We start from the raw sequence: 72089 nt of genomic DNA on the forward strand, positions 1-72089 counted from the left end.
ATTAAATCATTATGATATGCCTAGCAATGAGAAAGGAGCTAGGGGATGTGGTAACTTGCGAGTGAAGCAAGGGAAAAAGTTATGATCAATGATGATCAACGATGATTAAATGAGATATGGAGGATGACGGTAGAAGTACCGTGTATGCCACGAGCCGAAGGGCTATATCTAGTGATAAATGGCTGGTTCTTGATTGAACCATGAGCCGGATGACTGAGTTATTTCCGGGTCACGGCAAAGTCATTATTGATTATGGCTGAGTATAAATGCATATATGATTAATAAATGAATGTGTTAAATGGATAATAATGGAAAATGTTGAAATGTGATGTGTAACCCCGGGTAGTAGGCAGTGGCGTTGTCCACTTGCTCCGGGTATGAGACGGAAAAGGATGTTTATAATAATGAATGTAGCTCTGATACCTGTGTAGTAGTAAGGGTTGGGGTTCGTCCCACTTGCTCCAGGTTAATGTTTGAGATTTGATAACAAAGAGGATTGATAATATGAATTGAGATTGAATGAATATATGTTTGAGATACCTGGGCAGTAGCAAGGGTTGTGGTTCGTCCCGCTTTCTCCGGGTTAATGCTTAAGATACCTGGGCAGTAGCAAGGGTTGTGGTTCGTCTCACTTGCTCCATGTCAGAGATTGTGACGCCTGGTTAGTAGCGGCAGTAGTGGTGAATCCACTCGCTCCAGGTTGAGCTTTTAAACACCCGACTAGGTAGTAGCCGCAGTACTGGTTGTTCCACTGGCTCTGGGTTGAGCGGGTAGTAGCAAGGGGGTTGTAGCTCAAATCTACTTGCTCCGCAAGGGGTGTTTCTGTCCAATGGTTAGCTACCAGGACATGTCGGGTTGGCTATATAACCAACAGATGATATCATCAGCCATAGGACAGGCATACATCATTTGCATATGTTTGAATTGTTTGGGTTTGCCTATTTGTTTTGGATTTCTATATCATATATGCTATGTTACCTGATTACGTGCTACTTGTTCTACTTGTACCTTATTTGTGTATTACTTGTCTGTATTGCTTGTGTTTGTACAACTGAGAGATCCCTCATGTTGGTGTCGGTGGATGTTGGGGGCTGTTCTTGATGAGATGAATTGATGATGCGATTGCATGATGATGATGATTTTTGAATGAGATAATTTGAGCCCCGTGGGTAGACGCAGTGATGTGATTTCACTAGCTCCAGGCAAGGGTATGATGTATTGATATAGAGTTGCTGAGGCAGAATAACTGGTGATGGTTTTGCTTATGATTCTGAGTCTGATTCGTGGAAGAATCAGTGAGTTGGAAAATATGTGTGACATGAACTAGATTTAGTATCCCCTTATGACAGATGCCTATTTATGGATTAGTGAGAATCTAGGCTGGATACTTGGTGAAAAGGAGTTTAAGATGCTTAGTGAGTTTTTATTGCAGTGCATTGTATTTATTTGGCACTTTTACCGTACTGGAAACCCATGGGCCCGGGGTTCTCATTCCGTATATATCCCTTGTTTTTCAGATACAGGTTCAGGTGCTCAGAAGTGAGCTGCGATTCGTCTGAGAGACGGCGAAGATATTTATTTTCTCTACTTTGTGTTTTGCTTAGAATCTCTCCACCTTTGTTTTAAAAAGATTATATTATGTGTTGAACTCTTTTGGAACTTGCCTATAGAGGCTCTTATGTTTCCTTTGGGAGAGATTAGGATGTACTGTTGTCAGTTACTTTCATACTGTACCCTAGCCGGCCTAAACTTCGCGGGTTGCGACTAGTGGCTATTTACTTATATATATATATATATATATATATCCATCTGTTATCTATCTCTTAATCTCCTTTATGCCTTGTCCGTATATCGCTTTCGGCTTCACAGCTTAACTTTTCGTTGTCAAAACGTGAGTGATACGTCTTCGCGATTTTATTTCTACTCTTTTCAGGCTTCTCGATTAATACTCCTTTCGAAATTACCTATATTTATATATTAAAAATCCACCTGTGAGTCGTAACACTGTAATATCATGGAGTTATGACTCGAGCATAAGGATTTGAATATTAGGGTGTTACAGACATAGTATGTGTGAGCAGGTTTTCGAGTGTAAGACGTTGCAGCAATGGACAAAGAACAGATCAAGGAACCGCCGTCGTTGGTGACCAATGGAGCTTTATCCACACCTTCTGCGCCTACGGGATCGCACTCGGAGTTGCCGCCCAACCTCGCTAACGGGTTGGAACACAAGTAGGCATCCATTGATTATTCATATTTACACTAACTTAGCGCTCTCTTACTTTTGATCAAGATTCTTTCAGATATAGCTTTGTAAAACTGGTTTTGTTGCTGGAGGAGCGATTCGCAGGAAACTATACACACTATGACAACCTCCTCTTTGGTAGAACGTCTAAACCAAATTGAAGCTGACATTATTGAAGTTAAATTCATTATCCGAAACCAAAAACTCCTCAATGAGGAGTATGTGGAACTGGTGAAAGAGATTATAAATCAGCAAGCTGTATCACCCCACATTGGAAGTAACTCTCCAAAACCAGGTAAGACCAACATGACCGAAGGCACCATTGAAAAAAGTGGACCAACCTTACGTACATATAAGCGAAAGAAAAATGCAAATCCCACCACAACTGGAAACGACCCTGACTATCTCCCAATTCCCACACCACCATCTAGTACATAAGGCAGTACGTTCTGCTTCAAGCGCAGAAACAAACAAAGGCGTTATGGATCGATCCCTGCCCTAAAGGGAGAAACCACAAGGGGAAGGAGGAAATTGTTTCTCTCCGGAAGCATTTCTGGGGTGGGTCGGAGCAAGGGAGAAAAGATATATATCACTAGCAGTTCCATCCCAGCAGTCCAATATGCCGAGCAACAAAATTTCCTGCAAATTCGGCATGTCAATAGGAGCCAGTGGGGGAGAGAGAGTGGGAAAAATATTCTTCATGTAAGTTCTTACATACGTTTCAGCCTTATGCTAAGTGAATGGGCTATAAACCATAATGTTTTGGACTACAATTCTTATCAACTGTACATGATATTCTCCTTATAGGGTATGCCGTTAACTTTCTTCCCCACTAAGGACATAAAGATTGTAAGCCTTGATCTATTCGCTGCTGCGTACATATTCAACACGAAACTTGACCAAGAGTAAGTTTAACCACTGATTGTTGTAGTTCTCGGTAGGACAATACACTGCGTAGATTATTTGAAACGTTAGTTAACCACGTTGTTTCCCACACTACGTTCTATTGCTATATCAGCAACAATTTTCATTCCACCATTCATACTAATACATGTTATGTTGGGACATCTGTATAAATGATATGCGTTTCTCATAGCCAATGATGATCACCTACATTCTTGACCTCATGTTATAACTAATTCAAAATAAATAATGTTTGCTAATACTGATTCCTACAGCGAGCTTCTTGTCAAGAGCCCGCACTGTGCTGTTACCAGGGGTGCTCTAAGATCTCTGGAGCCTAGGAAGCCCGTGGTCGACGACGTGATTACGAAATGAATAAAAGATCTATGTACATGATCCCCCCCATCTCGAGTTGCATGATTTTCCTGAGGCGCATGACTAAGTATTTGGCATTGTGTGTTTTTACAGGTGCTGATCCTTTTTGCTTGCATGCTAGCTAGAAACTCCACTAGGATACATTGGTTCTTGCCTACAACCTTCTCAGTGAGTGAAAATACTAATTTAACTTGAAAACAATAACAAAAAACATTACCCTTAATTTGAACGGATAATTGAGTGCGTTAGTATTTCACCCGTTTAGCCTAATTTAATTTATTGTAAGACCTCACATGGTGGGGTTTTTTTACTCCGAAACCTATAAATTACTTCGAACTTATAGCAATTGATTTGTTTCATTATGAACCTCATGAAAATTTTTTACGTTCATCGTTTAACTTTGTCGTTACAGCAAATTGCAACCGAAAGGGGATCTGTTCCGCATGCCACACTGAAGGCGATCCGGGAGGATTTAATGGGCAAAGCCAACCGAGTTTGCAAGGTTAGATCTGATAATATTAGTAATGTCGTCGTGGACACCAAATTTATGCAGCATGTGAATATTCCATAATGAGTTTCCGCTGGTAGATTTACTGTCCCATTTGGTGCGATAGACATTGGTTTCTACTGGTGATTGATGTTATTCGGAGGGAGCTTGTGTACCCGGACTCCCTTCCGTCAGTAGATGACAGACCCATGCGGCTCAGGCAGCTTAAAAAAGTGGTAAGCTCTATCGAACATATCCCTTAAAAAATAATGAAGTCATCACATTTTATTCAAAAAGCATCTGAACATATGCTTCTTAATGTTGTGCACGCCATGATACACCACCAGGCTATCTTCCTAGGGGAAATGTTGGACAGTGATGATTGGTATGACGACCAGAAAAATCCTAGGATTTTGTGCAGTGACTATGAGATAAAGGAGCCTAAGGTGACCAGGCAGGACCTTGGAAGGTACCCCAAAACTCCATCTACTTCTGTTACCTTAGTTTGTATATGAACATGAGTGAAATGTGACTATTTGATCCATGATGATCAATTATATGATAAACGTTCTCAACGTCTACTGTGTTTGGAATTATGAAGTCATTCATAACCTGGAAGTCCTTTTGCTTTAACTTATGTCACTTAAATTAGAATGTTGTGTTACCAGCCATAAAAAATATAATATAAGCAAACCATCTTTTGTTCCAGCAATGACTGCGGCATGTATGTTGTGCAATGGATGATAATGTACCACCTATGGAACTCATATGAGGTAGAGGTATACCAACACACCATAGACCTGAATATTTTGGTTGTAGTATTATTAGAAAACGTGTTAACTGAAATTCCTTTTGGCTGCAGAAAATTACAGAGTACAGTCGTATGAGGCTTGCTGTTGACATGGTGCTAAAGTATCATAATGACAAGTGCATGGAGGTTATCCAAGCTGTGTTGGAATACTGAAGGAACTTAACCACCAATTCCCCAGCAACAAACTGACCCACATGTTCACCTAAATTCCTTTTGAGAATGCTTGCTTGAATGCTTAATGGTAGAGAGACAATTGACCTTTTGTCTAATATTATGTAATCCAGCTACTTATTTAATTGTGCAATGCTTCCTGGGATCTATGTTCGGCAATATTCTGTGGTTATTCTGATGCAACTCCTTTTGTAACCCATGACACGTTTGACCTACACAGGTAAAATACTCACTCAGGTAACATACTCACTCATGATTCATTTATCAATATGTCGGTGGAAATTTTATTAATTAGCATATCAAACACTACAGTAATTTATAAGCATAAATTAACATGTTCTCTCATGTTCAAACTCGACATAGGTGTGCTGTTAGGTGTTACAGATGAGGTGCGACTGGATAAGCAACTTACTCAGGAATGGGCATAAACCAACAATAGTCTCCAAAGAGTGTGCAGCAGATACACTCGACTTTTGTAAAATGGTGTTTTGTAAAACTAACTATACTTATGGATGGTTATATTACAAGTCAAATATGTCTTTCGGACCTGTCTAAAGTCATCAAGCATGTTGCAGTAAACGTTCATTTTCAATTTTTAAGATGCAATTTTATGTCTGTTCCATTGGTTCCGTGATTTTCACTGCACTTTATATTTCTCATTGTTAGACCATATCTATAGGTCTTGTATATATGACCCACCCCCAAAGGCAAGGGTGCATGGGAGAGTGGAATATAATTAGATCAATTTGAAACAATGACCAATGTTTAAAGTTAAGTAATGTACATGGATTACTTCACCAACATATGGGAAATGAACAATTACAAGCACCTTCATGTTACGTAACCATTGCCATTGATATAACTACCAATGTTTCAGATAAAAGAAAACCGAGAAAAAGAGGCGACCGAAAAATCTACCATTGACATAACTACTGATGTTTCAGGTAGAAGAAAAAATATATGACTACAGGCTACTAGAAATGGTAGAGTCAAATGTTACTATGAAAGTTACCTGAAAAATATTTAAAACATACTAGGTTGGTTTTAACTTAACAAACAAAACTCAAACTGAACATGCATTCCATGCGATAAGTAGAATTGAAGAACATTAGTGGCTAACATTTTAAAAAGACCGTAAACCCAAAGTGAAAGTTGCAATCCAGGACCCCAGCATGTTTCGTAAATGTTAGAAGCTACCGCCACATGCTTCTTTTGTATGATGCGAGGTATTTCTCACAACTAGAGAAGCTACAAAACTCAAACCTGTAACAGTAAAGAAGCTAGCAAGACAATACATGGAGCCTCCCAATTTCTTATATTATATGATGAGAATTATGTGAGAGTGAAGCTACAAATCTCGAACATGTTGTAACTGTCAAGAAGCAAGCAATGCAATACATGTAGCCATCCATTTTCCAAATGACCATACAAGCTAACTAATGCAAGTTCATAACATAAAATCCTCATCTGTTACAATCTCCATTTATAAATATCAATAAAACAAAACTTCCTAGCGAAGGTGAGGCAAATTTCTCAAGGTGAGGCAAATCCAAAGATGCTTCATTCAACAGATGACTTGAACTTCAACCCCCACAAGCCATTTCATCACCAAATGCCTAACTTCGATGAACCCTTTTACAAGAAGTTTGAGACTGGCTATTGATGCGTGAGCATCTTTTCTATCTTTTCCTAGTGAATTTGCATCTAATTTATTGAGTTTAATAAAGAATTAATTATCTTTTAGCCAATGTGGATGCTACTTTGAGTTTTTTGCAATTTTGTTTATTTTAGGTAATATTCGGCAGGATTTGGTGGAGTTTCTACAGTACAAGAATCAAAGGAGATGGCAGCGAGGAGCGACGCGTGCGCGTGATTTGGAGATTTCCATGGCGACGCGTGCACGTGACTGACGCGTACGTGTAATTTGAAGAATTGCACAGCGACGTGTGCGCGTGACTGACGCGTCCGCGTGATGTGCGAAAAAGACCATCGACGCGTATGCATGACTGACGCATACGCGTGACATGCGCCACGTGCAGAAAACGCAGAAAAACGCTGGAGCGCTTTCTGGGCTATTTTGACCCAATTTTCAGCCCAGAAACACACAAATTAGAAGCTGCAGAATGGACAAAACATGTGGTCCCCACCCATCAACTGAAGACCTGCTGATTATTCTTATTTAAATTCAAATCTTATTTTTAGGAAAAGATATTATTTTTAATTTTAGATAATTAGATTTTAAATTAATTAGGATTAGTTATAAAAGGAATTCCATTAGTTAACTTTGGAGGCCATCAGATTGGAACTCAATACATTTTACCTGAATCCTTATTTTCTCTCTGAACCATGTGCAACTAAACCTCCACTGTTAAGGTTAGGAGCTCTGTCTATTTGTATGGATTGATTTTATTGCTTTTTCTATTTTAATTCATGTATGGATTTATAATTTAAGAATTGTTTTCGCTCTTTATCTTATGAATTTGGGTGGAACGGAATTATGACCCTCTTTCTATTTGAGTTCTTGTAAAACTTGGAAAAGCTCTTTATTTGAACAACAGCTTGAAAACATATTCTCCTAAATTTTAATTATCTGGATTTAACGGGATACGTGACATATAATTCTTTTATTTTTGGGTAATTAGAGTTTTTGTGGCATATAAACTGGAATTTGATCATTCAGCTTCTAATTGGAATTAATCGACCAAGGAATTGGCAGTTAATGAATTTTAGAGGAGACTAGAAAGGTCTAAGGAATTAGGGTCTAGTCACATATAGTTTGCCATAAATTAAATCCTACATGATTAAAATAGTTAGTAAGAGAAGTTAATCCAAAAGAATAGATAACTCTGAAACCTTAACTATTTTCTCCATATTTTCTTCCCAATTTTTTTACTTGCCTTCCTTCAATATTCTTTATATTGTTTAATATCTTTTATATTGCCCACACATTACTTTCTGTTTGCCTGACTAAGTCTATCACTCAACCATTGTTGTTTGATCCATCAATTCTCGTGGGATCGACCCTCACTCACCTGAGGTATTACTTGGTACGACCCGATGTACTTGCCGGTTAGTCTGTGGTTGTTAAATCACCGCACCAAGTTTTTAGCGCCGTTGCCGGGAATTGATAGTGATTAACAACTATTAGTTATTTGATTGCTTAGATTAGGCATTTTATTTTTAGTTTTATTAAAATCTAATTTTTTTATAAATTTCGAAAAAAAATTAATAAATAAATAGCACCAATATTTTTTTAATTTATGAAATTAAGTTTGGTGTTTCCTAGTTAGTTTTATTTTAATTCTTAGAATTCTATTCTTTCTTCTTTGCTTTCCTATTTACCACATGGTGCGTTTAATCCTTTTTGGTGTTTTGTGCTAAGAAAAAATAATGGAGAGAGATTACATGGGTTACTACTCACACCCGAGTAGTGATTCATATTATGGTGGATGGAGGAACTATCCAAACTTTGGTTGGTAAAATCAAAACCAAAGAAACTTCAATGCTCCATGTTCCAACTATCAAGAGCCACCACCTCCATATTCATATCAAGAACCATCATCTCCATATTCATACCAAGAACCACCACCTCTCTATCCATATCAAGAACCATCATCCTTCTACCCATATCAAGAGCCACCATCTCTCTATTCATACCAAGAACCATCATCTCCTTCTTATGCATATCAAGAGCCACCATCTCCTTATTCGTCTCAAATACCATCAGATCTTGAGCTTCTCATGAAAGAATTCATACATGATATAAAGACGAGTGTCAAAAATATAGAGAATTATGTGAGCTGATTATCAAGTCCCAGGAAGAAGAACAAGCAAATTCTTTTCCAAGAGATATAATGCAAGATCCTATGGAAGAAAGTGAGGAAATCAATCAAAGGAGTTTATACTCCAGTGAATTAGAGAACTTTTCACCCTCACACATGAAAGAAGAGGAAGATGCAAAAACAAAGAAGGAAGATGCACTAACAAAGAAGGAAGATACACAAACAAAGGAGGTTGTAAGGGATGAAAACAATTATGAGAATCTACATTCCAATGAAGTAAGAGTGGCATAGAGGGTGAGTTTATTGAACCACCAATTCAAGAAGTTCTTAATGAAGGGTACACTCTAACCATCACACAACACCCAAATCTTTAAATAAAAAAAGTGAAGGCAATCAAGGAAAGTACTGAAAAGGGGATTGTGACCAAGAAACAGAAGAAAAATATCTATGAAGAAGAAAAGGTCAGCAAGAAACAATCCAACCTCTACCCCAACAAGCAAGGTGAATCAAGCTAATCACAATAAAAATAGCTTGTTAGGAGGACTTTATATCAGGGGGCACTAATCTTCATCTCTCCTCCCTTGGAGACACTTCTTTTAACCAACTGGAAGAAGAGGAAGAAAATTCAACAATCAAGTGTCAAGCTAGTGACGTTAAAGAAGCACTTGTCGGGAGGCAACCCGATAATTTTGTATCTTTAGCTATTTTTTGTAATAGTAGTTTTCTTCCTTATTTGATTTTTACTAAGTTTTTACTGTTTTTCAGATCATGCAGCTATCTTAGAACATGAGCTGGACACGATAAAAAAAAAAGAGAGCACATGACGCGCAAGCGTCGCTGACGCGCAAGCATCGCTGACGCGTATGCATCAGATGGGTGTGCGTGAAAAATAAAAATGAATAGAGAGTTGTGTGGGAGTGACGCGAGAATGAAGTCTTTCGCACAAACAAGCTCACGCGTACCCGTCCATGACGCGTGCGCGTCATCGGTGATTTTGGCATTCCATGCGTGCGCGTCAATGACGCGTATGCGTGACCTTAAAAGTCGACGTAAATACGTGTTTGGGTAGAGAGTTGTGCTAGCTTGGGGCTGGAAGTATGTTAGAAGCACAAAACTTGATCACGCGTACGCATCCCTGATGCGTGTGCGTCATTTGCACAAATGGCCATCCACGCGTGCGCGTGATTGAAAATCTGGGTTCCCAAGCCACGCGAACAGAGAGTTGTGCATGCGCGCGGCTGCCTTTGCGCGAATCGTACAAAACCAAGGGCACGCGTACGTGTGCCTGACGCTTACGCGTCATTAAGAAAATTTCGCGACCCACGCGTACGCGTGCTGCACGCGTACGCGTCGCCTGCGCCGCACAACTACACTAGTTCGCTGCCCAGTTTTAATTTTCTTTTCCCCTCTCCCAATCCTAATTCTCTTTTGTTCTTTTATCCTTTTCTTTTTCTTTCATAATAATATTTGTCTCTTTCTATTTTCAGTTCTTCTTTGCTTGAGGACAAGCAAACCTTTAAGTTTGGTGTTGACGCTTCGCTTAAGGGTTTTTTGTTTATTTTTTATGGCACTAATAGGGAGGCGAATCATCTTCACGAAGGAGCACAACCTAAAGAATAAAACGACCGCTGGGATAACTAAGGTGGTTGAGTTTCTTTCATTCTATATTCCTTCCCGTTTTTACTATATTAAGTTCCGGTTTTCTACTATTTTTCTTTGTTTGTTGCATGATCCTTTATTAGTTAGAATCCTATGTCTAGTTTAGTTTTCTCCTAATTGCTTTAATTCCAAAAAGATATCTCATGTATTACTCACTGAGCTTGAATTCAAATAAAAAATACAGAAGTGATGTATTGCACGAGAAAGTGATTTTATATTGAAGAATAGTCTTATTTACTTAAATATGGTGGTATTAATTGTAATTCTGAATGCATGACATGAACAGTGCATATTTAAATTTGAATAAAAAATGGTTGATGTACAAGGAACAGGAATTTAGAGAATTATTATGATTTCTCTGAAATAATGAAAGTTTAATCCTTGAAGCAAAAGAAACAGCAAAATAAAAATAAAAGCAAAGTCCAAGGCTCTGAGCATCAATGACTAGGGAGGTTAGACATGATTTAAAGCTCAAAGAGTTGTTTTCCTAGTCACATACTTGTGGTGTTCTTGTGTCAAGTAATCCTTGAGACAAAACATTTAGAGTCGAGATCAATTGTAGAGTACGCCAAAGGCTTTGAGCACCACTGTCTGGGGATAATAATAAAAAAATATTTAGAACTTAAAGAGAGTTCCCCAATTAAGTGCTTGTGGTGTTTCTGTGTCAAGTAAAGCTTGAGACAAAACATTTAAAGTCACGGCTAGGCTCAAGGTGCAAAGCACCAAAGAAATATTGCTATGTTCAAGGATTAAATTGAGTTACAAAAGATCAGAGAATTCATAATATTATCTGGATTCTAATTCCAGATGACAATAACATTCTTCTGATTCAAAGGAGAGTGAGATGCCAAAATTATTCAGGATTGCAGTTGTAAACCCCACTATAAGAAAAGACATGAGCGTAATCGAATTCTCATTCTCATGCAAATTCACATCCTAAGCTTATATTAGTTTTGGTTGCTTGAGGACAAGCAACAATTCAAGTTTGGTGTTGTGATGCGTGAGCATCTTTTCTATCTTTTCCTAGTGAATTTGTATCTAATTTGTTGAGTTTAATAAAGAATTAATTATCTTTTAGGTAACATTCGGCTGGATTTAGTGAAGTTTCTGCAGCACAAGAATCAAAGGAGATGGCAGCGAGGAGCGACACATACGCGTGACTAACGCGTGCGCGTGACTGACGCATACGCGTGATTTGAAGAATTGCACAGCGATGCGTGCGCGTGACCGACGCGTCTGCGTGACTTGCGAAAAAGACCACCGACGCATACGCGTGACATGCGCCACGTGCAGAAAACACAGAAAAACGCTGGGGGCGATTTCTGGGCTGTTTTGACCTAGTTTTCAGCCCAGAAACACACAAATTAGAAGCTGCAGAATGGACAAAACTTGTGGTCCCCACCCATCAACTGAAGACCTGCTGATTATTCTTATTTAAATTCAAATCTTATCTTTAGGAAAAGATATTATTTCTAATTTTAGATAATTAGATTTTAAATTAATTAGGATTAGTTATAAAAAGGGATTCCATTAGTTAACTTTGGAGGCCATCAGATTGGAACTCAATACATTTTATGTTAAGGTTAGGAGCTCTGTCTATTTGTATGGATTGATTTTATTGCTTTTCTATTTTAATTCATGTATGGATTTATAATTTAAGAATTGTTTTCGCTCTTTATCTTATGAATTTAGGTGGAATGGAAGCATGACCCTCTTTCTATTTGAGTTCTTATAAAACTTGAAAAAGCTCTTTATTTGAAGAACAGCTTGAAAACATATTCTCCTAAATTTTAATTATCTGGATTTAACGGGATACGTGACATATAATCCTTTTATTTTTGGGTAATTAGAGTTTTTGTGGCATATAAACTGGAATTTGATCATGCAGCTTCTAATTGGAATTAATTATCCAAGGAATTGACAGTTAATGAATTTTAGAGGAGACTAGAAAGGTCTAAGGAATTAGGGTCTAGTCACATATAGTTTGCCATAAATTAAATCCTACATGATTAAAATAGTTAGTAAGAAAAGTTAATCCGGAAGAATAGATAACTCTGAAACATTAACTATTTTCTCCATATTTTCTTCCCAATTTATTTACTTGCCTTCCTTCAATATTCTTTATATTGTTTAATATCTTTTATATTGCCCAAACATTACTTTCTGTTTATCTGACTAAGTCTATCACTCAACCATTGTTGCTTGATCCATCAATCCTCGTGGGATCGACCCTCACTCACCTGAGGTATTACTTGATACGACCCGGTGCACTTGCCGGTTAGTCTGTGGTTGTTAAATCACCGCACCAGCTATTAATAGTTCCTGCTCCCTACCATTATATAAAAAAAAGACAAGATAACACTTCTCAATCAAAATAATAACGCAAAAGTTTCGAATAAACAACACACAACATCCAACATACTCACACATTAAGAAATGAATTTCTGACCTGCAGATCGTTCAGATGCCTACCTCATCTTCTGGTCCTTCATTCCTCGCATTACAATTCCTACGATCGTGTCTGAGCCCATGGCACCTTCTGCATCGCCTCCCCATCCTTGCGTTCGTGCTGCCCATGGGAGCACCCTTCGACTTTACAATAGTTGGGTCCAGGATGTCCACATGGACGTCGCATGCTCTTCCAAATCGGTTCCTTCCACCCTGCGAACCCGTTGCCTCAGTTTCCTTTGTTAGTTTTGCCACTTCAGAAAGAACATTCTCATGTGTCTCCATTCTGGGCGGCTAAAAAACACATACACATACATGCACTCCACAAGGACCCATAACGAATCTGAAACACCTTCTCGGGATCCGCCACTGGGACCGCACCAAATGACACCAATGACTTTGCATCTTTACACCACCTACGAAGCACTAGTCGGGTCGGCAGCACCTCTATCTCAAGCTCTTTCATTGCACAAAATATATGACTACAAGGGACCCTAGACTGTTCCACAATTTGCACGAACATTCATAATTTTCAGAACTACTATCGTACAACACAGTATAAACTCGACAGGGCCTTCGAAACTTTCTTAGCATGAATTTTTGAATGGTACCATAACTCTCACTTTGAAGCACAATCAACGCAGCAACTGACTCTATTTGTTTCTTAACCTCAAAGAATATCTCTCGCGTGTACACTTTGCTTACAACCTTCTCAATACTTTCCAACTCAGTTGTCATCACCAGTTCCGAATACAAACATTTGAAGTCAGTCATGAACTCGTTATTCCGATAATCCTTCACCACACGATCCAGGTTCTCCACGAGCTCAAGAAGACAATTTCCAGATCTAATAAACTTCTTAAGTGTTGAATTGATTCCCTCATATCTTGATGTTGTTCTCACTCCAGCACAAAACTTATCACAAAGATAAGCATTCGCCCAATGCTCCCTCTTTTCGTAGGTTTTTCCAATCCATTCATTATTCTCTAAACCGAAGCTCTCAACCATCTCCGCCTAATAGTTCTCAAACTCTTCAACTACAAAGTTTCCATAAACCGCATGCTTAAATGCACTACAAAAATTAGCATCCTTAATGTTAGAGACAACATTCCGAGCAAGGTGCCAACTGCATAATCAGTGTGTTGCATTAGGAAACTCGTTCTGGATAGCCTTCTTCATTGATTCATCTCCATCTGTAACCACAACCATCGGCTCCTTTTGCCTTATCACATCCAAGAAACACCATAGCAACCACTTATAAGAAGGAATCTTCTCATCCTCAAGCAACCCAAACACAAAAATAATGGTTTGTCTATGATGGTTAGTACCTAAAAAAATCATCGAAGGCCTATTGTATAAATTCTTTCTATAGGTTGAGTTAAAGGCCAAGACATCACCAAAACAATCATAGTCGTGCTGCATTTGACCATCACACCAAAACAGATTACCCAAGTGGTTCTCAGCACAATACGTGTATTGTACCACAGCTAGCGGATCAAGTTCGGTCTTCCCTTTAAGATAGCTAATAGCCGCAGCATCATCACCCTCCACAATGCGGAAATGTCAAACCTCATCGATATAGTTATAAAGATCCTTCTTTATAAAATGCAAGTTGCGATAACCACCTGCGAGATAGGCAAAGAATCCCATGATTTGAGTTGTCTGGAAACCTGCTTCGTGTAAGCTATGAACATGGGCCTTGTCGCCTTCCGACATGTGACGATGCGGTGCCATTACGTTTGTGTGGTCTGCCGGCGCTAGATCATGGTTATGATTCGCAACGAAAGACCTCATCTTTCACTTACCGCACCCCTTGGCTAGATGAACCACAAACCTCGCATTACAATTGGTTCGTGTAATTGGTTTGTGTGCACGCTGTCTATCAATCCTCTCAAAATGTTTCTTATCACGCAATCCTTCTCTATTGCAGAAGAAAAATTTCCTCACAATATTACCTTCTTTATCTTTTTCCGAATCTCCCTTTCGAATCGCAAACCCGGTAATTCGTGCATATTCCACATACCTTGCATGTGCCTCCTCAACTGAATCAAATTCAGCAAGTGCCAGATCTTCCACAGTTACCCCTGCCACGAAGCGATTAGAACTATTAGGTTCTACATTTGACCTCACCATCGACGGACTAGATTCCTGTGCTTTCGCATCATCTGCTACCCTACTAGTTTTTTCAGTATCCAATGATGTCATATTGACTTTCTCTGGTTGTCCTGACTCTGTCCTTATTCTCTCACATTCGTCATCCTCCGATCTTGTGCTCCATCCGTTAGTCCACTGCCCAGAGAACTCTGAGCTATCTTCCGAATCACTCTCCATCTCACCCCACCAAATACCTAAACAGGTAAAGAATTTGCATGTCAGCTGGCAAGTGAGGAAAAAAATAGCGTGCTAACTAAGCATAAGACCCAAAAACTTTAACTAGCAACCAGAAGAACCAACCAGAGGATCAAGGTATGCTGTGAGAATATCTATCCATCAAGACAATTATTCTTTTCTTTGGTTTGGAGTACAATAAAAATATAATTTTCAAATTAAATTAGACTAAAAATTATTCTCAAATTTGCAAGTTCATTATTACTAAATATTGACATGTTAAAATTATTCCTAATGAACAAATAAAGAAAAAACATATACATAACCACAAGGATGAAAACAGTAAAAATAAAAAATTTTACTATTAATCATACTATTAGTTGTTCCAAAGCATATTTATTCACTACTTGACAAAAATAGAATTCTTTTCCCAATTTAATGCTCTCCATCCACACTCAATAAGAATCATATGTGTATAAAAAAAAGTAAGAGTAATGCAAAAGGTTTTTGTTAGGATGAAAACAGAGACAAAATCCAGCTTTTTATAGGAATTTACTATGAATAAGAATGGCAAAAAAAAATCAACTCTAGACAAGCTTAATTCCTAAATGCCATTGTACCTAAAGTGTACTCATACTACGTAATAAAATTTGATACTTTACTATTAATTTATTTATGCCAACAAGACTACTTTGTTATTTCAGTTCTTTAATATCTCCTACATAAATTTCACTACAATAAATTGTCCATAAGAATTCAAGTATTTGCATTAACTATGCATTAATTATTTCAATTCTTTAATATTTCCTTTATAGCTTTTACAATGACATTTTTTACAAGAGTCCAAATAATTGCAATAACTAGGCATCAGAGAACCAAATACATGACACACTTGGAGACCTGAGACTCAATTACTATAGAAAAAAATTCATACAAATAATCCAGTTCCAAATCACCACATTTTGGTACACTACTTACTTCGCGAACAAATTTTGAACTTCAAGAAATTAGTAAATTTATAGTTACATTGAATAAATAAATTAAACACAAATATTAGGTCAAGTAAGGGTATCGGGTAAAAGGACTCTTCTATACAGTGTTTTCAAGAACAAATCTTTTAAAACAGTAACTATTGAAAACTATACCAGGTACAAGAATAATCTAACTGACACAAAACAAATGCATCTAAATACATCAACTCAAAACTTTTTCTACTGCGATAACATTCACATATACCCAAATTCTTTTGGCAGAAAATACATAGAGTCAGGTACAGATATAAATAAAACACACATTATCCTTAAAATTCTCTTACCCGGTCACAAGTTGTTCTTTCTTCGCCAGTTTCTGTTAGTCTGGCTCTGACATCTATTTTTTCCTACAACGAGAACCACCGACGGTTAGCTCATCGCCATCTTTCTGTACTCTCAACGCCGATTTTTTACTTTTTCTCTTCTCCGAATAGATAACAGACAATGCGATGTGAATAGCTAATAATTATATATTATAATGATCGGTGTTCCTAAACCCATGAACCGTAACTCATGTAATACTTCTGCATTCATAGATGATGTGCATGTTAACATCTATTTTTCTCCTAATTTTTTAACATTTTAAATTTATTTCCCCTAATTCTCATTTAGAATATTTACCTTAACTGTTAATATTTTTACCATGTTTAATACATAGTAACTCAAAGTCAAAATTTATTTACTTAAGTTAAATGTCTATATTCTATTGGCCAATTTTTTGTAGTCACTATAGTCATGGTACCATAATAGATACCACAAAACGCACCAAGTAAGTATTATAATATGTTATTTTTTATTTTTATTACTATAATATATTCATTTACAGGAATTTTTTTCATTCTCGCGCTTCGCACGGATTCCTGTACTAGTAAGATTGAAAAGACAATATGATGGTCAAGGGCCAAGGCGCCAAGCCATGGAGAAACCATTAGACTTTTAATTTATTACACTTTTTTTTCTTTACAAGTAAATTTATTATGTTTATGGTAGTAGCGGACGGGAGAGGGCACTGCTCCCATAAATTACACTAAGTTAACCCTAAATTTTGTTTAAAAATTATATATTTTGCTAGCCAACTAGATTTTTCAACAAGAGTGGATTATACCGTTGGCTAGCTACCTATTTAATATTTACCGTTCTAAATCTTATAATTCCATGTTAGAATGTAATAAACTTTTTTTATTAGCTTAAACTTTTATTTATTCCTTTTCATTTTAATATAATCACAAATAGTTATCGGTGTTTTTGGTCATTAGAAATCATCTATTCATTTTGTACTATGCCTACAAGTGTGCGCATTTTTTCTTGGTAATTCAAGTGTGCGCATTTTATTTTATTGAAAAAGATAATCCGATAGGCTAATTAATTTTTGGGCTTTTGACCCATCATGTTCATATACTTCCTCCTAGACTCTTAGTATGGGCTTTTGACCCATCATGATCATGTGACATTCATAGCCTGGTAGCTAGGGCACAAAAGAGTTTCATGATTAATTGGCAATTAAATTTCGGTAAAAAAACAGAAATGCCCATATCATTATGGGATCCATTTAGTTGCATTTGGAAGATAAATTAAAACAGAAAGACGGAAAGACAGAGACTAAATTAAGTCTTTATTTTGTATTTATTATAAAATATATAAAATTGAGTTATGTTTTATCATCGTATTTAGTTTAAGATAAATATAAAAATTATTGAAGGATAAATTTAAAATTTAAAAAATTAAATAATAATATTTTTTAAAAAAATATTGTTAAAATTATAGTTTTTATCTCTAAAAATTTCAATTTCTATATCTTTATTTTCTAAAGGTACTAGGATTTAAAACTTTATATCCCACAATTAAATTTTTAATTCCAGTATTTAATCACTAAATATAATACTTGGTTTATAATATAAAATTACAAAATTGTCAGTATCAACAAATGCAAATGTCCACATTCCAAAAAATTGTTCCTAGACGTAAAACAAAATATTATAAATTCTATGTTTCTCAAAAATAGTTTCTAGATCATTTATAAGTGTAGGGCAATATTTATTTCTTAAGGTAGTTTTTAAAATTAAATTAAAATAACTTATTCTCAAGGATTTGGTTCTTCTAAAACTATTCACTTACTTTAGAAAAAAAATAATGTAATATAAACGCTTGATAATATAAATAGTTTTGATCATTTTAAATAAAAAAAAATAAATAAATACATTAAAAGAGAATCAAAACGTCAACTATTAAAAAAATTTTAAAGACAAAAACGTACCACTTTACAAAGATTAGGTACAAAGTTGAATTTTTACAAAACTGAATGTGTATAATAATACATTTGTATTGAGCAAAAAATAACAAAAAAAACCATACAAACATGGAAAACGATAGTGTCAACTAACCAAAAAAAATGGTAGTTACAGAAGAGATAACAAAGTTACCAAGTGAAATGAGTATGCTAGTTCCATCCATAGACACTACAATGATGGTGTCCCCAATAGAAATGAGCATTATGTTGTCCCCTACTAGAGTTACGACGATAGGATTGTCTAGCAAGTCAAACATAAAAAAGTGTTGTTTCTTAGAACTAAAACCATAGATTTATCAGAAGAAATAAATAAGTTGATGATTACAATGATAGCATTATAAAAAAATATTTTTTATTGAATAATTTCAAATTTTACTACAATATATTTGATAAAATTTATTCAATATATTATTTTTTTATATTTACAAAGATTATCAATTGATTTTTCAAAATATGGAAAAGACTCAAATTATACAACACAATTCTACATTAATTATTTTTTTCAAGTATGTTTATAACAATTATATTTAAGAACTCTTATTTTAGTACTCTTATTTTTGTATGTTTATAACAATTATATTTAGAATTTTATTATTTATTTTGTTCAGGCCAATTATAGTAAAAAAATAGCAAAATTAGGTATGAAATTTGACACGATACTAGAAGCTAAAGACTTTCGGAGAAATTATGATGAAATGATGGGTTTTGATGTTCGACAATTGTATACAAATAAATGCAAGGTTGATAATTCTGGGAGTGGTTTTAGGCTTGTTTGTGCAAAGGAAGACCAATAAAGACAAGATAAACCAGATCATTTAACAAAGCAACTTCGCTGTTGAGACTAGAACAAGTTGCCAAGTAAGAATGAGACTCAAGTTTGCTCAAGATATAAAAAAATATATAATTTATGACCTTGAGTTAAATTACAATCATATTTTGCAAATTCTAAAAACTAGTCATATGATGCCATCACAAAGAAAAATTTTAGAACTACAAGCATTGCAAATAGATTTGGGAGATGAAGCTGGCATAAGACCAAAAGAAACACATGAAGTAACAAGTTTACAAGCTGGTGGTAAAGATGTTCTTGGATATATCAAACAAGACCCAAAGAACTATCTTCAAGCAAACAAAAGCGAGAATTAGCCTATGATAAAGCAGGTAGTTTATGAAAGTATTTTCATTGACAACTACTTGATAATATCTCATTTCAATATGCTATACAGTTAGATAATAAAGAGAAAATAACAAATATTTTTGGGGTAATGCAAGAATAGTTATTGATTATGCTATCTTTGGTGATGTAATCACATTTGACACTACATATTGCACAAAAAAATAGACCATTGGATGTTTTTGTGGATTCAATCACTATCGAGAAATAGTAATATTTAGCGCTACTCTTTTGTACGATGAATCAAAAGAATCTTTTATATGGTTATTTGAATCATTTTTAGAAGCTGGCATGCAAAAAATGCCTAAAACTATTTTCACTGATCAAGATCCTGCTATGACAAGTGCTCTGGTAGAAAAAATGCCTAAAATCTATTATGGATTATGTGTCTAGCGTATTATGCAAAATGCTATTAGACATTTAAGGAATAAATTAAAAGATGGTTCTTGTATCTTGAAAGATTTCAAAACTTCTATGTATAATTTTAAAGATCAGTTTCAATTTCAAGAAGCATGGGATGCATTGCTTCAAAGATACAAAGTAAAAGACAATACTTGGTTGAAGAGTATTTATAAAATAAAGAAAAAATGGGCTCATTACTATTTGAAGAAGGTGTATACTATTGGGATGCAAAGTACTCAACTTAGTGAAAGTTTTAATAGTGTTTTGAAAGATTTTATGCAGTCAAATTTAGACATAATACGTTATCTCAAACAATTTGAGCGAGTTGTTGGTGTCAAGCAATATAAGGAGCGACAAAATGATTCACTCACCATTATTAAAGTATGCTGCACATGTATATACTCCTAGTGCATTTGATTTATTTCAAAATGAGTTTGATTGGAGTTTTGCTACTTATATTGTTTCTCATAAGAGATAACAATCAAATTTGTGAATATCAAATTGTCATTTTTGAAAAAGATAAAGAATACACTGTATCTGACAATGTAAAAGATATGATAATTACTTATAGTTGTGGAATATTTGAAACAATAGGATTCTTATGTGGTCATAGTTTGAAAGTTTTAAATGTTTGAGATGTGAAACAAATTCCAGATCAATACATTACGAAGAGATGGACTAGAGAAGCAAGAGAAATGATTGTTCATGACTCAGATGGAAAAGCTATTCAATGTGATACTAAAGTGGATTCTATAACACGGTATAAGAATATATATTCTAAAGCAATCAAATTAGCCGCTCAATCAATAAATTTTAAAGTAACACCTAATTTTGTTGAGCAAGTTATTGACGAGGCATATAAGAAGGTAGATTCTTTTTGTAGACGCAATCAAGATCATGGTATTTCAAATATTTTGAATACAAAAGAAATTGTCAATAATTGTTCAGATGGAAATGCGTTAAAAAAATTACTTAAAAATGTGAAATGGTTGAAAAAAAGGAAGGAAGAAAAGGCAGAAAAAGACTTAACAGTTGGGTTGAAAAATAATCAAACAAGAGAATGGCGTTAACAAAGAAACATTCCACCCAAAATTGTCAGATTTGTTACAATATGGATGTCCACTCAGTGTCTACTCAGCATGATTCATTTCTCCAATCAAATACTTTTGGGCGGTACAAATATAAAAAGATAAACGGTGCAAGATTTTTAAAACTTGAAGAAGTTAAACCTTGCACATGTATAAATAGGGGCATAGGCTGAGGCAATGGATATACACAATAAAATATAAAACATTCTTCTCTCTCCTTTAACGTGCAACATATATAATATATATGAATCATCTCTATTATAGTGAGATAATAATATTAGTCAATATTAATACTAGAGTCTTCTATTTGCACTTCTTTATTTTATATTTATTTTCTCTTCCTTATTTATTTATTCTAGAACACGTTATCAGCACGAGACTCTGATAAAAATTTAGAAAGACTCAGGTAATAAATTTTCATTATGTCAAAACTCTCTCATCTTGAATTTAATGCTTTTGATATATCTGAAAACAACTACTTATCATGGATACTAGATGCCAAAATCCATCTTGATTCAATGGATCTAGGAGATACTATTAAGACTAAAAATAATACATCTCAGAAGGATAAAGTCAAAGTCATGATCTTCCTTCGTCGTTATCTTGACAAAAGATTGAAAAATGAATATCTCACACTACAAGATCCTGCAAATATGTGAAAAAATCTTGAAGAAATGTATAATCATCAAAAGACAATGATACTTTCTCAAGGCTGATATGGGTGGACGCACTTACGTCTTCAGAATTTTAAATTTATAAATGAATACAATTCAGCAATATTCAGAATTACCTCATGAATGAAATTATGTGAAAAAAAGATAACTGATAATGACATGTTAGAGAAAACTTTTTCAACCTTCCATGTCTCGAATGTGCTCCTACAGTAGCAGTATCGAGAAAAAGAATTTAAAAAATATTTTGAGCTAATTTCTTACCTTCTTGTTTTTTAGCGTAATAATGAATTACTTTTAAGAAATCATGAAGCGTTCCCAGCTAGTGCCGCTCCATTTCCTGAAGCAAATGCGGCAAATCATAACCCTAGAAGAGGTAAATGGCAAGGTTTTGGTAACAAGAAAAATTATGGAAGGAAGAAAAATTATGTCCACAAGAAAGGATCTCACCAGAAGTAGGATAAAGAAAGAAATAATGGACAAAATAAATCAATAGAGGATAATTTTTTTCGTTGTGGTGGAAAGGGCCATTGTTCACGTACCTATGTACTCCAAGGCCTGTAATTGATCTTTATCATGTATCCTTGAAAAAGGATGACAAAGGAAAGGAGACGAATTTTGTTTCAAAGGATGTTGCTGAAAATTACACCACATTATGAAGTATCTGATTTCTTTGAAGATCCTGAAGGAAATAATGATCATTTGATCAATGATGGAAAAGTTTAATACGTGAATTTGTTAAGTACTTATGTAAATAAATAATGTAAGATATATTTTTAAGTTTTATTTTCTATGCATTTAAATTGCAAGTATGATGTATATAAATAATGTTTAATAAAATATTAACGTTGAAAAGGTTGAGAGAAGACTCAGTGTAATCATAGAAACAAAAGAATATGAAATTGAAAAGTGTATTAATCTTAGTTACAAGAGTACTGCATTATGCCATTTATAGCAATAACAACACAGTTGTAGTAACAAAATAACAGAATAACCAATTACGTTATTCAGTTCACAACCTAACTAACTATTATACACTAATACCTCTATACTCTATTAGCCCCCTCAAACTTAAAGTCACCGTCGAGGAGTTACTTTGAGTTTGTTTTTAAATTTGTCCAAGAATTCTAGATACAATGGCTTAGTAAAGATATCAGCCATTTGATTAGTGACACTGATATGAACAACACTAAGCTGCTTGTGGTTCACCCTTTCTCTCATAAAGTGAAAGTCTAACTCAAAATGCTTAGTCCTACTGTGGAGAATTAGATTTTGAGCTAACAAAACTGCACTAATATTGTCACAATATAGTATTGGAGTGGCTGAGATTTTGAGTCGAACCTCCTCAAGCAAGTGAAGCACCCAAATAAGCTCAGAATCACATGCTACAAGACCCCGATATTCTGCCTCTGTATTCTACTCACTAAAGTTTGCTTTCTACTAGACTAGGAGATCACATTTTAGTCAAGATAAATGCAAAAATCACAAATGGATTGTCGATCATCCAAGTCTAACCCCCAATCAGAATTTGAGAAAGCAAACAACCTTAAATCAATACTAGGATGAAATAGAAGCCCCTGATTTTCTGTTCTAACAAGGTACCTTAAGATCCTCTTTACACACTTCCAATGTTACATAAGAGGAGCTTGCATATATTGGCTAACCTTGTTTACTGAATAAGAAATATTAGGGCGTGTAATAGTAGCGTATTGTAGGGAACCAACAACAGATCGGTATAAAGTTGGGTTATAAAAATAATCAGTGCCTTGTTTTGTTAATTTCATTGTAGTTACCATAGGCGTTGGCACTCCTTTAGAGTTAACCATGCTATCCTTCAATAACACATCCTGAATGTATTTTGCTTGTGATAAATAATAAGAACCAGTCTGTGATTTATGAGCTTCAATGTCTAAAAAATAACTAAACTCACCAAGGTCCTTTAATGACAAAATCTGATTTAAATCTATTGTAGTACTTTGAATATCCTGAGAGTCATTTCCAGTTATCAATATATCATCAACATAGACTAATATGTAAAGTTTAAGATCACCTGAGTGTTTCATAAATAGACAATGATTAGACCGTGTCTTAGTGAACCCAAATTTGGCCAAAGTGGCAGCAAGCTTGAGAAACCAAGATCTAGGTGCTTGCTTTAAACCATAGAGTGATTTATGTAATTGACAAACCTGTAGATTATCACCTTGTTGAAAACTAGGGGGTTGCTTCATGTAAACAAGCTCAGTTAAGTCACCATTAAGAAATGCATTGTTAAAATCTAGTTGTTTAATTTGCCATTTATAAAATAGAACAAGGGTTAAAATAATTCGAATTGTAGGAAGCTTGATCACTGGTGCAAAAACTTGATCAAAATTGATACCTTCCATTTGATGATTACCTTTCGCCACAAGACGAACCTTATATTTCATAATCTCGCCAATAGGATGTATTTTGATGGTGAATATCCATCTACAACTAATGACCTTAGCATGAGATGGAGCTGGTACAACAAACCATGTTTTAGTGTTACATAGAGCTTGTAATTTGTCCAGCATTGCTTGTTTTCAATGGGTAGAACTCAAGGCTTGAAAAACAGTAGTAGGGGGTTGATTAATCAAGTCAATAGAAAAAGAGGTTGTACTGATAACAGAGAAAGAGGTAGGCTTTGATACACCATATTTTGATCTGGTAATCATAGGATGAGAATTAATGGTAGGAGTAACATTAGAATTAGCACCAAGTTGTATCTCAATCCCAGAAATAGGAATATTGTATGTATGTATATACAGTTGAAAAATCTTTTTAGGATGAAACATGATGAGTAGGTTGTGGAAATGTGGTAGTAGTTGAAACAAATTCTGGTGAAGAATTCGAGGGTAAAGCATTATTAGATGAAGGAACATTTTTAATTTGTACACGACCATAATTAGAAGAAGAAGATAATGATGGATCATGAGAAATAGAATCTAATGTACATGATGGGGAGGATGTTAAAATTGAAAAAGTAAAGACAGTATGAGGAAATTGGTTTTTAACAAGAGGATGATTGGTGTTAGAAAAGAGATCAATATATGGAAACTTATGTTCATCAAAGAGAACATGATGAGTAATTACCACCTTACCACTTTTTGTAAGACATTTGTATCCCTTGTGGTTTGGAGCATAAACTAAGAATACTGATAAATCAAATTTGAAATCAAATTTGTGAGAGGTATAAGGCTTTAAACAAGGATAACATGCATATCCAAACACTTTAAAAAAATAATCAGGGATATGATTGTGTAAAAGTTCATAAGGAGATAAGTTCTTAGTATTAGATGAGGGTAATCTATTGATTATGTAAGTGGCTGAGAGGAATGCATCATCCCAATGTAACAATGGGAGTGATGCAGCAGCCAATATGGCTAAACTAATTTCAGTGATATGCCTATGTTTTCTCTCAGCTCTTCGATTATATTGATGTGTATAAGAGCATGAAAAATTATGTGTAATGCCTTGAGAAGCTAGATATTGAGTGAAAGATGTAGAAAGGTATTCTCGGCCATGATCAGTTTGTAGTGCTTTGATTTTGAAACTAGTATGTCATTCTATATTTTCTTGAAATTGAAAGAAAGCCTGAGACTTCGAATTTAGAAGAAAAATAGATGTGTATCTGGTATATACATCAACGAAAGAAATGTAATAATTGAAACCATTAAAGGAAGTAATAAGAGAGGGTCCTCAAATATCAGAATATATCATATCTAATGGAGCATGAAAATTATAAGAATCATTAGAAAAAGGTAATAAATGCATCTTACCTTTGCAACAAGAGTCACACAAACCAGAATTCATTGAATTGATATTAGTAGGAACATGATATTTATTCATTATAGCCATAGTAGTTTTAGAAGCACAATGACCAAGCCTTTGATGTCGTAGATTATAAGAATCTGATTGAGCAAGAAAGGTACTTGGAGCACTCTTAATAGGAGAAGAAAAAGAAGTATCATTAGGGCTAGATTGAACTAATGCAACATTCTCAAATTCATAAATTCTATGATTAGATCTCCCTTTGAGAAGAATGTTCTTGGAGGCTTGAGATCTAACAAAGCATTCATTAGTATGAAATTTAAAATAACAAGCATTGTCACAAGCAAATTTGTGAACACTGATGAGATTTCTTGCAATATCAAGAGAATGAATTAAGTGATCAAGAATGAAACATTTTTTAGTCTCAAGATTAATTAAATAAGAGTGGCCAATAGAGGAAATTGCACTACCTGAACCATTACCTACTAGAATTTGGTTAGAACCTTGATATGCTGAGGCTGAAGAAGATTATTCGGATCAGGGGAGATGTGATGGCTTGCACCAGTGTTTGGGAGCCATGTAGAGTCAGACAGAACTAAAGGTGTGGCTAGGTAAACCTGAGGTTAATGATAAGTCGATGGAGGTGGTAGAGGAGAATGTGGAGCTGAGGATGATTGAGAAGGTGAGGAGGAAGCCTAGTATGCTTGAACCGATGAAAGCAATTCAGGGCAGTGTGTCCATGTGACCACACACCTGACATTGGGGTCAAAAATTGGAATTGAAGGTGCGACCTCCACGTGCTCCACGAAAACCTCCTCCTCTTCGGCCTCCATTGTTAAATGTAGCAGTAGATCTTCCTGGTGGATAAGAGGCTTGAGTGTAGTGAGCTTGAAATTGAGAGAGATCAGATTTTCTGAATCTTGTGAGCATATCTTCGTGACCCAGTAAAAGGGCTTCAGCTTCCATGAGTGTTAAAGAGTCAGATTTTGTCATGACACTAGAGAGATACAAAGCATAATTCTCAGTCAAACCATCAGTAATAGCTGAAATATGATATTCAACAGAGAGAACATATCCATTTGAGTTGTGCTTTCAGCTGTTGAATCTTTATCTTGGAGATATTGGCAAAGTATTCTTGAATATTATTCCAGACTTGATAAGTGTAGGTACAGTCCAACATGTGATTCTTAAAGGAATAATCAATGGAGGTGAGTAACCATGTGAACAAATAGTGATCCTTGGTGATCCAATCCTTGAATGCTTCAGATTCGGTATCGGCAAGGCACACAACATCATTTTCATATTGAGGAGGAATTTGATCTTGGATGAGATGAGAGCCCAACATGTTAGCATGAATAACGTGTAAAGCTAATTGATTTCACGTTTTGAATGTATCTTCAATAAGTTCTTTAAGAATGGGTGTAGAAAAAGTGTTGGTGGGAGGGTTTAATTGAACGGGAATGATAGAAGCCATGGATTCACATCCTGGCTCTATGATATCATGAAAGGGTTGAGAGAAGACTCGGTGTAATTATAGAAACAAAAGAATATGAAATTGAAAAGTGTATTAATCTTACTTACAAGAGTACTGCATTATGCCATTTATAGCAATAACAACACAGTTGCAATAACAAAATAACGGAATAACCAATTCTGTTATTCAGTTCACAACCTAACTAACTCACTATTATACACTAATACCTTTATACTCTATTAAACGTTTATGTTCACTAAATGTGTCAAATTCAATAATAATAAAAATAAATTTTTTGTATATGATACTATGTACAATACCTCTTAAAAAAATAATTCCAATAAGGAATATTTTACTACGCATGTACTTTTACTTATTTTGTTATTTGTCTTTGAAGAAAATAGCAAGGACATATGATGAAGATGTTTGCCTTGTAGATAGTGCAAATTCACATACCATTCTCAAAAGTGATATATATTTTATTCATTTTGCACCAAAAGAAAAATATGTTAATACTATTATTGGCTTAGACAATGTGATAGAAAGCTCTGAAAGAGCTATAATTTTATTTCCCGGAGGAACAAAATTCATAATAAATAATGCACTATTGTCTACTAAGTCTCTAAAGAACTTATTGAGTTTAATAGATATTCACCGAAATGGATATCATATTGAAATAATGAATGAGAGAAATCATGAGTATTCATGTATCACAATTCATGATTTAGATAAAAAGGTTATATTAGAAAAGTTACCTCACTTTCATCTGGGTTATATTATACTAAAACTAGTGCAATCGAATCACATGCCATTATAAATTTGAAGTTTACTAGGCCAAATGAATTCATAACTTGGCATTATTGATTAGGTCATTCTGGAACAAACATGATGTGAAAAAATATTGAAAATTTGCATGGACATTCACTAAAGAACCAGAAAATTCCCAAATCTAGTGAATTTTGTTGTGTTGCATGTTCTCAAGGAAAATTAATTTTAAGGTCATCACCAGTAAAGATTGAATTTGAGTCTCCTGAATTTCTAGAAAGAATTCAAGGCGATATATGTGGATCTATTCATTCATCATGTGAATCTTTTAGATATTTTATAGTCCTATTAGACACATCTTCGAGATGGTCACATGTGTGCTTATTGTCTTCTCGTAACCTGGCATTTACGAGATTACTTGCTGAAATTATTCGATTAAAAGCACAATTTCCAAAAAATTCAATCAAAATAATACGCCTTGATAATGATGATGAATTCACTTCCCAAACCTTTGATGCTTATTGTATGGGTAACGAAATAAGTGTTGAACATCCAGTAGCTCATGTTCACACACAAAATGGGTTAGCATACTCACTTATTAAACGCCTCTAATTAATTGCTAAACCTTTACTTATGAGAACAAATCTTTCAACCTAAGTTTGGGGGCATGCAATTTTATACGCTGCATTACTTATTCGTTTGAGACCAACAAGTTGCCATTAATTCTCTCATCTACAATTAGCTTTTGGCCAGCAGCCAAATGTTTCCCATTTAAAAAAATTGGGTGTGCGATATATGTTCCAATTGCCCTGTCTTATCGCACTAAAATGGGACCTTAAAGAAAATTGAAAATATATGTTGGATATGATTCTCTCTCTATAGTGAGGTATCTTGAGATACAAACTGGAGATTTATTTAAAGTTTGATTTGCATATCGTCATTTTGATGAATCAAAATTTACAATATTAGGAAGAGAGAATAAGTTTCCTGAAAAGGAACTTAATTGGAATGCATCATCCTTGATGCATTTAGATCCTCGATCAAGGCAATGTGAACTAGAAGTTCAAAAGATTATACATTTGTAAAGATTAGCAAATGAATTGCTTGATACATTTTCTGATACGAAAAGAATAACTAAATCCTATATACTAGATGAAAATACTTCAATTCGAATTGATGTCTGAGTCAGTCAAATGGCCACCAAAACAAGTTCACGTCAGAAGTGTGGTAGGTCTGTTGGTTCCAAGGATAAAAATTCTCGAAAAAGAAAAGAGGTAAATACTATTCCTATTGAAAAAGATAAAGACATAGTAAAGGCACATGCAGTTGTCCAAAATTCTAATATAGTTTTGACACAAGAAGACGTTCAGGTACCTGAAAATTGTGAAAATGACGAGATCTCCATAAATTATGTCTTTACAGAAGAAAAATGGGACCAAAATAAGACTTTTATTATTGAAATATTTGCATATAATGTGGCATTAAATATCATGCATGAAAGTAAAGACCTTGAGCTAAGAATAGTCAAAGAATGTGAATAGAGGAATGATTGGCCAAAATGGTAAGAAGTTATGAAGGCTGAGTTAGACTCACTTGCAAAACGTGAAATCTTTGGACCTGTAGTCTGTACACCAGAAGATGTAAAACCTATTGGATACAGATGGGTATTTATGAGAAAACGAAATGAGAAAAATGAAGTTGTACGTTACAACGCTTGACTTGTGGTACAAGGTTTTTCACACAGGTCCAGTATAGATTATGAAGAAACATATTCCCCTGTAGTGGATGCAATAACATTACATTATTTGGTCAGTTTATCTGCATACCATAAACTATATATGCATTTAATGAATATGATAACAACTTACTTATACGGATCATTAGATCGTGATATCTATATGAAAGTCCTTGAAGGATTAAAGATATCTAAATCATCCAATGAATATTCACAAGGGTTATACTCAGTCAAATTACAAAGATCTTTATATAGTTTAAAGCAATCTGGACGAATGTAGTATAATTGTCTTACTGAGTATCTGGCAAAAAACGAATTCAAGAATGATAATATTTGCCCATGTATTTTTATAAAGAAATCTGCATCTAGATTCATTATAATTCCTCTGTACGTTGATGATTTAAATATCATTAGAACCCCTGAAGAGATTCCAACAATTATAAAAGCTGTAAAAGAAGTGTTTGAGATGAAAGATCTTGAAAAGACTAAATTTTGTCATACAAAAAATGGAATTTTTATTCATTAAATAACATACACAAAAAAGATCTTGAAGAGATTTTATATGGATAAGTCACATTGATTAAGTGCCCCAATGATTGTAAGGTCTTTGGATGTGGAAAATGATCAATTCCATCCTAAAAAAGAAAATAAAGACATCCTTGGTCCTGAAGTACCATATCTTAGTGTAATTGAAGCGCTAATGTATCTTGCTAATAATACACGACCTGACATATCATTTGCGGTGAATTTACTAGCAAGGTATAGTTCCTCTCCAACCAGAAGATATTAGAATGGAATCAAACAAATCTTTCTATATCTTTATGGAACAATTTATGGATTTGTTTTATCCATATGACTCCAAGTCATAATTAGTTGGCTATGTAGATGTTGGATACTTGTCTGATCTACAGAAAGGAAGATCTCAAACAGGATACCTATTCACATATGGTGATACAGCTATATCATGGAGGTCCACGAAAAAAAGATCTCAAACAGGATACATATTAACGGTGATGTTTATATATACTGTTAATTACTCTAATGTGTTAATTCTTATGAAAGATAAACATGCAGATAATAATTTTTGAAGTAAAACTTTATTTGTTTTAATAGAATTTGTGATAAATAAAAAGCGATTGATAAAAGATATATAAAAATTCAAAAAACAATAAATATTTTACTATCTAAAACTACATTGTTTTCATACTCATGTGACAATAACAAAATATGCACCACTATAACTAACGAAATATATGAATAATTTTATTTTATTTTATACTATTTATTAATAAAAAAATACATATCTATCGTTTATTATTTTAAAAGATCTAATTAATATTTTTTTAAAATAATTAATTAATTAAAATCAATATTTTTAAAGATTTAACCGTCACTTTATCCTTTAAATTATTTTGATGATTGTAGGAACTCTGGAAACCTAGAAAGTGGAAAGCGCGATGTTTGTAGCCACAGCTTTATTAATAATGGAACCAATGCAATCCAAATTGTCTAGAGCTTATGATAATTAATTAATTATTTAATTAATAGTATAATAATTAACAATACGGTGGAATCTTCCACAAACCTGTTTCACAAGTTACAACAATGATTGTTTTTCAAAACCCTACCAGTAGAATAAAATAAAATAAAACAAAGCAATAGTAATTAAAGACTTTTAATTAAAATAACACAACAACAGAGAGTCGATCTTTTTTTAACTAATATTATAATTAACTTTTTAAAAATTATTTTATTTATTTTAAATTCTTAACCATAAAAAACTTAAATTCTAAATTCTCAAAATTAAATATTTTTTAAATTTTAAAAAATTGACTAATATTAACTTACTAAAACTTAATTTTCTATACTTTCTCAAATAACACAGCTTTCTGTCCACTGAGACACGTGTTTTTAGTAGCAAATTAACTAAAGCATTGTATTTGTCCATGGTAAAACCTTTTCCTTCTTTTTTTTCACACACCAATAATGGAGCAATTTGTTAGAGGAAGAAATGCTTTTGTCTTTACAAGGTCTTATTGAATTTGTGGTCCAGAAGCTTTGTTTGTCCCAAAAATAAGAAAAAGGAGAAAGAAGAAAGCAACATTAGCCGAAAAAAGAACCTAATTTTGTGGTCGATACAATGTACGTCCATCTTCTAATTAAAATTTTGTAGCATTCTTTCTAATAATTGCAAATATGCTTGCATTGCTTGGAATCAAGAACCTTGCATGTCCAAAACAGTGAGAATCATTTCTTTTTTTAGGCTTGGTTTTGAAATGTTAAAATTCCATCAATATTAAGTATGTTTTACTATTAATAAATGGATAATTATATTGACTTCTCTTGAATCCTGATAGTCATTTTCATATCCGATTTTAATATGTAGATATTGTTCGATAGGACTTCCCAAATTTCTTGTAATGGAAAGTCTCAACTCTCAATTGTTGTTGTTAGTATACTTAATTTGCTTATTGAGATTCCTTATTTACGTTCACTAACTTCAATCCGCTCAATTTAGAATTGTGTGATATGTGTCGCTTAAAATTTCATCTTAAAAACAAAAAGATTTTGGTTTTAGTTGAATTGGACAAAATCAGATGGATCTCTTTGGTATCTAATCTTATTAGATTATTTTCCTTGAATGAATAATTCTTTCATTCAAACACTAGTTTCTTTTACTCAAAATGTGAATTTTGCACCACTAATTAATAATTAAAAGGCAACTATATTAAGTTGATAAAAAAAAGTCACTAATCAATCACTTAATATGAATGCGTAATTAGTGTTTATAAAAAAATTTTAATTATATTGTTGTAACAATTTGATCATTTAGTTGAAAAAAATATAAATCAATATTTATAAATATATCGATGACTTATTTTGATGTCTATGAAGCAATTTATTTTAATTAAAGACGGATCTAAAAAAGCACACAAGTCATTTACCTATTTTTTTTAAATAAAAGCACTACTTTCAATATATTTAATTATATTTACTCTCTGTTCAATCTATTTTAAAAAAATATATTTTTATAATTATATAAAAATTAATATTTAATATATTATTATGCTAATTGTATATCATTACATATCTTTAATCATTCTAATTATTATATTAATTTATATAATTCTAATTCTTAATCATTGTGCAACTTAATACATACGTTAATATAAATTGATACTAATTATTAAATTAATTATATAATACTAATTATCAATCATTAATATTTTTTAATTATTATTTTTTAATTATTATTTTTAATCAAACATAATTAGTAACAAATTAATACATACATTAATGATGATAAATAGATATTGATATCAATTAATAATAATAATAATAATAATAATAATAATAATAATAATAATAATAATAATAATAATAATAATAATAATAATAGAAAAGGTCTAAACAGCACACACGTTATATTTTGACAAAACAAAATATATTTTTAAAAGGGTTAAGATATCAATAATTAAAAATAAAAAATAAACATAAATTTATAATTTTAATTGCCATAAATATGACGTTAATAGTGATAAATTAATATTGATATCAATAATTAATTTTTATAATTATTTTTGTACTACTAAAGACTATATATATATAGTGTTTCTTTTGCGATTTGTGAGTCTAAAAATAAGAGGCAAAGCATTTTTTTTCTAATTTGTTATTCTTATTTGATTGAGCAATTGTTTCCAAGTTCAGTTTATAAATAGAGTTTAATTTTGATGCACTGACAGCGTAAAGCATTTTACACAGTCGTGCAATCATATCCGTTCTTTTGGATAACCATTCATGCGGTCAATGTGAAAAATAGTTATTTTTAGTGATATGTCATTGCGTAATTGGATGCATGTGTAAAACTATTTTATAACTGTTAGTGTATCAAAATTAAATTCTTATAAATTTTTGTAGTTCGTATTTTAAGTTAATTTTATAAGTACACCATTCCACATGTCAAAGACAATTCTTTTTAATAGCTTTGTAGATACTAATAGCTTTTATATTTAATTTGTTTTGCAATACGATAAAATTCATTGTTTAATTAAGAATTATTTGATAAAAATGTTTGAAAATGAATTGGTAAAAAAAAGGTCTATTTCTTCTCAAATTTATTTGAAATTGAGGAATCAAGTGGAATATATTTTCCGGCTACACACACGTGCAAAATATCTTTTATGTATAGTACATACGGTCGACGATTTTAAAATTTCGGATGATACATTTTAATTCGCTTGCCCATGCTAATATACTGAAACAAACAAATGAACGATTCTACTTATTTCGTACGTAGTTAATTTATAACCCGCATAAAATTGTTTTTCTTTTAATTTTAAGTTTCGTCAAGAAATTGTATAATAGTATCATTTTATTGATAACAAAAATTTTAACAGTATATTTATAAAAATATTTAAAATTGTATTATGACTTTTTTTAAAGGTATATCCTTTTATCAATATACTACTATTAGTTTTATCGTTTAACATAAAATAAATGAGTAAATTCTCTTTATTTTATATACATACAAAGTTATAATTTCTTATATTATTCACTCATTTGTCCTTAATTTGGTACTTTTAATTCAATTTTTTTGTTTAATTAGATGTTATTAGACTCTTGACTGAAAAAGAAAAATTTATATTATGGTTAAAAATAGAGAAAAATGACTAATACATTATGATTGATCTTCATGATTTGCGGTATGTAAAATTTTAATATTTTAATATAAAAAATATCTTTTGGTTATAATTATGTGTTGTGGTGCAAAATTTTTTTTTTATGTATTACTACTTATTTTTTTTTAATTCTCGCTTTCATTCAAAAATGAGAAAAAAAGAAGATGCCCGGTGTGGTATCAATTTATAATCTAATTACTTGATTATCTATATAATCACCAAATAACCGAATACATAATTATTCTCTAATTTACAAAATTTAACAAAAATATTGGTAAGCATATTGATTTAACATTTATTTATATATTTTATTTATTTATGTTATATTTAATTTATAATCATATTATATCTATTGTTATCAATATATTTTTTTAAAAATACCATTAATATTAGTACATGGTGTAATAAATAAATTGAATGATAGAAACACGTAATTATATTTTTTTCAGTCAAGATTTAGTAAGATACTGTAATTTAGACTTGCAATATTAGTATATTAATAGTGAAGTGGAGAAAAAAAAATATAATATCATATCAAAAAAATTTTAAATCATAATTATAATTTATGATTGAAATTATAATTTAAATATTTTGAACGGAATAATTTTATTTAGAGAATCCATAATTCAAACATAATTTTATACATTTAATAACTACATTCAAATTAATACACTTAATACCATATTAAAAAAATAACAATGCACATCATATTATTTATTTATTAACTAAATTATTATAATTTAAATTAATTTTAATAGATTAATTTAAAATTATAATTTTAATATTATCACGTAAATGGCATGAATTATTATACTTGTTAATAATTAAAAGGCAACTATATTAAGTTGATAAAAAAAAGTCACTAATCAATCACTTAATATGAATGCGTAATTAGTGTTTATAAAAATAATTTAATTATAGTATTGTAACAATTTGATCATTTAGTTGAAAAAAATATAAATCAATATTTATAAATATATGGATGACTTATTTTGATATCTATAAAACAATTCTTTTTAATTAAGGACGGATCTAGAAAAGCTATATAAAAAAAAGGTGGAACATGAGTTAAGTGTATAAATAAATATGATTAACGATTTATCACTAACTTGTAAGCACTTTAATAGGCAGTTAGTTTGGAGTTTTAAAACATAAAATATTTAAAGGACAATAAAAGTCAATCCAAATCAATTTTATTTTAATTTATTTTATGTTTATTAATTATTACTAAAATAAATAAATAATATAATAGCTATAATAAGTATTTAGTTATTAATTTTATATACATAAAATTATAAATATTAAATTAATTAAATAAACTAATTTTAAATTATTAATTTTCTAACATTACTATTTAAAATATATTTCTATGACTAAAATGAGAATTTAAACTCCATTACAACTAGCTATACTTTAAATTAGTTCTTTATTCAAATTTTTTATTACATTAATTTAAAAAACTAAAATAAATATATTTAAATAGATTTATTATTTTTTTAAAAAATTTAAATACAAATTTATAAAAATAGATTAATTAAAATTAAAATTTAAAATAAAAAAATTAAATCTTGCTAACACATCCCAAATAAAATTCTAAAATATTCAAAATCAATTTTTATAGTAAAACCTTTTTTCAATAAAAATTCAGAGTTATGTTCGTCTTCCCCTCCTCATTTGTTATCGCTTTTGTCTTATTCCGAGCCATGCACCTCCCCTGTGACGATATCCTTCATCGGAGAGCGCACCTCCGTGCGCCTCCTCTGTTGACCCACTTCCTCCTTTGTCTCTGGTCTTCTCGCCGTGCCTCCTTCATTGACCCACTGCCTCCCCCATCCTCGGTCTCCTCTCCTGCGGTGCGCGCCTCCTTCATCGACTCACTACCTCGTCCGTTAACGAATCTCAATAACCTCATCTCCTTTAAATTTTAGATGTGTGTATGCTCTGGTTAGTAGAATTTTTTTGTCTCATCTATTCTTTTTTTAGTTAATAAAATATCCTATTTTTTTTAGTTTATGTATAATTTTGGATGTATTTGTGGTATATATTATAGATGTGTTTATGTTAAGAATATTTTTTTTACTATCCTATTTGATTTAAAATTTATTACTTCCTTTACAATTACTGGATTAGCAGAATCCTTTTTTTTAATTTAAACATTTTATTTTTTTGATTTAAAATTTATTACTTCCTTTACAATTTCTGGATTAGCAGAATTCTTTTTTTTTTAATTTAAACATTTTATTTTTTTAATTTATGTATAATATTGGATGTGTCTAGTGTTTTTTTTATGTGTTTGTGTTGAAAATTTTTTTTACACTACTCTATTTATATACGTGGGTTTTATAATATTAATGTAATTTAGATTTATAAATATCTAATTTTAGATGTGTTTATATTATTTGTATTAATTTTAGAGAAAGTTGTCTGATGCCCAGCTTAATGAGAGAGAGTGTGCTAGAGAAAATATGGTAATAAACTGACCATAACCTTACAATAAAGAGAGGGAAAAAAATAAAAATAACTGCTTTATTATATTAATAGAAAATTAGAAAAATTTTAGTTGATAAAGTTTAAACTAAATCCAATTAATATCTTATTTATATGAAAAATAGAAGTGTATTTTAATTAAAAATAATTAAATAATATTATTTAAATTAAAAGACTAACCAAAAATTGAATTTTAAAGGATATGTAGTATTTTTTTTTAAACTTAATATGTGTAAATATAAAATTTAAATAAAGATCAATATTAATAAAGTATATGATTAAATAAACATGTAATATGTGTTAATAAAAGATTTAGAAGTTTTTTTTTTTACATTTTCTTTTGGATTTTTAACTTAATAAGGGCATGTAAGACAAATTTACAATTTATTAAGATATAAAATTGATAGATAAACCAATATTAAGAATTTTATTTTCTGTTACATTTGGTTTTTTTAGGTTTTTTATAAGTGTGTCTATATATATATATATATATATATATATATAATATAATATAATATAATTTTTAATTATGTTAAGTGTATATTAAAATTAAATTAGTCTAAAATTAGATATTAATATAAAATATATATTAAAAATAAATTAAATTATATACATACATAAAAACATATATTAGTTGATTTTGATTGTTAATTTTAATGTGTAAATAATATTTTTAATAATTTTATATTAGAGCCATCAAAACGAGTGGGTGAGTTATTCAAACAAATTAAACGTGTCGTCGCAAGTAATAATGAGTTAAAATTAAAAGAACGAGTAAGTTAATATTTTACATATAGCAGGTTTCGAAAGTTAATTATACATTTTCAAATATAAAACTAACTAATAAAATTGGAAAACTTAGTTAACAAATTACAATAACAAATCTTAAAGGAGAAACTAACCTCCCTTTTGGAAAATAAAACAGAAATTAAGTGATGGGGAGTGGTACTCTCTGGTACATACACAAAAGACGTAGGGACAGCAATGTTTGAGGACAATAGTGATTACTAATAACTAACCACAGGAAAGTCACATAAAGGGAAGTAATGGATAAAACTGGCCATATATAGAAGATTTGACTCAGAAAGGTTCAATTCAAAGGCTCCACGACTCTTTTAGAGTTTTAGTTATCTGATTTAATCCAAACATATATTCAATAATTACAAAATCGTGCTTCCAAGTTCCAATCCGTTGGAAATTATTTTTCTATGTATTAATTGTATTACTATTCTAAGTTTCAATTCCTATAGTAGCTATCGACCTAAATTTTGGCCCATCATTGCTATTGTAGAAGGAGGAGGTCAAATCAAAGTTTCAGTTGTTTGAGCAAAATGTGTAAAGGACTTTTATCATGTATCTCCAAAGATCGAGTTGTTTCGATGGTTTGTGTTATTGAGTACGCGGATCATGTATAGGCTAAACATGTTAGGCGTCGAGTAGTCTAACATTAAAAATTGGATCTAATTATATTATATTATAATATCAATATAATTTGTGTTTATATATATTTTTTATCAAATACTGTTGGATATTACTGTAATGCTATTATTATTTACTGTGAGTGGGTATTGTTATTTTTTTTATTCCTACAAATAAAAAATTATATGTTTTATTCTTATCATTTGATATTTACTGTGAGTGGGTATTGTTATTTTTTTTATTCTTACAAATAAAAAATTATATGTTTTATTCTTATCATTTGATATCAGAATTCAGTTTTAAATATTTGGTTATAATTTATTTAAAACATGGTTAAATAATTCTATTAGAATAATAAATTTGAATGAACTAATTATTATTTATGGAAGAAAAAATTAAAAAATTTATTTTTTGTCAAAAATCTACATTTATTCATATTTTTTACATAAAAATTGGAGTCTAAAATAGATGAAGAATGAAAGTTTGAACACCAACAAATTTGTGATTTTATTAAATAATGGGAATCTAAAATTTTGTGGAATCAAATTGAATCCGTGTATGCTTCCAAGTTTGGCAATAATAAATTGTACTTGTTGAATATGTTAATGAATTTGAGATACAAGATATCACAAAAATTAGATCACTTGAATAAATTTGAATGGATTCTTGATTAGTTGTCAATCATTGAAATTAAGTTTGAAGACCAAGTTTAAAGATTGTGGTTGCTAAATACTCTATCGGATTCTTAGGAGACATTTCGTATCTCTCTTACTATTTCTCCTCCAAATGGTAAAGTAAGCATACAACTTGTTAAAGGTGGCATTTTAAATGAAGAGATGAGAAGAAAGACACAAAATTTATCGTCACAATCTGAAATGTTAGTCATTGAAAATGGGGAGAAAAATCAAAGTAGAAGTAAAAAAGATAGAAATAAAAGTAGGAGTAAATTCAAGTCAAGATACAAGAATATTGAGTGTCAATACTGTCATAAAATGGATCATATAAAAAAATATTTCTTTCTTTGGAAAAAGAATAACAAAGGTAAGTAAGAAAAAAATATGATGGTGATAATGATCGTGTATCTACTATTTCAGATGATCTTCTTACTGTTGATATTGCTGATTATGAGTACAAGGTCAATCTTATTTCTGATGATGAGTTCAGTTGGATAATCGATAGTGGTGTCTTAATACATGTTACAACAAAGAAGGAGTTTTTCATTTCTTATATTCTATTAATTTTAGAGTGCTTAAAATGGGTAATGATGGCTTGGCCAAGGTGATTGGTGTAAGAGATGTATGTCTTGAGACTAATATGGGAATGAAGTTGCTATTCAAAGATGTTAGATATGCTTCAGATGTTCACTTGAATTTGTTTTCAGTTAAAAGGCTTGATAATGAAAGCTTTGTAAACATTTTCGGCTTTGGACAATAGAAGCTTACTAAAGGCAACTTAGTGGTGGCTCGAGAAAAAGGTACTTCAAATTTGTATGTGATGCATGCCATGATTACAAAAGGTAGTGTGAATGCGGTTGAAAGTAAAGAAGTTTGTACCTTTGTCATAGAAGACTTGGTCATATTAGTGAAAAATAACTTAATTGTTTGGCTCGAAAGGATGTTTTTTCCAGTTTAAAGAATGCAAAGTTGGAGAAATTTTCTCATTGCATGGTTGAAAAATAAAGAAGATTATCCTTCAAAAAGCATCAACCTTTAAGAAAATCAGACTTCTTAAAATTGGTGCACTCTGATATTTGCGGTCTTTTGAATGTACAATCTTTTAGTGAAACTATTTATGTTATTATTTTTATATATGATCATTCAAGAAAGCTTTAGACTTATGCTTTGAAGACAAAGAACCAAATTTTGGATAAATTTAAAAAATTTCAAGTTTTGGTTGAGAGACAAACAGATAAAAAATTGTAATGTATTTGTACTAATAATGGTAGTGAGTATCGTAGACCATTTAATGAGTATTGCAAGAAGCAAGGTATTAGGCATGAAAAGACACCTTCTAAAACACTTCAAGGTAGCGTTTGGTAGAGAGACAGAGACTGAGAGATTGAGATTAAGAGACAGAGACTGAAATAAATTTCAGTATTCTGTTTGGTGCAAAGTGAGAGATAGAAATTGAAACAAGAATAAAACTCTAATTTAATTTGGACAAAGGATAAAATTGAAATTAATTAATTGAAATGAAGGTATTTTAGGTATAAATGTTATAAAAATTTCAGTCTCCGTCTCTAAAAATTTCAGTCCCCTGTGTCCCTATTTTTTGGAGGTACTGAAATACTGAAATTTTAGGGACAGAGACAGAAATTTTAGTACCAGTTTATGAGCCAACAAACATGATATTGTGTCTCATCTCCCAGTCTCTGTCTTAGTACCTCAACACAAACGCTACCAATTGAACGGTTTAATAGAAAGGATGAATAGAACACTGATTGAAAAAGTTAAGTGTATGCTTCCTGAAGTTAAGCTACTTAAAGTCTTTTGGGATGAAGCGCTACTTACAGTGGCTCATGTGATTAATCTGAGTCCTACAATTACTTTGGACAATGATGTTCTGAATCATATTTAGTCGGCCAAAGATGTCTCGTATGGTCACTTGAGAGTCTTTGAATGTAAATTATTTGTTCATGTTTCAAAGGATGAGAGGTCCAAGTTGGATGTGAAGACAATGCAGTGCATTTTTATTAGGTACGGTCAAGATGAATTTGGTTACAGACTTTATGATCTAGATGAAAAGAAGCTTGTAAAAAGCCGTGATGTAGAATTTATTGAAGACCAGACCATTGAAGAGAGTAGTGACTTGACTGATATAGATTGAGTTTAGTTGCCTCCTTCACTAGAACTAGCAAAAAATCAAGACCAAGAGCATATGCAGCAAAATGTGCCTTTGGTTTTCGATGATCAGCATATGGGAGATCTAATTGATGCTCCAGCTAATAATGATGCTGATAATCAACCTGAGCTACCTGAAGATCCACCACTTTTCCATTTTAGAAGGTTTATTAGAGAGCGGCGACCTTCAACGAGGTATCCTTCGAAGGAGTATGTGATATTTACTGATGGGTATGTGTTTTTGACTGATGGGAGAGAACCTGAATGTTATGAGGAAGTTATGAAAGGTGATGACAATAAGAAATGGTTTGATGCAATGCAAGATGAAAAGTAATTCTTGCATGATAATTAAACATTTAAACTTATGAAGTTGCCAAAAGAAAAGAAACTTTTGCAGAACAGGTGTGTTTATAGGTTAAAACATGAAGAAAATTCTCAATCTTTGCGGTATAAAGTTAGATTGGTAGTCAAAGGTTACAGGTAGAAAAAGAGAGTTGATTATAATGAATCTTTTCACCAGTTGTGAGAAGATCTTCTGTTAAGATTGTTTTAAGTTTGGCTGCAAGTCTTGATTTAGAGATAGAACAGATGGATGTGAAAACTACTTTCTTTCATGGTAATCTTAAGGATGAAAATTGTATGGAACAACATAAATATTTCAGAGTAAAGGCAAAGAAGATTATATTTGCAAACTGAAGAAGAGCTTATATAGCTTGAAACAAGATCCGAGACAATGGTACAAGAAGTTCGAATCTGTTATGAAAGAACAAAGCTATAAGAAGACTACTTCTGATTATTGTGTATTTGTTAAACAATTTGCTAATACTGATTTTATAATCCTTTTGATATATGTTAATGAGATGCTTATTGTTGGTCAGAAGACTTCTAGAATTTACATATTGAAGAAGCAACTTGCAATGTCATTTATAATGGAGGACCATGGGCTAGTAAAGAAGATTCTTGGTATAAGAATCGAGCATGATAAAAAAGATAATAAATTTTGGTTATCACAGAAAAAATACATACATAGAGACAATGTTGCACAGGTTCCAAATGAAGAAAATAAAGACCATTAGTACTCCTCTTGCTACACACTTCAAATTGAGTTACAAGCAAAGTCCGTCAAGTGAAGAAGAGAAAAAAGACATGGAAAAAAATTCTATATGCACCAGTCATAGGTAGTTTAATGTATGCCAAGTGTGCACAAAATCAGATATAGCTCATGTTGTTGGTTGTGTTAGCCATTTTGTTTCAAACTCAGAAAGAGAACATTGAAATACTGTAAAATAGATAATGTGATATCTTCGTAGTACTTTTAGCATGAAGTTGTGTTATGAAAGTGAGATGCCTATTCTAGTTGGTTACACTGACTCAGATATAGCAGGAGATATTGATTCTAGGAGGTCCATTATTTTAGATTTCTTGATCAACTTTGTGGGTAGAGGTGTCTTGTCAATTGAAATTGCAAAAATATGTTGCTTTGTCCACTACCGAGACCGAATTTATTGTTATTACCGAAGCGTGCAAGAAAATACTTTGGATGAATAAATTCTTAAAGGAACTCGGATTTGCTCAAGAGAGGTACGTGTTTTTTTTTTATGTGATAGTCAAAGTGTTATACATCTTGGTAAAAACTCAATTTTTTCATTCTTGATCCAAACATATTGATGTGAGGTATCATTGGATACATAGTGTTTAGCATGTTAAGCTATTGGAACTTGAAAAAGTTCACACTGATGAGAATAGTTCTGATATGACGACTATAGCATTACCAAGGTGGAAGTTTGAAGTTTGTTGCTTGATCGTCGGATTGGCGGTTACCTCCACATGGTTGTAAGGGGGAGATTTGTTGGATTTTTGGGCTTCATTCCTATGTGGAGAAAAAGTCCATATGTTAGTATCCAAGCCCATGGTTCTCTTGAAGTGGATGAGTGAGTTAGAGCTGAGGAGGAGATGTTTTATTTGTAAGAGAACACCAAATACTAGAGAGCAGAGAAGAGACAAAGTTATTTTCGCACATATACAAAGCTGTCTCTGTAAATTGGTTGCTACAGATTCGTTAACCGTTGGATCAAGCTCACATTTGGATAATGTTTTCTAGAGACCTGGTTCTTCATTTTTACCATTCATATCTTCAATTCGATGTCTATAACTAGAGATATTGGCCACGCACAACAGCTCTATTTTTATATTATTTTTATGTTTTTGTTCTTGTTTTGCAAGTTTTGATGTTTGAATTTTTTGACTTGTTGTATGCATATTTTGTGCAGTAATTTGTGACTTTTTTGTATCCTATTTTTTTTATCATGATAGAATTATTTTTTAGTTTTGGTGATTCATGATTTTTATTTTTCATATCGAGGGTTTTCATGTTAAAAATTTTACTATATTAGTTTATCTTTAATTTTTCATATGTGAAAAATTGTTAAGTAACAAGTGTCACTAGTATAAAAATTAATTTTACATTAAAAAAATTATAAAATAAAAAATTCATTAATTTAAGATTTTAAAATTTTGAGATAGATATAATGTGTTCGCATCTTATATTTACCCAACAAATACAATACTAAGAAGGACAACTAAACCCATATCAATTTAATACTCGGATCCGATCCTCAACCCCTTAAAAAGAATGGTGTTTTGTTAACAGCACGGGGAAATATTTTGTCCTTATATAAAATAATTTATAAAATAATTATATAACTAAATACTCACGTGATTTCATTTCTTCAAATTATTACTTTTTAATTAAATATTTAGAAAAAAATATAGAATTAATTAAGTTGATAAATATTTAAAATTTTAACTAATGATCTTGAATTTAAATCTTGATCTTTTAAAAATAAAAAATTATTTAAATTTTTATTTTTTTTAAGTTGTGCAAAATAATTATTTTTTAGAGTCAAAATAGGTAGTCAAAATTTCAACGAGAATATATTATTGAAAAAGCAAAAATTTTTTGCTTTGCTTTCCAAGTATAGGATCCACGTTTGGTGATGATAAGTTGACAACTAATAAGGCCAGGGCAATCCAAATAGATACCTAGTCTTTCAGGAAAAAAATGTCAAGTGATAAACAACAGAGTAAGGATTATGTATTCTTAATTAATTTGGGCTAACCGAATGATTAATTAATTTATTTATTTAAATAAATATTAAAAATTTAAATTTTATCATGTACAATGTACTTACAATAAATTTTTAAATAAAATTTTATTCTTGTGAGGCCAAACAAAATTGGCGACAGTGATTCTGTAGGCCAGGTGAAGATGATTAATCACTCTATTTGATTTGGTGGTAATGTCTTAGGTCTCCAGGTGTCTTAGTTGAGGACAGTTGCCCAAAGAACTTCTTCTATGTCATGTTTGCTTTGTCTTGTTTATTTTATGGTATCTATTCTGATATAGAATAAAAATGTATAAAGAATATCGAAAGAATAAGATAGATGGCCTATGTCGTGGATTCCACCGTTTAAAAGTATTTAATAAAATATGATTATAGATTTGTTGTATTTTTTTCTGTATTTTATGTATATTATTATTTTGTATCTAAATAGTAGCCTGTTTTATTTGCTTTGTTGTCATGCTTTTGTACATGCTATTCAGATGTATTGGAATTTTATTCTCTGAAAAGAACAAAAGAAGTGTACATATTAAGTGAAAGGTAATAGATTAACCCTACTAACGTAGATTTAATTTGCTAACAAGTCTTACTTCAAAGATTTTTTTTTTTTGGGTGTACTTACTTCAAAGATATTTGCTTTAACATTAGAAAGGAGAAAGGTGTGTTTAACTTTTTTGAACGACTTTTTTTATGTTTGGTTATTTTTTTTCACATTCTAAATTCACATTCAACGTAAAATTAGAAGTTTTAATTAGGGTTAAGTATTTTTTTCGTCTTAAGATTTGAGGTGAAAATCGAAATTATTTTTGATCTTTTTTTATTATTAAAATCATTTTTAACGTTACAAAATATTATAAAATCGTCCTTTTCTATTTTAATTATATTTTTTTGATCAAATTACCCTTAACTATTAAAAATAATAATATTAAAAAAAGAAAAAGACTGAAGTCTGAATACTGAGCCACTTTCCTCTTCGACACAGACTCTCTGGTCACTTCCCAACCCTAATCTCTTCAACCTTCTTCCTACGAAGTACAAATGCCACCGTCAAACGAAGCCGTCACGGGTTGAAGCATCACCGTCGCGGATCAAAGTGTCACCGTCACTGAAGCGTTGGCGTTGTCTGGTCGTCAGCTTGGCGTCGTCGTGGTCATCAACTTGTTGTCGTCACTGTCACTGAAGTGTCGTCGTCTAGCTTTGGCCTTATGTGCTCTCCCGCGGTGAGTACTGACTACTGAGGAATTCTGTTCTTCAATCTTTTTGAGTTTTTGTTCTTCCATTAATTTTGAGTTTCTGTGCTCTGGCCTTCTGTCATCTTCAGGACCAAAAGCACGTTTCCCTCCCACAACAACTAACACATCAAGATCGGCCCAGCCATTCCATCGCATCGCCTGGATCTGTTTTCACCTTCTCTTCATCTTCCTCGCCTTTTTCTCGTCAATTTTGTTGCCGTCGTGCCTCCAGTGGCTGCTCGATTTTTTCGCTGTGGCAGTGAGTCCCTGTATTCCCTTCCCTGTTTCCCTGTTCTGGATATCCCGCTGTTTAATTTTCATTCTTGATTTTTCAGTATCTATTACAGACAATGCTTTCGACTTTCTTTGGATAATTGATTAATTGTAATAATGAATAATATAGGTTTTGAATTTTAGATAAGCAATCTTGATATTTGATGGAATGACTTATTGATTAGTTTTTAAATTTAGACCTTTTTATGGAATTGTTTTGGACAAATCTACCAATTCTATACACCTGGAGTGAGAAGTTTATGGATTAGCAATGACGATATGGTGTTTTTGTGCAGCAGCTTGGGAAAGAATCAGAGCGAAAAAGAGATGCTGGGGAGTGGGGTGGGGTGGTGTTTTTCTTTTTTTAATATTATTTTTATTAATAGTTAAGGGTAATTTGGTCAAAAAAATATAATTGAAGTAGTAAATGACGATTTTATAACATTTTGTAACGTTGGGGATGATTTTAATAACAAAAAAGGTCAGAGACGATTTTGATTTTTACCTCAAACTTTAAGGATGAAAAAAGTACTTAACCCTTTTAATTACCTTTCACTTAATAGATGCATAACAATGTTTAATAGAAAAGTATAGGTAGACAATAACATTACTGAACAATGTGAACAATGGGATTAAAAAAGTAAATTAATCCTAAATTTAATTAGTGGCATGAATAATTAATATCTAATAACAACCAAATTTCAAATTTTAAAAAAATAAGAGTTTTCACATTGGTGAATTGAGGTTTTGCAACTAGCCTCCGATATTATCTTCATCTCGCTGGACCCTCCCCCCGCTGGACGCCAGCCATCGCCGCACATCCGCAGCTGATGTCGCCTCCCTCTACGTAGACCTTCGAGTAGCCCGCCGTTCCCTGAATTTTTTTCCCTACAACTCCTAATCCCACGCACCATGTAGGCCCCGCAGCCCACCGCGTCCACCGTCACCGCTTCTTCGTCTCCGACTGATCCACCCAAATACAGGGGAGAGTTGCGGCTGCCGTTTCATACGTACGTAGCCTCTGACAGCCACTTCAATGGAGTCCAATTTTGATGAACCGATTTGTCATGCCCCAGCTTCCTTCACCGACGACAATACCACGCATTCAAGTGACGATCTTTTCAATTCTTGCAACGTTGAAGGTGAAAAGTCTAACAAGGTAAGTAATGTATGTTGGTGCAATGGGACATATGTTTATTTTCATATGAATGGGATGGTTATTCTAAGCCCAACATTCTTAAACATTGATGATATTCAATCAAAAATTTTTTTATGTTGTTTTGGTCCATCAATATAGTAATTAGTTAAAGGGTAATAAAGTATAGATCAAGTTCTAAAGAAGAGGATGATGAACATTTATTTACTTGATCCGATAAATTATTATGTTACCTTTTTAATGTTATACTGAAATTCGTTCAGTATATGTTTAGTGTTAATTGAGAAAACATTGCACATGGTTGCCATTAGAATGTTTAGAATCCCCATCCCTATGCTCCCATGCCATGCATTGGCTACATATGTAAGGAAAATATAACAGCTAATAATGAGCTTTTTGACTTTTCAAAGTAAAGAAGAGGACTTGGTTGTGGGTTGTGTAGGTATGCTTCAGATGTAGTGGACCCATGCATGCTCTATATAAATAATTAATATAAGGCTAACTAGTTAGGTGGGACTTTTTATGAGTACACGTCTCATTGTTATGATTTCTTTTAATTCATTTATAGTATTAAATTTTTAATGATATTCTTAGAAAAAGTATTAATAAAATCTTTTTTGTTGAAATTTGTTTAATAGTACGGTATGTAATTAGTTTGTTTGTTTGTGTTTGTTTATGTATCTTTGATTGTAGGCCATAAAATGTACGGACATTACTGAGTTTGAAAGTGATGACACGGATCTTGTTGATAAGATTTAGACTCTAGTATATTGCTATTTTTTGTGAACCGCATGTTTGAATTTACTATTAATCCTCATGTTCATCGAATGATGTCTGTTTTAAACTGATTCGCAGTTACCGGATCACAATTGCCTTGCCGAAGACGAAATACCAAGAGTTGGCATGCGTTTTGAGCATTTAAAGCTGGCCCAGGATTTTTATGCAACCTACGCAAAGAAAGTTAGTTTTGTAAGTAAAATACGGAACACAAATTTTGACAGGATGACAAAAGAACCAATTAACCAATCTATTCATTATAATCGGAAGGCTTTTGTGGATATCGTGTCCAAGCACCCACACGAAAGAACACGGTTGCAACTGTGGGATGCACAACAAGGATATATGCAAAGTTTGACAGGGAGAAGCAAGATTGGGTCTTGTTGAAGGTTGATTACAGGCACTCGCACCCATGTTCAACTAAAAAGGTGGTGCATTACCATGAGAATAGAGAGTTGACCATGCATACGAAATGCATGATTGAGGTTAATGATGAGGCGAGCATTAGACCCAACAAGATATTTCTAGCATTAGCTAATGAGGTTGGTGGGCCGTCGAACCTGGGCTTCTTAGAGAAGGATGTTAGGAATCACATCTCATCATGACTCCGATCCACTAATGTCAACACTGTTGTCAAGGAGATGTTGAATTACTTCATGCGAATGAAGGAGATAAATCCGAACTTCTTCGACGTGGTGAATGTGGACAATTATTACAAATTTAGGAGTGCAGTTTGGGTGGATGCAAGGTGCAGGGAGTCTTATGCATACGATAGAGACGTGGTGTCATTTGATACCACATACAGCACGAACCGGTAAAATTTGTTTACATTGACGTTTTTTACCTTTTTGTTATTTTATATTAGTTGGATGTTAATAAATGTGGTTGTTTTTACTTTAAGCATGGTTTACCGTTTGCCTCTTTCGTCGGTGTGAACCACCATGAAAAGTCTACTTTGTTAGGCTGTGCTCTACGAGGCAGCGAGAAGATCCCGAGTTTTAAGTGGGTGTTAACGCAATGGCTTAAGTGCATGGGAACTACACCGCAGGAAATCATCACAGACCATTGCAGGTTCATATTTGGTACAATTAGGAAGGTCCTACCCAATACACGCCAATGTTGGTGCATCTGGCATATAACGAAAAAGATACCGTATAAGCTCGATGGTTATGCTAGGTTCAAAGAGTTGAATGCTGAGTTGAATCACATTATATGGAACCCTCGGTCGATTGAGGCTTTTGAGGATGGTTGGGCTGAATTCATTGATGAGTTCAACTTACATCACAACACATGCCTTTCAGGTTCGTGTCTTTTAAGTTAAATCATGTATCATAATTGCGTAGATGTTGTAATGTTGTTGTATTTTGTTTTGAAATTCTATTCCTTATGCGGGGTTCTATTTTTGGGTGGTTTGTTTTGTGTAGACCTATTTGAGGACCGACGAATGTGGGTGCCGATCTTTTTCAAGGGTCAATTTTGGGCTACTATGAGGAGTACGCAAAGGAGTGAAAGTATGCACGCATTCTTTGGTGGATACTTATATTGCAAGATTAGCTTGGTTTAGTTCATCCACGAGTTTGACAATGTGCTTGGAAACATGGAGCATAAGAAACTGGAAGACGATATTGTAGACTCGAGAGGAATAATCCCATGTGCAACTAGCTCAGCCATTGAAAGACAATTTCAACAAGAGTACACCAACGACATGTTTAGGGATGTCCAAACGGACTTTGGCAAGAAGGCTGATTGCAATATTCATGCCGTTTATGAACAGGGTGACTCGGCTTGGGAAACAGTGGAAGAGAAAACACTAGCCTATGAGAAGACCCAGTATGTTATGTGTAACGTCTATTTTGACCATTCGACTCACGAGGTTCGATGTGAGTGCAACTTGTTCAAGAGTACAGGTATACTATGTTGCCATTGTCTTGTAGTACTTTCCTCTTACAAAGTGAATAAAGTGTCTTCCTTCTATGTTCTTTCTCATTGGAGCAAGAAAATAAAGTGCAAGCACACCTACATTAAGAGTAGCCACGACGTGAGACGTTCGGATGAGAGCCACAACTTATTTAGAGGGTTGTGTGCAGGAATTTATGAATGGTGACAATGAAGCAGACATGTTGTATGCTGCTTTGGACGATGCAAGGGTCAAGCTAGTTGATTATCGTGTCAAGTTGCGGAATAAGACTGTCGCTGATGCACACACTAACATCGCCACAGAGGACATTCAAGGCCTATCGAAGGTAACCACAAATGGTCGGCCAAAAGGTAAAAGGTTTGGATATGAGTTGGAAAAGTCGATCAAGAAATTCATGCAGAGAAAGCAGAAGAGTTCAGGCCAGGTAGGTATCGTAATTAATTTAAAGCTTCACCTTTAGTGCATAGTTGATTAATAAGATAATGAATTGTTTTCGTTTGAGTTTGTTTCTTTTAGGACAATCGTGTAGAATCTTGCAGAAACATAAATTTAGATGCTCCTGCTCAGTAGATTCGTCCACAAAGACTTGGTGGATTCATGTTCTTGTTAAACTCTTTCGGCAATACCTAGACTGTTTTGGACACAGAATCCGCTATGTTATATTAGAGGTCCTTTTTGTTAGTTGTTCTAACTCAATATGTATGTTTGATGGTTATTTTGTAGTGTGCGTTGTTGATGGTCAGATGTATATGAAACTGGTATTCTATGAGTTTGGCTTCTTGCTACTTGCGCGCGGCTGGCGTGTTTTTATTTTTTATGTGGTTTGACTGGTTATAGGCTAATGTTAAATGAATACATATTGTGTTCGAGTTATCGAAAGAATACAATAGTGAGTACTTTCTTCATTAAGGAATTACTTGATACATAATCCGGATGTTCAATGGAATAGGGTTGTAGATAGTTATTTTGATTCTGTATTGGACGGTTATTTTGTAGTAATACTTAACTACATTTAACAATGGTTGAAGACACCTGGATATTCATCTTCGTATGTGTTCACATGGTTACCGTAATATTATCTTTGGTAATTGTTTGATTGCTTTTGGTTTAACTAATTACCATTTGAGAGACTTTAAATGTTGAATTCACTAGGTACCCGGATGGTTATTTTGTAATGGCCTTGGTGTGGGGTGTATAATTAGTTACAAGTAGTCTTGGCTGGATGTTCGATTCAATAGGCCAGCGGATGGTTATTTCTATTGGTACCCAGATGGTTATTTTGAATAGTCATGCTGTAGTGTGTGTGATCAGTTACAAGTATTTTAATATGGATGCTTGATTCAATAGGCTTGCGGTTGTTTATTTCTATTAGTACCCAGATGGTTATTCTAAATAGTATGGGTGTAGTGTGTGTGATCAGTTACAAGTATTTCAATCTAGATGTTTGATGAGTGGATATTTGATACGCTTTTTGGCACTGTTTTCTTAGTGTTTTTAGTATATTTGTTAAGTTTTATTATGTTTTGATAAGTTTTAGAGCAAAATTCACATTTTGGATACTACTTTGAGCTTTTGTATTTTTCTTATAATTTTAGGTGATTTTTGAGTGAAATTGGCAAGTTTTGGCAAAGTCTGATTCAGAGGCGAAGAAAGGACAGTAGATGCTTTCAAATCCTAACCTCCATATATTCAAATGAGCATGTCTGGAGTTACAGAGGTCCAATTGATGCATTCTCAACGGTGTTGGAAATCTAACTGCCAGGACTTCCTAAAAATATATAATGATCTATACTTTTCTTTGGATTGGACTTCCCAAAATGGGCGTTGAATGCCCAAACTATCCCCTTTTTTGGCGTTCAACGCCCAAACAAGACCAACCTCCCAAGTTGAACGCCCAAACTGGCGTTCAACACCACCAAGGGAGCAAGAAAGCAGCATGGACACTCTCTAGTGGGTGTTCAACGCCCAATCAACCAAGTTGGACGCCAAGCTCAGTCTAAACACTCACCAAGTGGATTTTAGCACTTCTTAGCTTATTTTATTTCCTTTTTGTAATTTAGAACAATATCTTTTAGGTTTAGTCTTAGAGTTTTTATTATAAATAAGGGACTTCTTTCTTCCTGAGGATTATGCCTCCCGAGAGGGGAGAAGCACATACAAATTACTTTTTCTATTTTCTCTGTAAAGCATGAGCAACTAAACCTATTAAGTTAAGGTTAGGAGCTCTGCTGATTCCTATGGATTAATGCAATTACTTTTCTACTTCAATCTATGTTTGATTCTATTCTATGATGCATTGTTGTTCTTCATCCTTATGAAATTGGGATATTACCCCCTGTTCTACATGAGTTCTTTACGAGTCTTGGCCCGGATAGTATTGAGCTAAAGTTTGATAGTGCATCATGGGTTCCAACAAGTTACTTGGGCTAATTGGGATATGTAACATGAAATTCCGTTAGTCAGGGGTAATTGAGGTTCTTGTGGCTCTAAGGACTAGAATTATAGAGCGTCGTTCTCTGATCCAGAAGATCCAACCTTGTCTGTGGCGTTTTGAGTAGGATCATCAAGAAATTGAATTGCGCGCACTTCACCCTCTCCTAGATTGATCTAGCCTGTTCAGGTGTTTGGTTTGGACATGAGGAGATTAATGATCATGATCAATGGCTTAATCATTTAGAGCCTTGCTATTGAAGGAATCATTCATCGCTTGAGTAGTTAGTATGACGCGTTAATCCAGAAGAATAAGCATCTCCAAAGCCTTAACTGATTTCTCCGTATTATTTCTACCTTTTATTGTTATTGCTTGTTTTTGCGCCTACAACAAACAACAACTATCTTTCTATTTGCCATACTAAAATCTGTAGGATAACCACAGCTTGCTTAATCCAGTAATCCTCGTGGGATTCGACTCTCACTCATCTGAGGTATTACTTAGACGACCCAGTGTACTTGCCGGTTCAGTTGTGCGAGTCACCAATTCGCGCACCATTGTTCGATTCAAAAGGCTAGCGAATGGTTATTTCTATTGGTACCCAGATGGTTATTTGTAATAGTCTTGGTGTAGAGTGTGTGATCAGTTACAAGTAGTAGAGGCTGGATGTTCAATTCCATAGGCTAGCAGTTGGTTATTTCTATTGGTATCCAGATGGTTATTTGTAATAGTCTCGTTGTAGTGTGTGTGATTAGTTACAAGTAGTATGGGCTGGATGTTCGATTCAATAGGGTAGCGAATGGTTATTTCTCTTGATTACCCATATGGTTATTCTTAACTTTTAGCTTTTATGCGTCGCTAATATCTTGGAACAGAATTAGGGGAGTTCAAGAACTAAAGATGTTATTCGCTATGAAAAGTTATCCTATCAATTGTAACAAAACTCCACCACGAAAACACGTAAACAATGTCAAAAAGGACTAAATACCCATTTTGGTCCTTGAGATTCACGCGATTACTTATTTTGGTCCCTGAAATTCAAAATTATCTATACTGGTCTTTTAGATTCAAGTTTAGGCACCAATGCGGTCCCTCGACTCTTTTCGATGATGACTAGGCAAACGGAGTGCTCAGATGACACCCTTCCTGCCACGTTGGATGATGGGTAAACAACGTCGTTTATCCTTGGCACCCAAACAAGTAAGAAATGTCGTCGTTTTGTATATAAAGGGAGAAGAAACGATGGAGACCCAAAATAAAGTATTCGTCTTCTTCTCTACCTCTACTATTCTTCGTTTCTAACTTGTTTGGACGCCAAAGGTAAACAATGTCGTTTACTCATCATCCAGCGTGGCAGGGAGGGTGCAATCTCAATACTTCATTTGCCTAGTCATCGTTGGAAAGAATTGAGGGACCATATTGATGCCCAGACTAGAATCTGGAGGACTAACACAGGTAATTTTGAATTTCAGGGACCAAAATGAGTAATCGCATGAATCTCAGGGACCAAAATGGGAATTTAGTCGTCAAAAAGGTTTTTGTGGTATTAAAACTAAGTACAATTATTGCTTTCTCCCCTTCCGATTCTTCCTCTCCAGTAATTTTCCGACTTGTTTCATTAATGTCCTAGTGCTTGGTGCTGTGAATGGTGATTTAACCTCCTTTTTCTTGTTTCTTGGATGGTTGTGGTGTACACGTTCATCATTTTGTTCCAACAAAGTTCACACCTATTGAATTGATTCATTGTGTGTTTCCTTGACAATATCTACTAGGAGCTCCACTCTCATTGCCCAAAGCATATCCTGTATGGTATTTTCATTGTGAGGTCGATGTTCGAAGTGTCAAAGTTACATGAAACGCAAATAACAAATGAAAAACAAAGCGACCGGGTAACTTACATCATTCCATTCCTCTAGTTTACAATCTTTAGTCCACGTCTCCATGAATTTAATGGCATAGATGCCATAATCCCAAATACATAATTAGGTAAGAATGGTCCAATTAGGATGATATCAATGTTACAGCAACTGTGAATGGATAAATTTGTTGGGTGTATTGCTTGGTTCTACTTACCCGTTCGGTTTCATAGAGACTTGGGCATATGCAAAACTTAGGCCATTCGTACTGTGTTCGTATGTCGGGATGGCCAATTTGGCCATGTCTTCAATTAGTCGCCCCTGTAAAATACTTAGCGATATTTTGTCAATTTTTGTTTTTTGGTATTGGTGTATACATAAACAACGCACACGGGGTTAGGGGGTGTCTTAGCTTACCGCATATGCATCTAGTTTCCTCTGTTCATCATTGGGTGCCTCATCATGTAGACTATCGATTACCAACACCCTTTTCCTTGCCACGTCAAATGCATATAGCCACCAATGTCTTTTCGAACACATTGGAATAAACCGCTGCAACAAGAACTCACACATAACAACTTGTTCAACTATTAACTGCATGGTGTAAGATGCACAACAAGTAGATCATACCCTTCACAAGTGAAACAATCTTCCCCATTCATGGTGAATTGAACAAACAAATCCCTTTCCAAATGATTTGAGTACGATGCAATAAGTCCATGAAGAAAACACACGAGACAATGTCTAACATATTCAATACACACATAACAAATTAGGTAGAATATATAACCCGGACAAATATGTTCTCATCTAAATATGGTATACCATGCACTACATATAATAGATTGATGTCTCACCCATTTTTTCTTGGCTACCTCCACTTTGTCAAAGAATCTGGTATCCTCTCCGAAGTTTGGACCCAAGCCCTCATACACCGGAACTGGCTTGTTATGAAATGAATCCAGGTTATGTTGTCGTGTCACTATTTCCTGTTGTCAAAGTAGCAGTCAGGTATGCAACAGGTATTGTAAGATTACAAAAAAAACTATAGTCTTCACACCAATATTCCTGGACACATGCAGTAGAAATCACGTTTGAATTGCATAGCTTGTGCATTATTAAATGTGTAGCACATCCCTTGAATGATCTACGTGTTAAAATTAAGAAGCATGATATCAGGTGTACGAAGAACAACATGAGTGTGACTACAACATGGAGTTCAATAACTTACGTTGCTATTGACCCAACCACATGCTTTTAAATTCCATAGATCCCTCCCCAACAGCTGAAGATGCGACCTACCTTCATAGATTTCTAATGGCACCTCTTTGTTGAAAGAAGAGTTTAAAATCCAACCTCGGACCTTATTCTCCTTATCCTCTCCTAACCTAACATTCTTAAGCCTCAGATGTACTGTTGTGATAGGGGGCATGGTTGGTGACTTCTCAAGCTGTGTTAATCCAAGGGAAAAGCTAGGCTTTCCAGGGCTAGGTGTGTGACAGTGTGACTTCTTAGGCATGACGGTCTGGAGGGGTTCCATGTTTATTGGCCTTGTGTTCCTATCCTGTTCAATGTTTACCAATATTTTCTTAATTTCTGAAAACTACACGAAGTTTAAGTCAAAGTCTCTGCATCGAATGCAACTATAGTTAGATAACACAATCAGTATGCGGATAAAAATCATAGAAAAAACAGGATACGACCAATTTACATACATATACAACAGATGTTAACCCATAAAACTTGCCAGTCAAAATCGTATTTAGTAACTTCCACAAGTGCTGTAGATGCTGTAACTGGATCCTTTTTCTGTGGAGCTGACGGATTTTCCTCCTTATTTAGCTGTTCACCATGTGGGTTCTAGTTGTCTTGAAACAGGCGGCGCCTTCTTCGACCTAGTGACTCATTGTCATCATCATTGGAGTTCGCAGTAACTACAGGTTTTTCCTTGCGCTTTGGGGCTTCAGGTGCTATTGTGTTGCCCTTACAAGATTTGCCTCTAACGACAGGTAGCTTTTTGCGCGTGCCTATTCTGGTCTCCTAGGTTGTAAACGAGCATGTTACAAATTTCATACACAAAATAAGGACAACAAGAGGAAATTCAATTAAAAATATAGGCCAGCCAAGTTCCAAGATGAACATATACATCACTATGTCAATATCCACCCACATACAATGAGATTTGAACATCTAATAAATCTAACATGGCACCAAAACATATTCAACATCCAACCCCAGCAAAATTGGTATTTAATTTGAGAAACTATGTTATGAAGTCAACCTATATCTACAACAAGATGCACTCACCTCTTGTGCCGCTATATGGCTTTCAGGTAGTTTTGTTTCAACTGGCCTAGATGGCGGTTTTTTTTATGACTTACGGTGCCCACTTTTAATGGATCCATCCTTGCTTTCCTGTGTACATCCATCGATAAATTCATATAACGACCTTACTATATTGGACATACAATTACACTTATGTTAATCGTACAAAACATCCAAAGGATTGGTGCGGTATTTATAATCCACACTTACTAATGGGCAAGTGCACCGGGTCGTACCAAGTAATACCTTACGTGAGTAAGGGTCGATCCCACGAGGATTGATGGATCAAGCAACAATGATTGATTGATTGGATTAGTTAGGCAAGCAAAAATTGGTTTTGAGATGTTCAAAAGGTTTAAGTTCGAACTTAGAATATCAAAAGGATAGACAAATAAATAAGTTGGGAATAAAATGTTGAGAAATCAGTTAAGGTTTCAGAGTTATCTATTTTCCAGATTTATTTTTATCACTAACTAATTTAATCATGCAAGATATAATTTCATGGCAAACTATATGTGACTAGGCCTTAATTCCTTAGACCTTCCTAGTCTCCTTTAAAATTCATTAATTGCCAATTCCTTGGTCAATTAATTCCAATTAGAGGGTGATGATCAATCTCTAGTTTATATGCCAAAAGAATTCTAATTATCCAAAAATAAGGGGATTATATGTCACATATTCCGTTAAATACAAACAATTAAAATTCATTATAATATGTTTTTAAGCTGTTGTTCAAGTAAAGAGCTTTTCCAAGTTTTACAAGAACTCAATTAGAACAAGGGTCATACTTCCGTTCCACCCATATTTCATAAAATTAAGAGCGAAAACAATTATTGAAATATAAATCAAAACATGAATAAATTAGAAAGATCAAACGAATAAATCCATACAAATAGACAGAGCTCCTAACCTTAACAATGAAGGATTAGTTGCTCATAGTTCAGAGAAGAAAAATAAGGGTTCTCGTAACAATCTGGTACCTGTCTAAATGTACAGAGTTTCTATTTATTACTAATCCTAATAGGTTTTAAAATAAAAAATTAAAAATAATATCTTTTTCTAAAAGATAAGATTTGAATTTAAATTCAAATTAATTAACAGATCTTTAGTTTATGGGTGGGGACCACTTGATTTGTCCATTCTGCAGCTTCTAATATGTGTTTTCTGGGCTGGAAACTGGGTCAAAAACAACCCAGAAATCGTAATCAGCATTTTCTGAATTATTGCAGATCGCGCATGTGACGCGTCCACGTCGTCCACGCGCTCGCGTCATTTGTGCAGATTCCAGTCCACGCGTTCGCGTCAGGCACGCGATCGCGTGATTGCGATTTCTCCATTCCGCGCGGTCGCGTGAGCCATGCGTCCGCGTCGGTCTTCGCTGGTCATCTCTTTGGTTTTTTCTTTTTCTCTGCAGAAACTTTATCAAATCCCTCCAAATGCTACCTAAAATAAATAAAATTGCACAAAACTCAAAATAGCATCCATAGTGGCTAAAATATAATTAATTCTTAATTAAACTCAACAAATTAGATGCAAATTTACTAGGAAAAGATAGACAAGATGCTCACGCATCACAACACCAAACTTAAACTGTTGCTTGTCCTCAAGCAACCAAAACTAATATAAGCTTATGATGTGAATTTGCATGAGAATGAGAGTTTGATTAAGCTCATGTCTCTTTTTATAGTGGGGTGTATAACTGTAATCATGAATAGGTTTGGCATCTCACTCTCCTTTGAATCAAGAATGTTATTGTCATTTAGAATTAGAATCCAGATGATATTATGAATTCTCTGATCTTTACATTTCAGTTTAATCCTTGAACACAGCAAAATTTACTTTAATTTATTTTTTCTTTGGTGCTTTGCACCTTGAGCCTAGCCGTAACTTTAAATGTTTTGTCTCAAGAGTTACTTGATACAAAAACACCACAAGCACTTAACTGGGGAACTCCCTTTGAGTTCTGATTTTTCTTTCAGTTACTCCCAGACAGTGGTGCTCAAAGCCTTTGGCATACTCTGTTAAACGCACATGGTCTCGACTCTAAGTGTTCTGTCTCAAGGATTACTTGACACAATCACACCACAAGCATATGATTAGGGAAACAACTCTTTGAGCTTTTGATCATGTCCGACCTTCCTAGTTATTGATGCTTAGAGCCTTAGACCCTGCTTTTATTATTATTTATTTATTTATATAATGATTTTTTCTTTTGCTTCAAAGATTAAATTTTTGTTTATTTCAAAGAAGTCATAATAATTCTCTAAATTCCTGTTCCTTATACATCAACATTACTTGATTCAAATTCAAATATGCACTGTTCATATCATGCATTCAAAAATCACAGAAAATACCACCACTTTTAAGTAAATGAGACTATTCTTAGAATTAAACTCAATTTCTCATGCAATACATCACTTCTTTGTCTTTTCTTTTTAGATTCAAGTTCAGTGAGTGGTACATGAAACACCTTTTCAGCATTAAAGAAATAAAAAAAACTAGTCCTAGAATTCTAACTAATAAAAGATCATGCAACAAACAAAGCAAAATAGCAGAAAGCCAGAACATAACATAGAAAAAAGAGGGGAGGAATAAAAATGAAAGGAACTCAACCACCTTAGTTATCCTAGCGGTCGCTTTATTCTTCAGGTTGTGCTCCTCAATGAAGATGATTCACTCCCTTTTGGTACCAGAAAACCAATAAGCGCAGCGTCAACACCAAACTTAAAGGTTTGCTTGTCTTCAAGCAAAGAAGTACTGAAAATAGAAGAAACAATTATTAAGAGGAGAGAAAAATAAGAGGAGAAAAGAATAAGAGAGAATTAGGATTGGGAGAGAGAGAAAAAGGGAACTGGGCGGCGCAAGCGACGCGGCCGCGTGGGGCACGCATTCGCGTGATTGCGTTTTAGTTAGTTGACACGGTCGTGTCGGTCATGCGGTCGCGTGACCCATGTTATGCTTCGGGCGCGAGTGCAGCCTCGCGCTGCACAACTCTCTGTTCGAATTTAAATATTTGCCAAATTTGGGTGACGCGATCGCGTGAGTGGCTTCAGAAGGGAATGACTCGGACGCATCGGCGACGCGATCGCGTGATAGGGATTATGCGTCTAGCACCAAGCCAGAACCACTCCAGCACAATATTTGGTTGTGCACCCTTTTTACATCGAAAATCAGGGCACGCGGCCGCGTGGGAGGCTAATATTCCCACATGACGCAGACGCGTAGGCGATGCGGTCACGTGGGGCGATTTGTGCCACTGGCACGCCTCCAGCCACGCTCCAGCGTGACTCTCTGTTCGTTTTTATTTTTTCCTCTCCTTGCAACGCGAACGCGTCGCTGATGCGGTCGCGTCGCATGGCATTTTTTTTTGAAATATAGCTTGAGGTGTTTGGTTCCTGGGAGAACATAGTTGCATGATCAAAAAATTAGTAAGAACTCAATAAAAATAAAATAACTAAGAAGAACTACTACGAAAAATAGTGAAGGATACGAAATTATCGGGTTGCCTCCCGACAAGCGCTTCTTTATCGTCACTAGCTTGACGGTCAGCTCCTCTAAGGAGGAGGATCATAGGTGCTCAGCTCTTCACCCCTTACTTTGAACTTCTTTCCTGTGTCTCCATAACGCAGCTCAATATGCTCTAGAGAGAGGATTCTGATTACTGTATAAACCCATGCTGAATTGCTGGTCAATACTACCTTCATTCCTGGGGAGAAACCTTCAGTGGGGATCTTTTTGTTTCTCCATCCTTTGGGTACTTTCTTCTTTTTGGGAACCTTTTCCTTGGTAGATGATGCATTCCCAACACCAAACATAGGTTTGATGTCAGGAGGAATTTTATTGACTGTTACCAAGGGAGGTTTGAGCTGCAGATTCTGCTGTATATCATCAGGCAGTTTTTGAAGGTTTGGATCAATAAGTTCAGCCTGCATGCACCTCTCTTCTTCACCTGTTGGATGTATATCTTTGAAGACATGAATGACCAGTTGCTCATTATGCACTCTAAGCACTAATTCACCCACTTCTACATCAATCAGAGCTCTTCCAGTGGCTAAGAATGGTCTTTCTAGAATTATAGAGGCATTCTCATCCTCCCCTATGTCCAGAATTACAAAGTCTGCTGGGAGGAAGAACTTACCCACTTTGACCAAGATATTCTCCACTAATCCGTATGCAGGCTTCATAGATTTATCTGCCATCTGCAATGCTATCTTTGTGGGTTGTGCCTCTTGGATTTGCAGCTTTTTCATCACAGATAAAGGCATTAGATTTATGCTTGCCCCCAGATCACATAGGGCTTTCTCAAAGGTTGTGCTCCCAATGGTGCATGGAATTTGAAAGCTCCCTGGATCTGGCATCTTCTTTGGCAAGTTATTCTGAATTACAGCACTACATTCCTTAGTCAGGACTACTGTCTCATCTCCCTTTAAACACTTTTTCTTTGACAACAGCTCCTTCATGAATTTGGCATAGATAGGCATTTGATCCAAAACCTCAGCAAAAGGAATATTGATTTGTAACTTTCTGAAGATTTCTAAGAACTTTGAGAATTGCTTGTCTTTGGTCTCCTTTTGAAGTCTCTGAGGATATGGCATCTTAGGCTTGTACTCAGGAGCCTTTGGCAGTGTAGGATAAGTGTCAAGAGAGTCTGGGAATGGGTTGTCTGCACGCTTTGGAGGGGCGTGCTCTACTTCTTCCTTCTTCTCCTCTGGAGCATCCTTTTCAACTAGCTCTTCATTGACCTTGGTCTCAGAACTAGCTACTTTACCACTTCTCAATTGAATAACCTTGCAATTTTCTCCTGGGTTCACCACTGTGTCACCTTGAAATGCACTTGCAGACCTCTCAAGTATTTGCTTGCTCAGTTGGTCTACTAGCACCTCTAAATTTCTAATGGAGGCTTTGGTTTCCTGCATAACTTATGCTTCTGCACTTGCCACTTGTCCACTTATCACAGTGATAGCCTTGCATTCCTCTCTTGGATTTGGAATTGTGTTACTAGGAAGGCTATTAGTGGTCCTCTGATCAATTTCATTAACTCTGGTGGCTATTTGACCTATTTGAATCTCCAGGTTCTTGATGGATGCTTTGGTTTCCTGTCTAAAACCTGTCAATATTGCTTCCAAATCATTGTTCTGTTGGAAACCTTCCTGAGAATTATTGTTGAAGTTCTGAGGTCTCTGAGGTTGATCCCTCCATCCAAAATTTGGGTGATTCCTCCATCCCGAGTTGTATGTCTTAGAATATGGGTCATTGTTGGGATTCCTAGGACCACTCCCCATGTAATTCACCTGTTCAAAAGAAGGTTGAGCATAATCATAATTATCATTTTGCACAAAATTACCTGCCATGTCATAGGAGACTTCCTGTGGTGGATTTTGGGTGTTGATAGCTGAGACTTGCATGCCACCCATCTGTTGAGTAAGTAGATTTATTTGCTGAGACATCAGCTTGTTCTGAGCAAGAAGAGCATTAATAGCATCTACTTCCAACACGCCTCTCTTCTGAGGGGTTTCAGAATTCACAGGATTCCTGTTAGAGGAGTATAAATATTGGTTGCTTGCAACCAATTCAATCAGCTCAATAGTCTCCTCTGGTGTCTTCTTCTTGTGCAATGAACCTCCTGTAGAATTGTCTAAGCACATTTTGGATATTTCATCCAAGCCTTCATAAAATATGTCTATTTGTGTCCATTTGGAGAACATGTCTGGAGGGCATTGCCTAGTCAGTAGCTTGTATCTCTCCCAAGCTTCATACAGAGTCTCACCATCCTTCTGTCTGAAGGTCTGAACCTCCATCCTAAGCTTAGTCAGCTTCTTTGGTGGGAAAAATTTTGTGAGAAACTCAGTAACCACCTTGTTCCAAGTATCCAAACTGTCCTTGGGTTGAGAATCTAGCCATAGTTTTGCTCCATCCTTTAGAGCAAACGGGAAGAGCATTAGTTTGTACACATCTGGGTTCACTCCATTTGTCTTCACAGCATCACAAATCTACAGAAAACTTGAAATGAATTGATTTGGATTTCGTGGGGGAGACCGTGATACTGGCAGTTTTGTTGCACCAGGGTGACCAGTTGAGGCTTCAACTCGATGTTGTTCGCAGCAATAGGAGGCACTACGATGCTTTTTCCATAAAGATCTGCGGTAGGAGAAGAGTAGGAGCCAAGCACTCTCCTTTGTTGCTCATTCCCATTCGGGTTTGCCGCATTGGGATTATCAGCATTGTTAGCATTCATAGTGGATTCTGTAGCCTTGTACAATTTTGCCTGTTGTAAATGTCGCCTGAAAGTCCTTTCAGGTTCAGGATCAAAGTCTAAGAGATGTTCTTTGTCTCTGTTTTTGCGCATAAACAAACAGAAAACAAGAAAGAATGGGAATCTCTACGTCAAAGTGCAGAGAATTCCTAGTGAGGTAACCTGTGTAAAGAGATAAATAATAAAAAAATACTAAATAAAATAAATAAATAAATAGAAAAAAGTAATAAATAGGTAAAACCAAACTTAATTTCAGAAATTAAGAAAAATATTAGTGTTATTTATTTATTTAAAAATTTTTTGAAATTTTATTTTATTTTTTTATTTTTTTATTTTTATTTATTTATTTATTTATTTATTTTTTTAATAAAAGGAAAAAAACAAAAAGAAAAGAAAGAAGGAAAACATGACAGGGGAGGGGGGAACAAAAGAAAAAAGAAGGAAGTGTAAAAAGAAAAAAATATTAACGTAAAAAAGAGTTTTTTTTGGAAAAATAATAAAACAATATTTAAATAAAAATTAAAACTAAAACGCCTAATCTAAGCAATCAAACAACTAATAGTTGTTAATCTCTATCAATCCCCGGCAACGGCGCTAAAAACTTGGTGCGGTATTTATAACCCACACTTACTAACCGGCAAGTGCACCGGGTCGTACCAAGTAATACCTTACATGAGTAAGGGTCGATCCCATGAGGATTGATGGATCAAGTAACAATGATTGATTGATTGGATTAGTTAGGCAAGCGAAAATTGGTTTTGAGATGTTCAAAAGGTTTAAGTTCGAACTTAGAATATCAAAAGGATAAACAAATAAATGAGTTGTGAATAAAATGTTGAGAAAGCAGTTAAGGTTTCAGAGTTATCTATTTTCCAGATTTATTTTTATCACTAACTAATTTAATCATGCAAGATATAATTTCATGGCAAACTATATGTGACTAGGCCCTAATTCCTTAGACATTCCTAGTCTCCTTTAAAATTCATTAATTGCCAATTCCTTGGTCAATTAATTCTAATTAGAGGGTGATGATCAATCTCTAGTTTATATGCCAAAAGAATTCTAATTATCCAAAAATAAGGGGATTATATGTCATGTATCTCGTTAAATACAAACAATTAAAATTCAGTATAATATGTTTTCAAGCTGTTGTTCAAGTAAAGAACTTTTCCAAGTTTTACAAGAACTCAATTAGAACATGGGTCATACTTCCGTTCCACCCATATTTCATAAAATTAAGAGCGAAAACAATTATTGAAATATAAATCAAAACATGAATAAATTAGAAAGATCAAACGAATAAATCCATACAAATAGACAGAGCTCCTAACCTTAACAATGAAGGATTAGTTGCTCATGGTTCAGAGAAGAAAAATAAGGGTTCTCGTAACAATCTGGTACCTGTCTAAATGTACAGAGTTTCTATTTATTACTAATCCTAATAGGTTTTAAAATCAAAAATTAAAAATAATATCTTTTCCTAAAAGATAAGATTTGAATTTAAATTCGAATTAATTAACAGATCTTCAGTTCATAGGTGGGGACCACTTGATTTGTCCATTCTGCAGCTTCTAATATGTGTTTTTTGTGCTGGAAACTGGGTCAAAAACAGCCCAGAAATCGTTATCAGCGTTTTCTGAATTATTGCAGATCGCGCATGTGACGCGTCCGCGTCGTGCACGCGCTCACGTCATTTGTACAGATTCCAATCCATGCGTTTGCGTCAGGCACACGATCACGTCGTTGCGATTTCTCCATTCCGCGCGGTCACGTGAGCCATGCGTCCGCATCTGTCTTCGCTGGTCATCTCTTTGGTTTCTTCTTTTTCTCTGCAGAAACTTTATCAAATCCCTCCGAATGCTACCTAAAATAAATAAAATTGCACAAAACTCAAAATAGCATCCATAGTGGCTAAAATATAACTAATTCTTAATTAAACTCAACAAATTAGATGCAAATTTACTAGGAAAAGATAGACAAGATGCTCACGCATCAAGGATATAGGAGCATGTATCCAGTTTTGCAATTACAAATAAACACATAAATTACCATATTATCTAACCACCAATAGCTTTATTGTTGTAAGCACTATAAATTCCAATAGACACATTACCTTGTGCACCGCTCTAGTCTTGCATTCCCTCTTTCGGCTTTGTTTTTTGGATGGGGATTCATCACGGTTCTTCTTGGTTCGAAGTTTGGGTTTGTCAACCACTTTTGCCTTATCTTCAATGGAACCCTAACAAGGAAAGGTCAATTGAGGTTAGAAAGTAATCATCCAAATTCTCCTGTTGGAACATTCTTCATGTTTCAAAAACTACTTATCGGTTAAGTGGATTAGCATATAACAAATAATAAATCGTCCGAGTTAGTACCTCGGCAAGGACATTAGTTGCCTTCTTGTCAAGTTCCACAGTAGTCCATGTAGTGACCCATGGCTCTGGTTCTAGACAGTGATCTAGCAGACCATGCTTCAGTCGCTGAAAGTATAACAACTGGATGGCAATGTTGAAAGGTTAAGTGGTGCTCCATAAAAGCAATTAAGATATATAAGCAATTAAACATTTAAAGATACCATCAGGGTGAACATGCAGCCCCCACAAGTTTCATGGTTCTTAGTTTTGAATTTTTCTATTGCTAGCACCAACCACTTGAATGTCTTATGTGCCCAATTAAATTTGCTAGGGTCGGAGACATCCAGAATTGGAGGTATGTGCCACAAAGATATGGTCTGTTGACTCGTTGGGTATAGGAACATCTTCAGGACCACCAATATAAAGTGCCTTCTAACATTTGCCCATTTCGCGTTAGTGTCCATGGGGTAGGCATACACAAAGTCGCGCAACAGGGTGGTTGTTTTTTTTTTTTAAATTGTTCTTTGAGGGCCCATAGGCAGGATTCTTCTTGTCTAGCTCGGGTATGTCAACACCTACATTTTGGATTTACCCAAGTATGTACAATAATTGATATAAAACGTAAAAAGAAACCAATCAAATTATATACAACAAAAACTGAAAAGGGAACATCAATAGCTTACCACCGGAGCATATCCCTAGCAACCTCCCTATCAACTCAGAATTAATGCGGATGTTTTTGACATCAACTATAAGTGTATTTGTCTCCACATCGTATGCCTTCGCTAGTTGTATCATTATACTCTGCTTTACTGCCTATTCTGGAATCCTCTTCACGAATCCGAATCTAATTGCGTCGATCTCTGCTAGCTTGGCGTCGGCATTAATGTTTTCTAGGTGGGTGATCATCCCGTTGATATAGCATGGAGAACAACGCATCTCGACTAATTTCTATTAACAAATAGAAAACACGTTATAAGCAAATAGAATCAAGACTGATTTTCGACGAAACGCGGATTACCTTTTCCCCATCTGAATGGTATTTAGCAAATCAACCTCAGAACACGTTCTCCCCTATCAGGAACCAGTGAATCATTAGTCTTGCCACTTACTACACGTTATCATATTACTAGAAGTACAAACCTACCTAACCACCCCAAGAGTTTGACACACACAACAGCATGGCACTAACATGAGTAATCAATAATTATGCACGCCTTGTCAGCTTAGCAGAGCAAGTAATGCTGGGCATTGTTAGACAAATCAACTATCAATCACAACGTAAAAAGTCAACCAATGACACAATCAACCACTATAACAAACAGGCAAACAATTAAACACCAGGTGAAATAATCATCCGGCTAAGTAAGCAGTACTGGTCGAACATCCACAGTCAAAATGTACCATACTAACAACGTAAAGGTGTGAATTATTAGCATAATACAGTTTTATTTTTTTATTTAAAAACACAAACAAATATTACCAACCGAATTCCATAATCTTATATGCATAATTTTTGCTGAAATTACAATTAGGCTTCTATAGCATTAATAACAGAAATAATACGTCATGAGATAAACAACCACAAAAGACCTTCTCATGTTTGTCTCACAGTGGCTTACATAATCAAATATCTCAAATGGATAGAATTTCAAAGTAAATCACATGAAACATAAACACATGAATTAAAGAATGCCAAAAAATGGTCCTTAAACTCAAATAGATTTCATACTGTTGGCTTTAATACAGGCATCCATGCACCATGTAATATTACCATACATGTTCTAAGGGAAAAAAATTGGAACTCAACAATGGTATAACAACAGTAGCGAGCAATGTGAGTAATCAGGCAAACAACCAAAAAGCAGGGATAATAATCTTCCTACAACGGAAGTAGTCAAAATTGAACATCCAATGTCAAGAGGTAACAAAATAAGCAAGTAATAATGTGTAGAAAAAGCATATTACACTTTCAACTGTGATTAAAAATCTAACAACCAACCCCAATCCAGCTCAAAAACTGTATATACAGATAGGTGTTGCCACATTATAATTTGGCTTGCAGATTATTCTGAAGCTAAACAAATGAAATCACTTAAACTATATTTTTACAAAATCAAACATACCTAACGGATAAATTGAATGACAATTCACATGTGACACAAAGGTAGGTGAACTAACAAAAGTAAAAATTTGGTCACCAGACTCAAACAAATTTCACTTTCTTGTTAAAAATTTCAACCATCCATTCACATATTGAAATAACCATCCCTTTTACAATGCATAAACAACTCATATTGCAGCAAATTTAAACGTGCGTGAAACCAATCGATGACATCCTACTACCTAGGGACAGAACATACCTAAATTCAGTCAGCCATTAAAAAACAAGACGACAAAAAGAAGCTATTCAACAACGTTAACCTATCACTATGCTCATAAACACTCCCGGAAGTCAAACAGATTCAGTAATGAGCACAAAAAGCACATCCGTTCAAAAAAACCATCACCTCAAGACTTTTATGAACATCTAATCAGTAAAAAAAAGCTAGCTTGGAACTGACCTTTGAAGGCTGCGAACAGGGACACAGAACGCTGGCGTCCGGGTTGTTGGCAGAAAACGAGCATGCAGCGTAGATAAGATCAGGCTGTCAAAATGCGTGGGTGCGGTGACTGTGAGCCGACACCATACGACGCGTGGGTGCAGCTTTGCGACGACCAGGGGACGATGACCCTCCTACACGACGAGGGACGCTCAACGGCTAGGGAGGCGCTCCGGATAACGGCAGCAGCGGAGAGACCAGATGGATGGAAGCTCGCGGCGGGAAGATGGTTGGTTTCGACATCTGTTCACATTGCAGCAGGCTTGGTGGGGGTTGGTAATGGAGCTATGCAGTAAGAGCTTTCCTCGGTCAGTTTTGGGGTTAGGGGAAGCATTTTGACTGTTAGGTTAAAAAGGGGGGTAGATTATTAGGATAGTAAAAAATTAGGATGGTTAAAATTAGGATTTGGAGACAAAATTAGGGTGTAGTATGTTTTAGTTGAATTGGGCCTATTTTAGGTCCCATTGTTCATCTTGTTCAAGAAAGTCATTAAGTACCTAGCATAACCCATGTTTAATTACCTAAAATAGTTTGAATGTTATGCTCGGATCGACGTTATAGCTTTACCCACATGACTAATATTCCTCTAAGAAATTATGTTAATGTTCAAGGGGCAGCTAAGACATATTTAAGAGCTGGGAGCCATAATTGCTACATACAGCAATATTTTCTTTAAGAGCTGGGAGCCATATTTAAGGTTAAATAATTAACTTTTTTGCTCAATATTATTTATTTTTTTAAAATTTATTTTATTTATTTTAAATTGACTAATATTAGTTTACTAAAAAATAATTTTTTATACTTTCATATAAAAAATGTGATAATCTTAAATTCTTAAATTAAGACGGTAAAATAATAAAGTTGAATTGCACATGTTTGATTTTACAACCTTTATCATTCTAACTAAATAACCAAAAAAAATCTTGGCAAAATTTCTTAAAATTTTTTTATTTAAATATTAATATTATCTCCATTAAATCAAATTTGCATATTAATCATTCCAAACATTTTTAATTTGTAAAATAGTTCAGTCTTTAATAATTTTGTAAAAAGATCTACTATTTGTTCTTTAGTTAAGATATACTTAATAATTTTTTTATTCACCAATTCTCTAATTTTATGAAATCAAATATTAATATGCTTCGACCTTTTATGAAATACTAGATTTCACTACAAAAAACACTGATTACCATCAGATTTACTGTTGGATTAATTAGATAAATTCGCCGCTAAATAAATTACCGTCGAATTTACCGTCGTTCTGTAGTTAATAGTATAAGCGACACCAGAAACTCTTTACTGGCGGATTTTTTTCATCTTACGCTAATTATCGGTGGATTTTCTGTTGGTGTTTTCAATAGATTATTGAGCCTGAGTTGATAATTACCATAAGATTAATCCGACGATACATCCGCCGGTAGTTTTTTTATTTTTTTATTTTTTGGCACAGTTTAGCCATAACTAACAGTCAAATCAAAATAAAATTCTTGTTAACGAAATTATTATTAGAAATCTAAAATTATCAGAAATCAGCAAATTATTTCATTAAAAATAAATGGTATAAATATAATAAAATGTCACAGAAATAGAGTAATATACCCTAAACAAACAAAAATGCATAAAACCTAACCTCTACAGATCCTGATAATCATCGTCATCGGTGCCCCACCGGCAGCACCGTTGCCTACAGCGCACATCTGCTGGCTGTACTCCTCTATCTGCCATCACAACCGATCGAGATGCTCCAACTTCTCTGTCAGGTCCAAGCTGGCGGCAACAGGTGCAAGAATCTCTCGATACCTCTGCTTAAACTGCTCCTGTTGCTGGTGAAGCTCCTATGTTAGTTTCTGTACCTCCTCCCTCAGGTCGATAACTTTCCAGAGATCAGTAGGGCTGGTGGCAGAGTCAAAGGTAGAGGAAGCCACCGACATAGAGGAGCAGAGTGATGAGTGGATATTTTATACCCTTTTTGGTACTATTTTCTTAGTGTTTTTAGTTATATTTTATTGAGTTTTATTATGTTTTAGTAGGTTTTAGTGAAAAATTCATATTTTGGATGCAACTTTGAGTTTTTGTATTTTCTTATGATTTTAGGTGATTTTGGGTGAATTTTGAAAGTTTTGGCAAAGTCTGATTCAGAGGCAAAGAAAGGATAGCAAATGCTGTAAAATCCTGACCTCCATGCATTTAAACAAAAATTTCTGGAGCTACAGAGGTCCAATTGACGCGCTCTCAATGGCGTTGAAAAGCTAATTTCCAGGGCTTTCCAGCAATATCTAATGGTCTATATACTTTTCTTTGGATACAATTGCCCAAAATGGGTGTTGAATGCTCAACTTACCCACTTTCTGGCGTTCAACGCCCACGAAGGATCATGGCCAGCGTTGAATGCCCCTACCAAGGGAGCACAAGGCAGCGCATTTATCCCCCTAGTAGGCGTTCAATGCCCACTCACTAAATTTGGACACCAAGCTCAACCCAAACACTCACCAAGTGAGCCCAAAAGTGGATTTTCGCACCTTTAGCTTAGTCTATTTCATTTTTGTAATTTCTAATTATTATTAATATCTTTTAGGTCTAGTTATTAGTATAAATAGAAGGAAGATCACCCTCGTTAAGCATCTTCATCTTCTTCCAACTTATCATACACTATTTTCTGTACAGTATGAGCGGTTGAACCTCCTAGGTTAAGGATAGTAGCTCTGCTCATTCCAACGGATTAATATTATTACTTTTCTACTTTAATACATGTTTGATTCTATTCTATGATGTATTGTTGTTCTTCATCTTTATGAATCTGAGGTGGAACAAGAGTATGACCCCTCATTCTACATGAGCTCTTGCGAAGCCTTAGCCGGATAGTATTGAGATACTGCTTGAGAATACATCACAGGTTTTAACAAGTTATATGGGCTAATTAAGATACGTGACATAAAATCCCATTAGTCATGGGTAATTGAGATCTCTGTGGCGTTAAGGCTAGAATACTAAGCATCATTCTCTGATCAGGAAGATCTGACCTTATCTATGGTATTTTTAGTAGGATGACTAGAGATTGAATTGCGTGAGCTTCACCCTTGTCCCAATTGAATGACCACTGTTGGTCTTTGGTTTGGATCAGAGGAGATTAATGACCACTAGCCCTGGCTTAATCACTTACAGCCTTGCCATTGAATGAATCACTCATTGCTAAAGTAGTCAATAAGAAGTATTACTTTGGAAGAATAAGCATCTCCGAGGCCTTAACTGATTTCTCACTATTATTTCTATGTCTTTTCTTTATTGTGTTGTTTATGTGCCTAAAACAACAACAATTATCTTTCTATTTGCCTGACTAAGATTTGCAAGATAACCACAGCTTGCTCAATCCAACAATCCTCGTGTGATCGACCTTCATAAAACAAAAACAATTAAAAAAAGACGTAGAAACAATAGTGAGAAATTAGTTAAGGCCTCGGAGATGCTTATTCTTCCGGAGTAATACTTCTTACTGACTACTTTAATAATGAGTAATTCATTCAATGGCAAGGCTGTAAGTGATTAAGCCAGGGCTAGTGATCATTAATCTCCTCTAATCCAAACCAAAGACCAGCAGTGGTCATTCAATCGGGATGAGGGTGAAGCTCACACAATTCAATCTCTGGTGATCCTACTCAAAATGCCATAGACAAGGTCAGATCTTCCAAATCGGAGAATGATGCTCAGTACTCTAGCCTTAACGCCACAGAGACTTCAATTACCCATGACTAACGGGATTTTATGTCATGTATCTCAATTAACCCAGATAACTTGTTGGAACCTTTGATGTATTCTCAAGCAGTAGCTCAATACTATCCGGCTAAGGCTTCACAAGAGCTCATGTAGAATGAGGGGCCATACTCTCGTTCCACCCCAGATTTATAAAGATGAAGAATGACAATACATCATAGAATAGAATCAAACATGTATTAAAGTAGAAAAGTAATAATATTAATCCATTGGAATGAGCAGAGCTCCTATCCTTAATCTAAGAGGTTCAGCCGCTCATACTATACAGAAAATAGTGTATGATAAGTTGGAAGAAGATGAAGATGCTTAACAAGACTGATCTTCCTTCTATTTATACTAATAACTAGACCTAAAAAGATATTAATAATAATTAGAAATTACAAAAGTGAAATAGACTAAGCTAAAGGTGCAAAAATCCATTTCTGGGCCCACTTGGTGAGTGTTTAGGTTGAGCTTGCCGTCCAACTTGGGTGAGTGGGTGTTGAACGCCCACTAGGGGGTTAAATGTGCTGCCTTGTGCTCCCTTGGTGGTGTTGAACACCAGTTTGGGGCATTTAATGCTGGCCTTGATCCTTCTTGGGAGTTGAACACCAGAAAGGGGGTAAGTTGAGCGTTCAACGCCCGTTTTGGGCAATTATATCCAAAGAAAAATATAAACTATTATATATTGCTGAAAAACCCTGGAAGTTTGCTTTTCAACGCCATTAAGAGTGCGTCAGTTGGACCTGTGTAGCTCTAGAAATGCTCGTTTGAATGCATGGAGGTCAAGATTTGACAACATCTACTCTTCTTTCTTTGCCTCTGAATCAGACTTTGCAAAAACTTGCCAAATTCACCTACAAATGACCTAAAATCATAAGAAAAATACAAAAACTTAAAGTAAAATCCAAAAATATAAATTTTGCACTAAAACCTACTAAAACATAATAAAACTCAACAAAATATAACTAAACACACTAAGAAAATAGTAC

The 72089-nt window shown here is 34.1% G+C and overlaps 2 protein-coding genes and 1 long non-coding RNA gene across 3 annotated transcripts; all 3 read left to right on the forward strand.

The window, feature by feature from the left end:
- Positions 1-3055: 3055 nt before the first annotated feature.
- LOC112717345 (putative ubiquitin-like-specific protease 1B) lies at positions 3056-4974 on the forward strand. Its single transcript, XM_025769407.1, has 8 exons — positions 3056-3150; positions 3424-3508; positions 3617-3691; positions 3936-4025; positions 4112-4246; positions 4358-4479; positions 4720-4789; positions 4873-4974. Exons 1-8 carry the CDS (start codon positions 3056-3058, stop codon positions 4972-4974), a joined length of 774 nt encoding a protein of 257 aa, XP_025625192.1.
- A 30941-nt stretch (positions 4975-35915) lies between these two features.
- On the forward strand, positions 35916-38412 carry LOC140175468 (uncharacterized). Its single transcript, XR_011866278.1, has 2 exons — positions 35916-36248; positions 38083-38412. It is a non-coding gene; the product is annotated as an uncharacterized lncRNA (long non-coding RNA).
- Positions 38413-46713: 8301 nt separating this feature from the next.
- LOC112717347 (protein FAR-RED IMPAIRED RESPONSE 1-like) lies at positions 46714-49174 on the forward strand. The gene is made up of 7 exons (XM_025769409.1): positions 46714-46836; positions 47527-47577; positions 47689-47806; positions 47881-48152; positions 48249-48392; positions 48476-48911; positions 49035-49174. Exons 1-7 carry the CDS (start codon positions 46714-46716, stop codon positions 49172-49174), a joined length of 1284 nt encoding a protein of 427 aa, XP_025625194.1.
- Positions 49175-72089: the final 22915 nt, after the last annotated feature.

This window comes from Arachis hypogaea, chromosome 10 (genome assembly GCF_003086295.3).
Source record: "Arachis hypogaea cultivar Tifrunner chromosome 10, arahy.Tifrunner.gnm2.J5K5, whole genome shotgun sequence".
NCBI classification, from domain to species: domain Eukaryota; kingdom Viridiplantae; phylum Streptophyta; class Magnoliopsida; order Fabales; family Fabaceae; genus Arachis; species Arachis hypogaea.

Excerpts from the sequence above, each read along its gene's own strand:
- LOC112717345 (XM_025769407.1), top strand. The coding sequence starts at position 3,056 with ATGCCGTTAACTTTCTTCCCCACTAAGGACATAAAGATTGTAAGCCTT. Across the intron at positions 3,509-3,616 it reads GGAAGCCCGTGGTCGACGAC|GTGCTGATCCTTTTTGCTTG; the intron begins GTGATTACGAAA and ends GTGTTTTTACAG. Across the intron at positions 4,026-4,111 it reads AAGCCAACCGAGTTTGCAAG|ATTTACTGTCCCATTTGGTG; the intron begins GTTAGATCTGAT and ends TTCCGCTGGTAG.
- LOC112717347 (XM_025769409.1), top strand. The coding sequence starts at position 46,714 with ATGGAGTCCAATTTTGATGAACCGATTTGTCATGCCCCAGCTTCCTTC. Across the intron at positions 46,837-47,526 it reads AAGGTGAAAAGTCTAACAAG|GCCATAAAATGTACGGACAT; the intron begins GTAAGTAATGTA and ends CTTTGATTGTAG. Across the intron at positions 47,578-47,688 it reads AAAGTGATGACACGGATCTT|TTACCGGATCACAATTGCCT; the intron begins GTTGATAAGATT and ends ACTGATTCGCAG.